At 48.0% G+C, this 60,948-nt stretch overlaps 1 protein-coding gene and 1 long non-coding RNA gene across 4 annotated transcripts; one reads left to right on the top strand and one right to left on the bottom strand.

Annotated features, from left to right (window-relative positions):
• Positions 1-11,345: 11,345 nt before the first annotated feature.
• Positions 11,346-26,182, bottom strand: LOC115074905. 2 transcript variants are annotated; one of them, XR_003852367.1, is made up of 5 exons: positions 25,842-26,182; positions 24,290-24,452; positions 24,047-24,098; positions 23,024-23,214; positions 11,346-14,468 (listed from the first exon to the last, which is right to left on the bottom strand). It is a non-coding gene; the product is annotated as an uncharacterized LOC115074905 (long non-coding RNA). The 2 variants fall into 2 exon arrangements; XR_003852366.1 differs by lacking the exon at positions 24,047-24,098 and having other exon boundaries at positions 25,842-26,177.
• RTN4RL2 (reticulon 4 receptor like 2) lies at positions 19,381-41,543 on the top strand. Of its 2 annotated transcripts, none has more exons than XM_029574865.1 (3): positions 19,381-19,884; positions 38,676-39,169; positions 39,865-41,542. In XM_029574865.1, the coding sequence occupies exons 1-3, from the start codon at positions 19,854-19,856 to the stop codon at positions 40,699-40,701; spliced, it is 1,362 nt and encodes a 453-aa protein (XP_029430725.1). In that variant the 5' UTR covers positions 19,381-19,853; the 3' UTR covers positions 40,702-41,542. The 2 variants fall into 2 exon arrangements, with proteins under 2 accessions (XP_029430725.1, XP_029430724.1); XM_029574864.1 differs by lacking the exon at positions 19,381-19,884 and adding an exon at positions 25,407-25,707 and having other exon boundaries at positions 39,865-41,543.
• Positions 41,544-60,948: the final 19,405 nt, after the last annotated feature.

The following is a 60,948-nucleotide window of genomic DNA, read 5'->3' as shown; positions in this document are numbered from 1 at the left end:
ATAGTATGTCACATTTACATGCGTAACTCCTTTGAAAATGACCCCCTTAATCAGCAACGGCTTGCTAAAATTAAAAAGGTAGCTCTTCCGGCAAAGAACTCCCTAAATTAAGTGCCACTTTTGAAGAAGCTTTTTCTCGGGTCTCTGTTAGGCGTGCAGAACGAATTAGCAGCAGGAGAGCTTCCTGAGGCCTTGGATTCACTCTCAGGATCAACCTGTCCGGAAAGTCTGAAGCCAGTCGGTAATCCTAGGATAAAGTGCATTTTACACATGTAAGTGCTTTTGAAAATCAGACCCTAAGGGAGTGGGGAGATCCCTTGGCCTGCTACCTGCACTTTTCTCAGCAGAAGCAGGTCCCACAGAGGGGGACCAAACAGCGGTCACAGGTCACAGAGGGGGTCCAAACAGCGAGAGTTCATTTTCTGCGCTGCCAATGCAGATTCCCCGCTTAGGGGATGAAGAATGCTAAACTCTTGAGTCGTTTCCTGAATCCCTCCCCAGCCATCACGTCTATTCGATAAGAGTAGCCCTAAAACATCAGTACACCTCCTACTCAGAAAACAGAACAAGCCAGGTGGCTATAGATCCCTACATAGAAACTTTCATGTTAGCAGAATACGTTACCTCGGTCACAAATGCACAACTCTCACCAAATACAGAATGAAGGTTATATCACAAAATATAATTAGAAATGGGCAGACAGAAACTGAACTGGAAATCACAAGAATTGGATTTAGACAGCAGCCAACGAGGGCCTCGACTTTTACAGTTTGGGGAACTGATAAGAATGGGGGGTAAGCAGCACAGAGTGGCAGCTACCACCCTTACCAGAAGACATGGATTACTCCCCTTAACAAATGAGCCTTGATGCTTTTGAGCCAACTGCAACATCGCTCTCTGCTTCAAAGGAGGGAAAGAGAACATTTTACATTCCGGGACAGCCAGCACGAGCCATGACGTCTTTACAGTCTGGGGGACTGATACTCAGACAAAAAGGAAAAAATAAATCCACAAGACTGCTTCTACGGCCAAGTCCATAAGCAAAGCACGTCAAGCAGCACTGGCTGATACATGGGGGTAACCTGTACGGTGCGGCAGTTACCACCATGGGAAGCTTGCTGGGCAGACTGGATGGGCCACTGGTCCTCTTCGGCCGTTATTTCTATGTTTCTGTGTATGCAGTGCAACAATGGAAAAACAGAAACATCACCGTTGCTCATAAAACAATAATAAGATCAAGAAATATTACTCGCCAATCATAATAGTAAAACTATACTAATAAAAAGAATAAATATTTCAAAACATCTGAAGAAAAGAACATCATTTACTAATTAAACTCAAGCATTTTTTCAAATGGTTCTCAAAAACCAATAAAATGTTTCAAAACAACAGACATCAAGTAACCCCCAACAATGAAAAATAATAGAACAAAAAATTCCCTGCTCTCCATACCTGGGAACTTGATTTCCAGTTACGCTGGAAAAACTTTATCCTCTCTCTCACTCACACACCCACTTACACACTCCCTCTCTCATACACACACCCATGCTCTCCCACAAACTCGGGCTCTCTCTACAGGGGTGGCTCAAGGCAATCTGCTGCCTGAGGTGAGGGAGGAGATGGTGCCCCCCCCAAGGCACGCACAGGTCAAATAATCAAGAAAGGCAAGGGGGGAGGGGGGAGGGGTTCTCTTTGAAGTCTGGCCCTTGGAAGCAGGGGTCAGAGTTTCCAGAGGAGTGGCAGACAGGGCGTCAACAACGATGCTTATAGGAAGCTGGCATCTCTGCCACACTCCCAGGAAACTGAATGCCTGCCTCACAACGTTTCCCTCAGGAAGTAGAACACTTTGGGGTAGATTTTAGAAAAGTACGCCCAGATGCCAACAAAAGTACGCCGGATTTTATAAGATATGCGCGTAGCCGCATGTATCTTATAAAATCCGGGGTCGGCGCGCACAAAGGGGTGCACATTTGTGCACCCCTTTGCGCGCGCCGACCCCGGATTTTATAAGATACATGAGTGAGCCCTGCGCGCGCTGCCCATTCCCTCCGAGGCCGCTCCGAAATTGGAGCGGCCTCGGAGGGAACTTTCCTTCGGCATCCCCCCACCTTCCCCTACCTAGCCCACCCTCCCAGCCCTATCTACACCCCCCTACCTTTATCGTGAAAGTTACGCTTGCCCCAGGCAGGCGTAGCTCGCGTGCGCCGGTCGGCCACCGTCGCGCGATTCCCCGGCCCGGGAGCAATTTCGGAGGCCTCAGCCACGCCCCCGAAATGCCCCCGGGCCAGAACCACGCCACCCGGAACTTATGCGCGTAACCCTTTTAAAATCTACCCCTTTCTCTGGGCTGGTGCCAGGGCATTAGGCAGACGAGGCGAAATTTACAACCTTGTACGCATGCCTCCTGCCTTCAGCACACACGATTACAAATTCTGCATTCATAATAATTTTATACGAAAAAGGACACCGGAAGTCTAGTCTTCTGAAGTAAAAATATCACAAGTTATCTCAACCTGGCGAAAAAGCAAAAGCTCATTTGGAATGCATGTTATCAGGCCTATTATAATGCACGTTGGGTACAGAAAGCCCAGAGTAAACTGAATTAGAATCACAATATAGCAAACCTTCCATACTAAAAAAGCACTAATTGCTAGCACTCAAACAGTAAAAACCCTTCTTATGAAAAGGCAGCTTGCCAGGTTCTTTGTGTACTTGCCAGGTTCTTGTGGCCTGGATTGGCCACTGCTGGAAACAGGATGCTGGGCTTGATGGACCCTTGGTCTGACCCAGCATGGCAGTTTCTTATGTTCTTAACACTGCAAATATTACACCAGGCCCTAAACACCAATACTCCTTCTATTAGGAGAACAGAACAAGCCAAATTCCTATACATCCCTACACAGAAACTACACATGCAAAACACAGACAGACCCTCACCAAATACAGAATAAAGAGCCCGGAAAGTAAAAACAGAAACGTAGACAAAACTGAACTGGAAACCGCAACAAACTAGATTGTATGAAGTGCAACAATGGAAAAACAAATACCGTTCCTCAAAATAATAAAATCAAGGAATATAGAGCTTTAATCATAATGTAAAAACATACTAATAAAAAAGAATAAATATTTCAAAACAGCTGATGAATAGAATAACAGCCAATAATTAAAAACTCCTAAAAATCATTAAAAATTTCCCAAACATCAATAAAATATTTCAAAATAGCAGACATAAAAAAAATCCAATAATTAAAACTAATAAGGATTTTAAAAATCTTCACTTTCCATACCTGGGAACTTTTGATTTCCAGTCGCCCTGAAACTGCTGTGGATTAGTGTGATGAGATGGGATGAGGAACCTTCTCCTTTCCTATATACACATTCTCTCTCTCTCTCTCACACACACACACACAGAGATGCTATCACACATGATCTTTCACACAGATAGTCACCACATGCTTTCATACGTACACGTGCTCTCTCATTCACACACTCTCTCTCTCACACACACACACACACAGAGATGCTATCACACATGATCTTTCACACAGATAGTCACCACTTGCTTTCATACGTACACGTGCTCTCTCATTCACACACTCTCTCTCTCTCACACACACACACACACACAGATGCTATCACACATGATCTTTCACACAGATAGTCACCACATGCTTTCATACGTACACGTGCTCTCTCATTCACACACTCTCTCTCTCTCACACACACACACACACAGAGATGCTATCACACATGATCTTTCACACAGATAGTCACCACATGCTTTCATACGTACACGTGCTCTCTCATTCACACACTCTCTCTCTCTCACACACACACACACACACAGAGAGATGCTATCACACATGATCTTTCACACAGTCACCACATGCTTTCATACGTACACGTGCTCTCTCATTCACACACTCTCTCTCACACACACACACACACACACAGATGCTATCACACATGATCTTTCACACAGTCACCACATGCTTTCATACGTACACGTGCTCTCTCATTCACACACTCTCTCTCTCTCACACACACACACACACACAGATGCTATCACACATGATCTTTCACACAGATAGTCACCACATGCTTTCATACGTACACGTGCTCTCTCATTCACACACTCTCTCTCTCACACACACACACACAGATGCTATCACACATGATCTTTCACACAGATAGTCACCACATGCTTTCATACGTACACGTGCTCTCTCATTCACACACTCTCTCTCTCTCACACACACACACACACACACACACACAGATGCTATCACACATGATCTTTCACACAGATAGTCACCACATGCTTTCATACGTACACGTGCTCTCTCATTCACACACTCTCTCTCTCTCACACACACACACACACACAGAGAGATGCTATCACACATGATCTTTCACACAGTCACCACATGCTTTCATACGTACACGTGCTCTCTCATTCACACACTCTCTCTCACACACACACACACACACACAGATGCTATCACACATGATCTTTCACACAGTCACCACATGCTTTCATACGTACACGTGCTCTCTCATTCACACACTCTCTCTCTCTCACACACACACACACACACACACACAGATGCTATCACACATGATCTTTCACACAGATAGTCACCACATGCTTTCATACGTACACGTGCTCTCTCATTCACACACTCTCTCTCTCACACACACACACACACAGATGCTATCACACATGATCTTTCACACAGATAGTCACCACATGCTTTCATACGTACACGTGCTCTCTCATTCACACACTCTTGCTCACACTCATGCTCTCTTACAAATAAGCGGGTTTCTCTTTTTTTTTTTTTTTTCACAGCCATTAACACTGCGCCTTGGCCTCCTTTCTTCTTTGGCCCCACTGGCAGCAGCTGGACTTCTTCTGCTTTAGTCCCATGGACATTCACTTTGCCACGGAGCTCTTCTTCCACCTCTGCAGGGCTCCTCTTCCAGCCTGCGGGAGCTGGGAACCCCCACGACCACATCACTTCACTTGGGAGCAAGATAAGGCGGCCACTGGAGAAGGGTTTTGGGGGCACTTCTTGCCACTCCAAAATTTTGTCAGTTGAAGCGACCGCCTCACTCTGCCTCATTAGAGAATTGCCCCTGTCTCTCTCCTTCTCACACCCTCTCTTTCTCAGACATGCACACAGGCTCTCAAACATACCCTCTCTATCTCTCTCTCACATACACAAATGCACATAGGCTGTCACTCACAGCATCTCTCTCTCACACACACTCACACATGTATACAGTCTCTTTCACATACCCTCTCTCACATGCACGCTCTGTCTCACACATACACACAGACTCTCACTCTCTTTTACACACATACACACACTCTCAGGACCTCTCCTTCTTTTCTTCGACTGTAGGGGGATGGGGGGTCTACTATGGCCCCACTGGGCCTCTCTTCGGAATCCCGCAGGAAGTTTAGTAATCAGGTCTGCAGCAGGGCGATGAGGCCGCCACAGGAGTGTTTCTTAGGGGGGGCCCTTTTTTTGCCATGGCCAGCGTTTTGCCACCTAAATGGTTGCCTCACCTTCCCTAATGATAGAACCGCTCCTGCTTCCATATCTACTCAAACACTCAAAATAGTGAGAACCTACTCAACACAAGGCTGTAGCCAATACAGAATAAGAATAGAGGATCTAGAAAAATCAGATCCTCCTCATCCAACTCCAAACCAAAACTGCCACACTGAACCCAGGGGTCACCCGCTAATATACAGGTCGGAAACTACCACTGTAGCAACTTCCTGTGGGGGTGTTATGGTAAGGTATTACTCTAACCTACAATGCTGGGTCCTAACACAAGGCCAGAATTCTAGTGGCGAGCTAAACGTGTCTCTGTTACCTACTCCCAGATGAAGGTGGAAGGGGCATTATGCAGTCACATTGTGACTCAAGCCTGCACCTGCCCTGTCTTTCACAGTAAGTGTCCGTCTACCAGATCCTGCACTGCAAGGCATCTGACGGGCCCTGGAATTATTTCCTCAGGACACACGGTCAGGTTTTGAGCTGCTGCTAATGCAAGCCGCATGACTGTAGGGTTCAAGCCTGGATTTATTCGGAATGACGAAGTAGCAAGTATGTCCGGGCTCACAGATATATAGCAGGTTCCCTCTTAAATACAAGTCCAGTTACTTCAAGGGACTTTTACAGGACTGCGGTTTCAGTTCTAAACAAACATAAGTTCAGATCACATTACCTACAGGTCCAGCCCACTCCAAGATCAAAACCTCCAGAACATCAGTCCCTTTGCTTCAACCAACACGCAGATGATTTACTTCCCGGATCTCTCACCAGGCGCTCCTGCATAGCTCAACAGCGCTCAAATTGCCAGGGCAAAGCAGAACATTTTTATCCCTCACACGCACCTTTCATCCTTTTTGTTTCTATTATTTTATTTCTACAGTTCTTAAAGCAACCTGCTAACCTGCTCCAATTCCTTATTCCAGACCCCTTTAACTGTTATTTGGCAGTACAGGTTTTGATATTGAAGACACACAAAATATTTCAAGGCCGTAGAATTGTGCAGAGGTAGCGTGACTGAGTGGTCAGTTATCCACCTGGCCATTAGGTGGAGGCATTGCACTTTACTATCCTAAAAGCATCTGTTGGTTTGATCCCGCGACTCAGGGCCTGCTGGCACTAGCCGGAGCCCCCAAAGGGAAGTGAAAAGAAATACGGAGGAGGAGCCCACCACAATGGCTGAGCACTGTGGGTGGATAACAGCACTGCAGGCAGGACCCCCTGCCTCTTACGTTCAAGATTCAGAAATATCCTAAGCTTGACAATTTGTGCATGGGTCGCAAAAGGAAGACACAGGAAGGACAACTCTAAAAGGAACTTCCCTGGGCAAATACTATAGACATTTATTTACCCACATGGACGGCTCTGGCTGAAAATTCCTTCACTTGGAGCAGCTAAAAATCCACGTGGACTCTCACAGCATGCAGACTGCTAACTGGACTGAAACAAGTAGACAGGTCCAGTTCCAGAGAGGATCCAGCAGGCTTTTCTGTTGGGTGTGCCTCCCTGCACCAGAGCCGTAGTATGTCTATGGCCAACATGGTCTGAGCCATAGGCTCCATGACCTGAAGGGCGCCAGAGTGCCACTGGCTAGTTGCATGCTGTCAGCAGCATGGCAGGGCTTCAGGAGGAACAGCACGGCCCCGCCAGATGCAGCAAAGTGGCTGGCACAGGGGCCTGAGGAAGAGGAGCGGCACGGCCCCGCCAGATGCAGCACGGCCCCGCCATAATTTGCAGCATGGACCATATGCATTATATATGAAGAGGAAAGAAAAGGGCTCTGGACTTACAGTTACTGGACTGCCCTTGGCACCACCCTGCCACACCGCACTGCACTGCTTGTGGCCTTTCATGCAAACTCCGCAATCATGAACTTGGCCCCTCAAACTTTTTCAAGAAGCTCAAGTTGGCCTTCGAGCCTGGGCTTCCCGTTTAGCGTGGCCCAGCCTTGCTCCATTAACTGTGGAGCACTTGCCAATCTTGTCTTAGCCGCTCTTAAGGGGCCGATGCAGTAATCGTGCACAGAAAGCGGGCGCTGAACAGTCAGCACCCACGTTCTCAACGTGCCCCCCCCTCCCCGGCGTCCCTCCCGGGGGCGCCATGCAATATTTAAATTAGGATCGCGTTAGCTAGGGGCGCGCAAGCAACCCTGGCGCCTCCTTGCCAACGAGAACCCGATCGGCGTCGGCCGTCCGCCGGTTAGGAAAACCCACGCTGAGTTTATCGGCGCCGGTTTCCCTAAACGCCGCGCAGCCAGGGGGGGTTCAGGAAACGGACGCTCGTCACTTCAGCATCCGTTTCCTGCACCCGACTGCTGGTGTTCTTTTTCTAAACTTTTTTTTTATAAGTTAAATTAGTTTCGTTTTTCCTCCTCCTTAATATGGCAACGATATTAAGTAGGAGGCAGTACAGAAAAGCAGTTTTTCCTGCCAATAGGCTCTTTCGCGTGCATTTGCACGCGATGAGCGCTATTAGTTTCACTCCGCGTTGGATGCGCATTGTTGAGGCGCTAATCCCCTATTTCATAAGAGGATTAGTTGGCGCCTCTGCAACCCGTGTCCAGCTGCAGGGTAACCGTGCGCTCGGCCGAGCGCGCTGTGTTGCATCGGCCCCCTAAGACTGTGGTGTGAACCTGCCATTTGCCTGCCCGAGGTCCAGCTTGCTGCTCTTTGTGCTGAGACAGGACCCCGATTCTCCAGAAGGGCGGCCCGACGGCGGTGGACGACAGCATAAGATAAACTGGCTTAATTACTGCCTTAAACTGGGTTAGTTTCCTTGGCATTGCATGTGAGAAGTACAAGCTGGCTTTGAGTTAAACGCAGGGGTTTGCATAGCCTGTGAAACAAGAAAGATTTGCTCTGTTAAACCAGAAACTTAAAAATGATTGTATATTTTCCGTTGCTACAATAAAAATCTCATTATCTCCCTCGAAAAGGTGTAGATATTCTGCTCCCTTTTACCTGAACTTGTGTCACATATTATCTGATTTTAATGTCAGATAATCCATAAATATAGAATCCCGTACCACACCCCCACCAATCTCCTCGTCAGTCTCTCTTCTCTCTCCAGCCCGTCCGCACCATAATCTTCCAGCCTCTCCAAACCTCTTTACTGTGTCCAGGAAAGGGTGGCGTGCATTGAGTTCAGCGCCCTCAGTCGTATTTACAGCTTGACCCTCTGCCTTGTGGGCAGGGCCGGTGCAAGGGTATTAGGCGTCCTAGGCGAACCTTCTGCCTTGCGCCCCGCGGTCCTGACTCCTACCTCATTTACTGAGACGCTGCTCGTGGCCCGCCGAGCGTGGGCTTCTCTGGGCCATGGAGCAGGGTGGACGTCACTTGTGGCCCGCTGAGAATCTACTCCTCTAGGCTCCGCGTGTGGCCCCCACATGGCTGCTCTTCGGCGCCCCCTAATGGTTGGTGCCCTAGGCCACCACCTGGTTCACCTAATGGGCCGCGCCGGCCCTGTGCCTCGATTGTCTAAGGCTTAAGCCAGCCACGGGGGCGTGGGTGAGGCTTGCACTGCTTCTGCCTGATCTGTGTCTGTCTCCCATACCCTCACTCTCTCGCTCTCTCACTCTTTGTCTCTCTATCTCACTATCACTCTTTTGCAGATTCAGATACGGGAAACTTCCTCGGCATGACAATTTGTAAACGTGTTGTGGAAGGACTTTAAACAAATCCGCTCCGAGTTCTGTTTTTTTGGGCAGCAGAGGACTCAGTGGAGCTCTCACGCAGGGCACAAGAGCTTTCACTATGCGTAAAGTGAAGGGCCCTTTCAGTCTGTGCTAAAAGCCAACTGCTGTTTGTTTGCTTCAAAGCTCAGGGTTTCCCTCTCTTTACAGTGGAGGGTTTTTCCCTTTGTTCAGAGCCAAGAGCTTCTCTCTTCTGTTTCGGCGGGCAGCACGTTTTCCATTAAGGCAGCAGCAGGTTTTCCATTAGGGCAATCACCTGCTTAGTATTGGAAACCTTCTCTGCCAGGATAACCATTTGTGAACCGCGCTACTAGAGGGTAAACACCTTTTACTACAGAGCCAGGCTGGGAGCCTTCCAAGTCTCTTATTCAAATAAAGATTTGCCTTGCTTGCTACATCCTTGTCTCTTCCTCGTGTGCTCATCCGTCCTGTGGCCCCCTCATATCATTTGACACGATCTCCCTCTGGTAAAACCATTCTGCTTCGCCTCCTGCAACCTGCGGGATTGTAGATCCTTCACTATCCTTTCCCTTCAGGAGAGCCTCCATGAATGCGCCCACTACTCAGATAAAGTGAATTGGCCTGTGGTTTCCAACCTCCCTCTCTGCTGCCACATCTGCCCTTCTCCAGTCCCACGGGTCCCACTTCCATCTCCAGTGATCGACTGAACAGATCCCTCAGCAAGCCCAGCACAGCCTCTCTCAGCTCCCTTAAAGGTGAATTTTCGAAATGTTACACAGGTTAAATTAGTACTGACGCATGCAAAAGGGCAGGTACTCCTGCATGTGGTGTGTTAAAAACCCAAATATATGCATGCAAGTAGGCATTTGTGAGCAAACTTGTGTGTGTACAAAAGGGGCGTTTCTGTGTCTAAATTGCTATTTTAGAACCTCCCAATGTGATGTGCGTAAGTCTGTTACTTGGCAGACATTTGCAGCTGCCAATTATCTGGTGTAAGCGAGAATCACTCCCTTATTGCCAAGTCCAGACTGGGGGAGGGAGATGGGTAAACTGGGGGAGGTTCAGGCTGGGAACCCAGGAGGCTCTCGATGACCCGCAGATGAACTGGGTGAACTGGGAGACTAATTGGTAAAAGTGATCCTTTCATTGCCACACACTTGTTGCACGCGTAAAACTTGACTTTGAGGGGGTACAAATGCATGTAAATTGCGCAGGTAGAATCTCAGTGGAAAAGGGTAAATAGTGGAGTGCCTCAGGGGTCTGTATTTGGACCGGTGCTTTTTTAATAAACAGTAGTGTGCAAAAATGTGGATTACAAATGTGGATTACAAATGAGCCTTGTACAGATTGTTCCAGACAGCATGTTTATTGCAAACCAGTATATTCTTAAAGTACATTTTCAAAGTCACAATTCATTATTTCTTTGCATTTTTTGTAAAATAAAATAAAAAACTGAAATTGCTGCTTGCATAAATATTCAACCCCTTCAGACTAGCACTTGTAAGAACCATCTTATGCTGCAATAACAGCTTCAAGTCTGATGGGATAAGATTTTACCAGCTTTGCCCACTGGTTGGGATTGACTTCTGCCCATTCTTCCTGGCAGATTTGCTCCAGGTTACTTGGATGACATTTATGCACTGCAGTTTTCAGATAGTGCCACAGATTCTCGATTGGATTGAGATCTGGACTTTGACTTGGCCATTGTAGAACATTCACCTTTTTGCTGTTCAACCACTCCTGTGTTGCTTTGGCCTTGTGCTTGGGATCATTGTCCTGCTGAAAGGTGAACTGTCTCATGTTTTAGTTTTTTAGCAGACTGAAGCAGGTTATCTTGCAGTATCTCCCTGTATGTTGCACCATCCATCCATCCTTCAATTTTAACAAGATGCCCAGTCCCCGCTGAGGAAAAGCGTCCCCACAACATGACGCTGTCACCCCCATACTTTACTGCTGGGATGGTGTTTGCAGAGGAATGGCCAGTGTTAGGTTTTGTGCCACACAACATTTTGCATTTTGGATAAAAAGCTTCATTTTTGTCTCATCTGCCCACAAACCCTTATCCCACATGTTAGCTGGGTCACTCTGACGCTTTCTGGCAGACTCTAGATGTGCCTTGATGTGTGTTTTCCTCAGTAATGGCTTCTTTCTAGCCCCCCTCCCATGCAGGCCAGCTGTATGCAGAGCTCTTGATATGGCTGACTGGGGCACCTCTACTCCTGTCTCAGCCTCTGAACTCTGTAGCTCCTTCAAAGTGACTGGTGGCCTCTCTGTGGCTTCCCTCACAAGTCTCCTTGCTCTGACGCTGTGTTTTGAGGGATGGCTTTATCTAGGCAGTGTCTGGGTGGTACGATGCAGCTTCCATTTCCTCACAATTAATCCACAGTGCTCACTGGGATATCCAAGCACCTGGATATTATTCTGTAGCCTTTTCCTATCCTGTGCATGTCCATAACTTTAATTTCCTTAGAATGCTCTGTGGTCTTCCTTTTCACAGCTTTTCTTCAGATTCACAGTCTGATCAATGGTACTGGAATTAGGGATCTTTTATCCAGAAAATTTGAGCTTTTTTATTGATTCACAGGAAGGAGCCAATTGTAAGCCAATTATTAGGGCAATATCTTTCCTCTGTGTAAACTTGGAGCTTCCACAGCACAGGGGTTGAATATTTATGCAAGCAGCACTTTTCAGTTTTTTATTTTAATTTACAAAAATTTCCTACATCCCAGAGACAAAAAGCAAGTCTGAGTCCTGCTGGTTTTCAAAACAAAATGGTACTTAATTTCGTAAATCAGAATCCAAACCAAGATGGTGAATATCAAAAATAACAGGAGGAAACCAAGTGTGAAAATGTGTTTTTTGGGGGGGGGGCCGCCTGGAAAGCTCCATAGTGCCTGCCCCCATGCCGCTCTCCCTGTAGCTCCTTGCTCGCTTGCACCATCATCCATTCCAAGTAATCCTTCCCCTCTTAGGGTAGGAGACCCCCCCGCTGCAACTCCAACATCCAAAAACCGGGAAAAGGTGGTGAAATGTCCCTCAGTCCAAAACCTAATCTTGCTTTCCTTCTTAGCAAAGGCAGACAGAATGCAATCCAGTCCACCAGATACGGAGGGGGGAATCCCTTCTATAGGAACTGATTCCAGTCCAACTCTGCAAAGTATCAAAATGATCCACTCTCTGGGTCCACTCCTCTTCCAAGCAGAGAAACCTCGCTCCTCCTGGTCAGTCAAATCTCATGCTAGGGGGACGTTTTATAGTCCCCTTAGGTCTTCCTGCAAAATGGTGGAGATAAGTGCAAAGGAGGCTCCCCAAAAATACCCACCCCTTACTATAGTAAGGAAAAATAAAAATAGAGCGATAGCTCAGTGACAGGCAAAGCCAGATCCCTTACGGGTTTACTCAAAGAATGAAAGTCCATTTCACCTGCTGTACAGACGGGGCAACGTGCAAACCAGACGGCTTGTCCTCCTTATTGCATCCCAGCAGGGCCGGCGGAAGCACCAGGTGAACTAGGCCTGGACCTCGGGTGCTGACCATCAGGGGGCGCCAGCTGTGAGCGGTGGCGCCAAGGAGGCGTGGAGCCCCTGCAATCTCCACGCCTCTTTGCCGCTGTGGCGCCACCGCTCGCAGCTCGCGCCCCCTAATGGGGGTGGCGAGACGAGGGGGGGAGTAGGCGCAAGGCAGAAGACGCCTAGGGCGCCTAATCCCCTTGCACCGGCCCTGCATCCCAGACAGAAACTGTAAGGGGGTGAAATGCAGCAAGGTGGCAGTCGCAGAGGTGGTGGAAACGTGCCAGCACGCTAGCGGGATTCTTTCACAAGGCCACGTGTGAGCAGACTGGTGAAAACCCAACTCCCCAGGAACTAGGACTCGCCGTGCTACACATCAGGATGGCGTTTGGCTTGGACAAATGTGCTAAGGCGACGTTGCATAGAGGAAACTAAAGGAAACGTGAAAACATCTCCCTGTTGCAAATTGCAGTACAAAGGAAGTGGAGCAGGGAGGTAGGAGTAGAGGGAGACGGAAAAAATGTGGCATAAAATAAGCTCAGTAAAAGTCTTCTAAATTAAAATATTTATATCAATTGATTTTTCCCAAGGTTATCACAACGATTCAAACAGATTTACTTAGATGGACAGATTCTTCTCTCTGCATATTAGGAAGGGCATCTTTACTTAAAATGGGGGTCCTAACACGACTTCTTCACGTCGTCCAGCGCTTGCCGTGTCATGTCCCGAAAATGAAATTGAAGGAGATCAATGGAGCCCTTTCTTCTTTTCCGAGGAGAAAGAACATTCCGCATATTAAACTTACGACTTTGCAACTCCCCAGAGGATGTGAAGGTCCTGATAGTCCAGATTTGTACTGATATTATAATATTTTGCAGCTAGATTACCGGGAATTAAATGAGTTGGGTTTCCTTGGAACGTTCCCAATCAGAAGAGCTAGAACTGGGGTTACTGCTTACAATGTTACCCCAGCCTCCAATTTATACTAAGGGGGGAGTCATTTTCTAAAGGGGTCGCACACGAAAAGGGACTTTTTGCATGCGATACCTAGATCGGGGCAGAGTCAGGGTGGACTCCGCGACGACTTCGCTGACGGCGAAAAGATAGGACACCTTATCGCTGCCAGGAGCGTGCCTAATAGCGCCACCTTTCACGGCGGCGCTATTGGGTGCGAAAGCCGGCAGCCATCGCACCGCGGAGGTGCGATGGCTGCCGGTTTTCGCAGGCCCACCCCCCCACTTCGCAGCATATTTACAGCTGAAAAAGGTGTGTTGAAACTCCAAAGGTGGGATTATGACCTCCTATACGATCGGCCACATTTCTCACACAACACAAATACCATACCAAGATGATGTCCTGGTTTTATATATATATATAGATATATTTGCTGGATGGTATTTGTGGCTTTCATACATCATTGGAATGAGGATCTCTCATTGAATTTAGATGAGGGTGATTTGCAGGAAACTTGGCAGCACGCTCTCACATTATCAAGGTGTAATAAGGTGAGGGAATTGACGTTTTAAACTTGTACATCCTATCTATCGACACCCGATGTTCTTTTCCAGATTTAGTGCCGCAAGTCCATTGTGCTAGAGAGGATGCGTTGCGGCAGCAGCCGCCTATGTTCGTCCATATGTGGTGGGCGCATCTGTGGGTCCAGACCTTTTGGGGAAAGGTTCAGAAAATAACAGAGGAAATAGTTGGGTGTAGACGGTTCACTTCACAGCTCCTTTATGACTGTTAGGAAGAAGGGGAGATTTGGATGTAAATGTTACAAAAAAAGACATTGTTGATACAAATATTACATGCAACAGATATCACTACTGCCTTTCACTGGAAAACTAAGCCATTGCTTGTTCATTGGAAATCTATTTCAGCAGACATTGCCGTGATGCAAAAAAAAATAAATCTCTTTTTCATTGCATAAGAATTGAGAAACATATGACAATACTTGGCAGTTGTATTGGCAATGGAGACACTCTTGTGTGACATCTGACTCAGAGTTTGGGAAACCCCTGCATCTATTTTTCATTAGGCTGCGGGGAGGGGTATATTTGTATATGTTCTGTTTGGAGAGTATATATTGTAATATGTTTTTTTGTATCTATCTGACCTTACCAAAGTCCTTATTATCTTTTTTTCTTTTGAATGAACATTCTGTTTGTGTCTTTAAATAAAAAGTAATTTAAAAAAAATCAGTAAAAAAAAATGCTGTAGGACAGGGACGTTGATATTAAAGAGCGCCTTAACACCACAAAATAAGATACAAGCTGTTAATCAGCTTGCAATTCCCCCATCATCATACACTTTTGGAATAGTAGACTGGCCTCATAAATATCTAGAGGAACTGGATATAAAAACGAGAAAGCTCCTCCACGTCCACCAGGTAACCTATAAGAATCAGTGCATGCCAAGACTGCGGACCCCTAGAGCCGAAGGCGGCATGGGTCTTATTGAAATAGATAACTCACTTACAGGCCGATGCACTAAAGTCCACCCAAAAACGTGAGTCCAAACTGAGCCCTTGGGTATCGAGGCCGGCTGGACTTAGGTGGGCCTCTGTCCATAGTCTTCGGAGGATCGACGAAAGGGTCACCCAGACGTCCACAGCATGGTCAGAAGAAGCAATGGTCGGAGGCAGGCGGGGCAAGCTGTAGCGTGGACAGGCGTAGCGAAGGTCAAAGGCAGGTGGCGAGCTGTAGCGTGGTCAGGCGTAGCGATGGTCAAAGGCAGGCAAGACAGGGAAATAGAGAATCGAAGAAGCAACTAACACACAATGAGAGGGGATCAGATGCCAAGGCGAGTCCTGACAGTCAGGACTCGCCTAATATAGCCCTACAGAGGTGACGTCACGGAGGAGGAGGACCAGGAGGCATTGCGCGCAGTGGGCCCTTTAAGAAGGGCAGAAAGGTGCGTGCGTGCGCCCAGGGGGCCGAGTGCGGCAAGCCGGCAGTGGCGGCGTCTCCGCCGCGAGCAGAGGCCTCCGGGCGGCAGACCGGGCCGCGAGAGGAGGGACCAACACCGGAAGCACTCCTCCTGCCCTGCTGCGATGACGAGAGAGGCAAGGCAGGCCCGTCGCGAGCTCCATGGCCGGCCGATGTAACACAAGGCAGCACAGCTTATTAATTGGAAACTGTGTGAACATTATCACGTCGCTGGGCCAAAGAAACGCTGGGAACGCAACCCTAACGGAAGGGAAGAGAACCGAGAAGTTGTGCTCACCTGGGACATTCCTACTCCCCCCTGCAGGCAGATCGATGCTAGAAAGCCAGATGTGGTGGTGAAGGAGAGAAATACAAGAAGAGAACTGCTGAGAGAGGTGTCAGTACCCAGCAACCATCCTGTGTATCGTACGGAGAAAACTAAGATCCGTCGGTACCAAGAGATGCAATCAGAGACCAAGAAAATGTGGCAGGAGGATGCTGAAATAGTCCCAGCTCTATTGGGTGCCACTGGCCTGGTTAAGAAGAGTTTCCAGGCGCACCTTGATACGTCGCCTGTGAAAATTACAGCCTATGAACTCCAGAAGGAGGCGCTCTTTGGTGCAATGCAAATACTAAAAAGGCATTAGCAGTAAATTTGAGAGCTTGGGATCACGCCCATCGTACTCCGGCTTATGAATGAGGTTCATTCCTGTCAAGGTGTGCGCAAAATAAGGCCATCTGGAGACCCTGCCCCAGCACTTTGGGAGACTGCCTGTGGGGTGTGTGTAAAAACGAACACTCACTTTTTCTCCAATCCCCTTACCCATTCTTCTGTTTGCTGACCCCTCTTTCACCCGTGCTCCTTCTCTCCACCTCTTTATTTCTTTCTCTCTCCCTAGGCCTGGGACAATGTTGCTCCTTCCTTGGCCCCCAGCTGTACCTGTGGTCAGTGAGATAGGTGCCAGTGGTCACTCTAGCGACGGTGTACTGCAGGCCCTGGAGGAGGGGTGGGGAGGGTGCCCAGGGACTCCTCACACGGATCTTGCATAAGTTTGGCTGCGAACCGCTAGAACGATACTTGTGCTCTGCTCATTCAAGTACTTGAAGTTCATTTTGTTTGATTTGAGCTAAACTTGAATGTGGAGAAAGACAGATGTGAAACTCGTGCAGACGTGGATATCTGATCTTTTAACAGATAAACGTTTTCCTCAAAAGAGCAGACATAAATGCAAAATAAAACTTCCATCCCCTCATCTCAAAAAACCATCGCCAACCCAGCTTCATGAACTTCCCCACCTACAACCATTAGTGACTCTACGTCTCCCCCCTGCAATAATCCCTGACCCCTCTGCCACCTTCAGCAGACCCTCAGCTCTCCCATCTGCAGCCATCAGTGTGCCGCCTCGCCAGCCCATCTATTTCAGCCTCAGAGGCCACTGTTTATCTATCAAAGCAACATCTGCTACTGCCCCTTCTACCCCATTAACAACCAAGACGCGTATCTTCCCTGCCCACTGTCCCAATTGTTATTACCCCATTTACCCTACCTTAGTCATTACTGCCCATCTAATCCCGACAGCAGTCATTCTTATCGCATCCACCCCCAGTAATAGCTGCTACTTTACCACCTCCCCCACCTACAAACCATTTCTGTCCCACCTACTTCTGCCTCATCTGTCTCTGTCCCGTCTACGCCTAGAGCTGTTACTGATCCAACTCTTTCGGATAATAGAAAGACTAGGGGGCACTCCATGAAGTTAGCATGGGGCACATTTAAAACTAATCGGAGAAAGTTCTTTTTCACTCAACGCACAATTAAACTCTGGAATTTGTTGCCAGAGGATGTGGTTAGTGCAGTTAGTGTAGCTGGGTTTAAAAAAGGATTGGATAAGTTCTTGGAGGAGAAGTCCATTACCTGCTATTAATTAAGCTGACTTAGATAATAGCCACTGCTATTACTAGCAACAGTAACATGGAATAGACTTAGTTTTTGGGTACTTGCCAGGTTCTTATGGCCTGGATTGGCCACTGTTGGAAACAGGATGCTGGGCTTCATGGACCCTTGGTCTGACCCAGTATGGCATGTTCTTATGTTCTTACCCTAGTCACAACCGCTGCTATGGCTCTCTTCCAGCAAGGCCATTACTAGAGTTGAAGCAGTTTTGGGATTCTTGATGATCATAAGTTAAAAAGGCAGAATATCCAGATATTTTCAGAGGGGTGGAGAGAGAGAGAGAGAGAGAGAAAGATTTTGGGCTTTGTGAATAAAATTAAACCCCCTACCCCCTCAAATACCCAGGTGAAGCATTGCCACTTTGATTCACAATCATTATAATCCAAAATCTGATCCAGCTCTAGCCTTATTGCCCTTTCTAACCTAAGTGTGGCCGTTAGTGAGCCATGTCTATCCCATTCCTGCCCTAAGATTCCTAGTCATGGCCCTTATTACCCCAACAACAGTGCAGTCCCGGAAGCAAGGCCCCTGCCTCCGGCCCGAGGACCGGCGTGTCCATCAAAGCCGCGCCGCCAACAAACCGCCAGCGAGTCCCGCGCGCGCCACCACGAAAGCGCCACAACCAGGCCCAACCCGACCGCCGGCAAACCAGAGGAAAACAGATGGTAAGTGGAAGCCCAACACTTGGGTTGTCTGGTTCACAACTGATGTAAATTTTCAAAAACCAAACAAAAGGACAAAAGATTCTTTTAATGTGTTATCAAATTAAGAAAAGAGCCTGTGTGTCTGTGTGTGTGAGAGAGAGAGAGCTTGTGTGTGTGTGTGTCTGTGTTGGGGGGGGGGGGTGCCTGAGAGACAGGGTTTTGCTGACAGAGCATATTATCTTTATAAAGTGCATCTTTCACTGTTCATGGCACCACCTGGTGGCCACAGATAGACATGACAGTGTGACCGACTGACCGACACAAGCCTTTTATAGAGAGAGAGTATTCTAATGCACTATAATGAAAGGAGAGAATTAACTTCTGGTTAATCCTGGATTGAGGGTGAGGGATATTATCAAAAACAGTTTCCTTCTTGGGCAAGAGGCAGTAATACTCTGGAGGAGCTTCTGGGAACTGTGAGGAGCCCCATGTTAACTTCTTTTATGAAAACAAAGAATATCCCTCCAACAGGTCCAGCGATGGCGAGAGCCCCTAGGTAAGATATTGGAGGTGTATCACTGGCAGGAGCTGTGTGACAGAGCAGAGGGAGAAGGAAGGAATATGGCAATCGAGTTAAGGTAGCCGAGAGAGCAGTTCCTTTAGCTTAGTGCTGTAATCTCCTGTTTGAAATCACAGGGTTGCAAATTTAAATCCCCACCACTCCCAGTTGCGGAAACAAAGTGGAGGAGCCCTGCTTGCTGAGCTCACCTTATCTCTCTGTCCCTGTTTATAGACTTGGGCAGCAGTAACAACAATGCTGTCCCTAATCTCTGGCGGATGGAGTCCAAGCAGAGGTGGCTCCACATCTGTCTGAAATAGTAGAAGGAGAGGTGCGTTGAGATGTGACTTGGATGAAAATTCAAACTCTAATTGCAGTAATTATTCATGAATACCAGTGAAGTCGTCCCTCTTTCAACCTCGGGAGCACCTAGGTCCCCGGCAGATTCGTGCACTCGGTGAGGCTCTTCCAGTTCATAGTGAGAGGAGGGGACGAAGGATGGGAGGACCAAAGGGAGGGGAAAGGGTCACAACTTAGTAAAGAAATGCGATCTGGAAGAGGAGTGAAACTCGCCGTGCATCCGATGTAATCTCAGGGACATCTGGTGAATTTCTAGAAAGGGTTAAACGAAGGATGCCTGGGCTGAGAGGAGGAGGAGTAAGAAGAGAGAGAGAGAGGGAGAGAGAAGGGGGGAGCGAGACTGCACGAAAGAGGACTTGGAGCAGGTGGGCTGCTGTTTGTTTAAACGGCAGAGGGCACGGGGAGCGGAGCTCAGAGCGGAGAGAGGAAGACACCGAGCCGGGAGCTCGCGGTTTGCCCGGCCGAGGGACTCCGGCGCCTGGGTTTGGTTGGCTTAATCGGTGAACTCCTCCGAGAGGAGCCGGCGCCGGGTGCTGCTTGCACTGCAGTCAGCAGCTCCTCAGCGGCACCGGGGATTGGGCGCTGCAGTGGGACGAGCACGGAAGCAGGGACCGGCCTCGTGAGCTGCCGGATACCGGCGCTGATACCCGTGGATCCGGTGCCTCTCCTCACCTTGAAAAAATGCGCGCGCAGCGGAAAGGGCTCCTGCCAGGTAAGCGCACTGCAGCCTCAGCCCATCCCCTCCTACCCCTGGAGTCCGCCAGCAAACTTTTCTTCTGCCTTTCTTTTCTCCGTCTCTGTGAGTGTATTCAGGGGGGGGGGTAACTAAAACTCGTGGGGGGGGGGGGTCGGCTGGGCTGTTTCACTTCAGGCTTCCCCAGCTTGACAGGGATCCAGCGCCGGCTTAGATGATAGGAAGGGGCCCGGGTGGAGGGAGGCTGAGCTGCTGGGACGAGAGAGCAACAGTTCCAGGAGCAGCCAAAGTCCCGAGGCGCCCTCTAAGCGGCAGAGCCCACTCGGCGCCCCTCACTAAAGCGCTGACTGCCGTAGCCCAGGGCGGCAGAAAGTCCGCGAGTGGGGCAGGGGGGATCTTAGCAGGGCTGCGAGTTTCCCGCAGGTGCTTTCAGGTCTGCTTTGCTCCGGACTCGGCGGGGCAGCTCTTTCCTTGTCCGGTGCTGATTTTGGGGGCGCACGGGAGACTATGAACAGCGGGAGAGACCGGGCACCCTGGCCTCCCGGTCCATCGCGCGGCTGAAAATTCCCGGATTGCAAACTCTTGCGCGGAGAAGTCGGATCGCCGCCCTCTCCATATTCATTTAAAATCATCTTGTTAATCGCCTAATTGTTAAAAAAAAACCAAAAATCTTTCTAAGCCATGTACACCGTGTAGCAATACAAAATCAGCACCGATTTCATTACCCGTTACCGGATTCACTTGCCTTCCCTTATTTTTGGACTTTAAGTAAAAGCTGTGCACCTTGTGCCAGCCCTGGGTATTTCTGATTTCCAGGTCTCATTGGGATGCAGCACCCACCCTATCGTCCTGATTTACTGGCTACTGAAACCTTAGGCAGGGCAAAACAGAGCAATGAAAAGGAGAGGTCATTGTGTTTATTTTAACTGCAAAGTGAATTTTTTTTTTTTTTTATGGGAACTGTTGATCTGGTGCTTAGAACCAATGAGAATGAGTTTGGGGAAGGCTGCCCCAGCCTAGTGCTTCTTCATCTAGTGCTACAGGCCAGCTCCTAGCTTCCTCTCCTTGCAGCAGTTCTGTCCCAGCAGACACTGTTTTTGGTTTTTTTTGCCCTGCCTCCGGGTAAAGGCAGCTCTCCCTGAACCCTTTCTGCTGTTCCGGAGGATGACGATTCCCTGGCCTGCACCAACACCTGGAAGAGTCTCTTGCCAGATCAGGGGCGGGCAGTCCTGCTCCTCAGGCACACCTGACCGGTCAGGTTTTTAGGACAGCTTTAATGAATATGCATGTGGTAGATTTGCATGCACACTGTCTCACTTTATATTCCACCTTTCAGCACTTCAAAGCAGATTACATTCAGGTACTGTAGGCATGGCCCTGTCTCCCGAAGGCTTGCAACCGAAGTTGCTACTTGAGGCAAAGAGGGTACACAGTGACTTGTCCAAGGTCGTAAGGGCGCATCAGTGGGATTCGTACCCTGCCTTCCCTGGCTCACAGCCGGCTGTGCTATCCATTAGGCTACTGCTGCCAGTCTATTGCATATATATTCATTAAAGATTTCCTGAAAACCCAACCAGTTAGGGGCCCTCAAAGTTGCCCACCCCATGTCAGAATAATCATTGTATAAGATGGCACCAAGCGACAGAGCCTCTCCAATTGGGCACGGCTGCTTAGAAGAATCTATATATTCTGAGCTGTATAATCACATGTGCAGGTGAACCTGCAGAGCACATTTTTATAGTGACTCCGGTCAGGGGAGGGCGCCATTAAAGCAGTGACCATGGAAGTATATTAAGAATGGGCTACTCTCCCCCCGCCCCCGTCGCCTCCTTTTAGAATTATAGTGCCTATTAAGCACGCTTTTGGTTTGACAGAAATGAATCCGCGCCGACAGATTAGCTTTTCTAAACCAAGCCTTGTTAAAAATGCAGGAGGCCCCCAGCACCTGGCAGCCTCTCTGAATGGCACATCCTGGTGATGTGGAGCCGGACCCAGCTCGCATGCCCTACCTCGCCCTCGCATTTCACCCCAGACCTATCCAGAGCTCTTCAAGGCGCTAAGTTCCATTTCAAGCCACAAAGACTAAATATTGCATGAGCCTTGACAGCTTGCAAAGAGAATAGAATTACTGACAATGGTGCAGACTGCAGCTAGGAATAACATGAGACATGACCAGCCCTGTGGCTGGGCACTGTCATGATCCTCCCCACGCCTGCTGGGGTTGTGGCTACCATAAAACATGGCCAGTGGGAGATTCATTGCCATCTTAGCTGGCTACAAAAAATGCCATCTGGACCTCCATTTTTCCTCCCTGCACATCTTCAACCCCCCTATCTTTGCCACCCTCTTCCCTCACCCCCCCTACAGATCATCTATCGAAATGGCGCCAATGTCCTATCGGTAGCAGCACTCCAGCCCTAAGGCTGGGGACTCTTGGCGGCCCCTCCTTCCTCTAGTGTGGGTTTCCTGTTGAGGGAGGGACCCTCGTGGGGCTTGGGCAAGACTGGGCTGCCACGGCTATGGCTTCTGGGGGTCCCATGGCAGACAGATCACTCTGAAGATGCTTCTGCTTGGGAAAAGGGAGGAGGGAAGGGTAGCAAAGATGAGGTTTTGAAGATCTGTAGCAGAAGGAGTGGAAGACAGGAGGGGGGGCCACGTGGGAGACAGGTGTAACAAAAGTTTATCCTCCGAGCAGTGATATATATACTGCCTGCATGGTACAGCCTTACCTGCTGCAGAGGCAGCATTGATAGCTTTTGGGGCACATATTAATTTCTGGAAGGGTGTTAAAAAACAAACAAACAAAAAACAGTCTTTGGTGGCTCCGTGCTGCAAGCCATGCATTTTTCAGGATAAGGATATCCGTAGTACATATATGCATAAGAAGGCATGCTGTCTTAATGAGAACTGTAAGTTGTACATTTATAAACCAAGAGGCAGAGGTCAGAGAGTCTCCATCACCTGAGATAATATGGGCCAAAAGTGGCCATACTGTGCTCTGTGATGATACGTATCTCTGGACCCCTGAAATCTGCCCCAGTCCTGACAAATATCATCCCCCCCCCCCCATCTATCTACCGCAGTGCCTCCGTCCTCTGAGGGCACCAGCGATCTTCTGCCCACCAAGTTCTTACCAGCATTTCTGATAAACACTCACATAAGCCATTCTGGTCTTCTGCTTTCAATTTCAAGCAAAGCAATTGCAGCATCCATGATGCCTGGAGAGCTGAATGAAGATTAATAGAATACTTGTGGAAGACCCCGAAGGTCCCTGATTTTAATCTTCCAGGTGGACTATGGACATCTCCAACCCATCTCCATACAGGCCAGAATAGACATGGATCTCTCCTGCAGAAGTGGAAATTTAGGATCGGCACCGGAGGGTGATTATGGTTATTAGGAGCAGATCGTGCAATATTTAATAAACCAATTCTGGATTCATAAGTAGGAAGGAGATATTAAAAGATTAAATCAGCAACCCCTGGAGCAATCAGCTAGCTTTAGCATCTCCATGTAAAATTATAGTCACTCCTCTGCTGGTAGTTCAGCCACATGCAAGAAGACCCAAGACAGGCAGATGATATTCCAGCACCTGCACCTGGTGAAATGCTCTCATTCTCACTGCTCATCAGAGACTGGGGGTTTCTCAAACTCATAAGTGATGAAATAACAATTTAGCTATAGAAACCCCTTTCCTTAGGCATTAGCAGTAAGACTAACCCTTTACTAGCTGGACAACCAGCATTTGTTTTTGTTTATGTCATAAAGCAACATTTTGTTAAAAAAAAAACCCCAAAAAAATTAAGAATCAGGTTCTTAGGTCTTAATTAAGGCACAGAATGGGACCCTAAATGTAACAGTTTCAGACTGTTTTACTTTGTCAATGTGCCTTTGTGATGTCATCAGTTATTGTGACATCAGCTAGCTTTGTGACATCACACACTTGATTGGTCAGAAATGTTCTATTACATTGTTGCATTACCAGAGGTAGAAAAAGGAAGTGATGCTTCATGTGATGCTCATAGAAAGGTTTTTATAGGGTGGTTAATGAGCCCACAGATATGGTCTAAACATTTGTTAGCACATATAAAAACCTCAGCTCAAAAATAATTATTAAAACTCGTTCAATTGCAAACAGTTTTTAGGAATAAGACAGCATCATCATATTTCACGAGCTCACCATCCCAACAGGATTACTGTTGTGAGTAATCATCAATCTCTATTCATCTTTTCTGAATGAAAGAAAATAAGAGAAAAAGTGCAAACAATTAAAAAAAAAAAAGCAAAACACTGATGCAACTGAGTTTGGACAGTAGAAAGGTTGCCTCCGGAGGAGTTTAGGGAGACAAAAAGAGAGAAAACATGCTAAATAATTGCAATCAATAGTCATTGTATCACGGACAGGAACAGTGGCAATCCTTACCTCAACTCTTATCTGAGCAACCAGGAAATCAATGTGCAGAAACCACTCTGGGCCAGGAAATCATTTCACTACACAATCGCACAGGCTCTAGCCAATGGCAAAGGAGATCTGGCAATGATTGATGACATCATAATGTACTGTAGCCTCACAGAAATTTCAGCTCCTGTTAAAAATGAAACAATTTTTAACATGGAAAGCAAAATCTCGGGGCTTGGATGTTGTCTCAGAATATTTCATAAATGCAGTGTCAAGCTCCAGGGTCAGTGGGACAATTGCCAGAAAGTTCAAAGGCAAGGAAGAATGCTTTATATCCTCTTGGCTCTGAACTGACTCAGACTGCAGCTATCCCAGGAGTGGGGCCAGGGTGGCATCCCCCATAGGCTGGGGTGGTCAACTCCTCCTGGACAGACACAAACAGGTCTGGTTTTCAGGCTGTCCACAATGAACATATATGAGATAGGCTTGCATGCAAAATGCCTCCCTTGTATGCAAATTTATCTCATGCATATTCATTGTGGACAGCCTGAAAACCAGACTTGTTTGTGGCTCTTGAGGACCAGAGTTGGCTCCCCCAGCCCATAGGCATGACCCCCCACCTCCTTCTCCCAGAGACAGCATTAAATTGACCTTAATAGAAACAGAACAAGCTGTGCGATTTAAAAGCATCAGTCTGACATTAGGGAGAGAGAAAGCCTTTATGATGAGGTCTGATGTTGGGGGGACAGTGAATTGTGTGATGTAAGGGACAATGTTAAGTCTCTGATCAGGGAGAGAGAGCTCTGTGATGCAACAGACAGCTCCAGTCAGGGGTCAGGGACAGACGGCAAACCATGTTTCTGCAGTTGTTGCAAGAGTCCTGGAAAATGCCACCAATCTGTAGCGATGTTCCAAGCACAACATGCGGGCTCCAAGATATGCGAGGAGTTTATCTGGGTCAGGAGAGATGCGGGGCTGTTAATCTTCCTGACAGAGAGAAGCTGCTTTGCTTGTGTGTGAGAGAGAGAAAGGACTCCCGTGTGTTTGTGCAGTGGCTAATAAAGGCAAAGGGATAGGCAGGAAGAGAGAGAGAGAGAGAGACACTCACCCAGCTAGAGAGGGACAAGAGAGAGAGAGACACTCACCCAGCTAGAGAGGGACAAACATACCAGGAGAGAGAGATGGACAGAAAATCAAAATATGCACAAAGGAAAAAAAGTACGAGAACGAAATGGCAGAGCACCACAACCTGGTGCCCTGCTCTCCCCTCCGGGAGGAGAAACTTGGAAAGGGTAGCGGTGCAGAGCCGATCGCAGCCCGAGCTTTCCCCCCTGGGGCGTTAGCTGGCAGGGAGTGTGGGGCTCCTTCCCGGGAACTGAATCTCTGTGACCGGGAGGAGAGAAACGTGTGCCCTACTGAAGTCACTGCAGAAGCAGCTGAAGGTGAGCTGGGGGGAGGGGGAGGGAAGGGGGTGATAAATCCGGAGTGCGACTTCTCCCCACCCCCAGGAAGGAGAGCGAGAAAGCAGCTCAGCGGCAGCGGCAGTGGCAGTGGCGTTGCCTGCCCGTGAGCTCACGTTTTCTTCTGGCAGCGGCTCGGCCTGGGTCCTAAGTTTGTTCAGAGCGCCGCCTGCCTCGGGCACGGCCGTCGCCACCGCCGGGCAGGGCCGGGGGAGGCCGGCGGCAATGCCTCTCCCTGGTCGGTTCAGAGCAGCGGCTTTGGGAACTTTTCGCTCGCTGCTCCGTTCGCGGCCAGAAATTGGCCGGGGTGCAGCTCCTCCTCCTCCAGTCAACGGGGGGCGGGGGGCGATGCAGGACTGCAGGCTTGGCTGGGGGTGACCCCGGCACAGCCGAAGACGGGACTCGGAAGCAGGGCAAAGCAAAAGCAAAAGAAAAAAATGGTTTTTAATAATAAAAAAAAAAAGCAGTAAAAAGACAAGAAATAAAATCGATAAAGGACAAATAAAGGTACAAGGGAGCCCCCCAAACCCCGTGCTGCTCCTTTGAAGCGTCTTAACCCAAGGGGACCGCTCCCATCTGCCTCTTTATACCGCGCCCAGGCCTCCAACCATTCACAGACGCAGCCAAGCTCGGCGGAGCCTCCTGACTGGGTTTGTCCTGCGTGACCTTGCAGGGGCCCGGGGCTGATGCCTGCGCTGCTCTGCTCGCCCGGCTCTAAGCGCCTTTACTTGGGGGGGGGGCTCATGCACGACAAACTTCCCTCCCCCCGAACTGCTGGACGGAGCGTGCAAGGCGCGCTGTAAAGCTCCTCGGTGACGTCATCCTCCGCTGTAGCGCTGGCCGGGTCCGTATGCAAATGAGCCCTCCAGGCCGCACCTTTCCTCGTGCCCGGGCCTCAGCTGGGGCCCAGCAGGAGACTTTTCTGGGTTTTGTTGGGTTTTTTTTCCCCAGTCTCCCCGCTTGTGCTAGGGGAACCCGATCCCTATTTTTCGGCAGACGATCTGAGCGGTATTAGAGAGGCCGAGCCGGCCAACCCAAACGGACCGAGTTGGTCCGTGTCAGCAGGCGAGCCTGGGGGAGCAGGCTCCGGGAAAAGGGGGTGCATTGGGGACACAAATAATTCATGCTGACATCTGCACAGCCAGTGGGAGGTTTTTCTCTCACTGCTTGCAGCCACCTGGAAGCGTTTGAGTCACGGCTTTGAAATGCTATCAAGCGTGAGGGCGAATTTTAAAGGTCTGCTGGAAAGTCATGCCAGCAATGCATCATGGCGGGTCCCAGGCACAGCAGACTTCAGCACATGCATGGATCCAGCGTGTGTGTGTGAGGCCCAGGGGGGCTTCAGCGCACCCCCCCCCCGGGAAGCCAGAACAGCAGCCTGACCACACACCCAAGCCAGGCAGGCTCTGCTCGTCCAGAGCCAAGCTGGCAGGAAACATTGATGGCACAGAATATATTTATTGCTATTTGCTGTGGAGTTACCAGCGAAGAGGCAGGAGTTAAATCTAATATATATAAATTTTTAATAGGCTTGGAAAATAAAATAAAATATATGCAAGCAAGGGAATACATCTTGCTTGGAAAGGCTTGAGAAGTATCTCACATCTCCTAACAATTAGTTCTAACCTTCTCAGTCCTACAAGTTACAGAATAAATAGAGGGGAGCAATTACAGTAAATGCAACCATGAGAAAAATATTACTCTTCCTGTGAATAAATCAAAAAGCATAACACAAAAGAAAAGGTACTAATCATAAATACCTGGGGAAGATGAATCTAATACACTACAAGCTTAAATTAAGTAAACTCTTGAGACTCAATAACATTCCTACAATCCCCAAAGTGAGACAAAACTTTTCCTCCAGTCAGTTATTGAAACAGAGAATCTGACGGCAAATAAAGACAGCAACATCCATCTAGCTTGGCCAATTTTCTTCCTTTCGCAGTGTCGCAGCTCCAGTTATCTCTGGCTTTACCTTCACAACTAAGGCACCTCTGCTTATCCCAGGTTTTACCCCTTCCTACCTTCATATTAAGGCTTCTCTGCTTGTCCCAGGCTTTACACTTCCCACCCCCGCACTGACTCCTCTCTAATTATCCCAGGTTTTACCCTTCCTACCCCTGCACTAAGGCTCCTCTGCTTATCCCATGGTTTATCCTTCCTACTCCCACACTAAGGCTCCTCTGCCTATCTCAGGCTTTACCCTTCCTAGCATTGCTCTAAGGCTCCTCTGCTTATCCCATGGTTTACTCTTCCTACCCCCACACTAACTCCTCTGCTTATCCCATGTGTATCCTTCCTACCCCCACACTAATGCTCCTCTGCTTATCCCATGGTTTATCCTTCCTACCCCCACACTAAGGCTCCTCTGCTTATCCCATGGTTTATCCTCCTACCCCCGCAGTAAGGCTCCTCTGCTTATCCCATGGTTTACCCTTCCTTCCCCTGCACTAAGGCTCCTCTGCTTATCCCATGGTTTATCCTTCCTACCCCCGCACTAAGGCTCCTCTGCTTATCCCATGGTTTATCCTCCTACCCCTGCAGTAAGGCTCCTCTGCTTATCCCATGGTTTATCCTTCCTACCCGCACACTAATGCTCCTCTGCTTATCCCATGGTTTACCCTTCCTAGCCCGGCACTAAGGCTCCTCTGCTTATCCCATGGTTTACCCTTCCTTCCCCTGCACTAAGGCTCCTCTGCTTATCCCATGGTTTACCCTTCCTTCCCCTGCACTAAGGCTCCTCTGCTTATCCCATGGTTTATCCTTCCTTCCCCTGCACTAAGGCTCCTCTGCTTATCCCATGGTTTATCCTTCCTACCCCCGCACTAAGGCTCCTCTGCTTATCCCATGGTTTACCCTTCCTTCCCCTGCACTAAGGCTCCTCTGCTTATCCCATGGTTTATCCTTCCTACCCCCGCACTAAGGCTCCTCTGCTTATCCCATGGTTTACCCTTCCTTCCCCCGCACTAAGGCTCCTCTGCTTATCCCATGGTTTATCCTCCTACCCCCGCAGTAAGGCTCCTCTGCTTATCCCATGGTTTACCCTTCCTTCCCCTGCACTAAGGCTCCTCTGCTTATCCCATGGTTTACCCTTCCTACCCCCGCACTAAGGCTCCTCTGCTTATCCCATGGTTTATCCTTCCTACCCCCGCACTAAGGCTCCTCTGCTTATCCCATGGTTTACCCTTCCTTCCCCTGCACTAAGGCTCCTCTGCTTATCCCATGGTTTATCCTTCCTACCCCCGCACTAAGGCTCCTCTGCTTATCCCATGGTTTATCCTTCCTACCCCCGCAGTAAGGCGTCTCTGCTTATCCCAGGCTTTCTTGAACTCTGTTATGGTTTTTGCTTCCACCAATTCCACTGAGAGGCAGCTCCATGCATTCACCGTCCTCTCTGTGAAGAACGCATTTCTGATGTTTCTCCCCAGTTTGCTCCCTTGGAGTCCCTTAATCATCACCTTCTGTTCTGAAACTTCCTTTTCCCCGAAAACATTTACTTCTTGCACATTGCTTATGCTTTTGAATGTTTCCGTTCGTTCCCACCTCTCCTGTATAGTACACAAAGCCTCATTTCCTTAGGGCCTGTGGTGCAGGCTCTGTGTGCTTTTTTGTTGGTCTTTCTCTGTCTATCCTTTTGGGGGTGCGGCCTCCAGGACTGGACATAAGGCTCCAGGTGAGATCTCGCCGATGACCTGGACAGAGGCGTTATCACCTCCTTCTTTCTACTGCATATACCCAGGGCCCCTGGTCTTCCAGGATTCAGCAAACCCAGAGAGAGGTCCCCCCCCCCCCCCACTATGCAATTCACCCCTCCCCCGGTGGATGAGGTGGCAGGAGGAGGAGGGCAGCGGCACATCAGGCCATGCTTCCTTACCCTGCTGCTTTAAGCCATGAGGTTGTGAGTCCTTGCACCGGGCCTGGGAAGCAGAGTAAGCAGACATTGCCTGATCTGCTGCCTCTGTCGCCCAATTTGCAGGGGACATTGCCTGGCGGGGGGGACGGGACACAAAGTTAAACATGGCACTGGAATCCTGGAGGAACGTGGAGCCAGAGGGTGATTGTTCCTATTTTATTTTTCTGGGAGGGGGAGGGAAAAAGGATGAGCCTTTGGGATAAGGGGGATGAGAGATGCCATCTGGGAGGGGGAGAGGAAGGGAGAGAAAGAACTAGGCCTGGAGGGATGGGGGCATAAGTGAGTGAGGGTGGGAGTGGAGGAAGAGTGAGTAAGGGGATCTCGATGGCTGTGAGGAGAGGGTGAGTGAGTGAGAGAGGGGTGCTGGATGGGACTAGAGGGGAGGGAAGGAGTAAGGGAGCAGGGAGGCAAGCGTGAGTGATGGCATCAGGGATTGCAAGGAGAGGGAGAGTTGTGGAGGGTGAGAGTAAGTGAGGAGAGGGAACATGAGTAAGGGGTGCAGGAGGGATTGGGGTGGAGTGAGTGAGGGGATCAGAGAGGAAGCAGGAGAGGATGTGAGTTAGGGGATTGGAAGGGGTGCAGGAGGGATTGGGGTGGAGTGAATTAGGGGATCAGAGAGGAAGCAGGAGAGGATGTGAGTTAGGGGATTGGAAGGGGTGCAGAGGGGGTTGGTGAGTGAGGGGATCAGAGAGGAAGAAGGAGATGATGTGAGTTAGGGGATTGGAAGGGATGCAGGGGGGGTGCAGGAGGGATTGAGGTGGAGTGAATTAGGGGATCAGAGAGGAAGCAGGAGAGGATGTGAGTTAGGGGATTGGAAGGGGTGCAGGAGGGATTGGGGTGGAGTGAATTAGGGGATCAGAGAGGAAGCAGGAGAGGATGTGAGTTAGGGGATTGGAAGGGATGCAGGGGGGGTTGGTGAGTGAGGAGATCAGAGGGGCTGTGGGATGTAGTGAAGGAGGAGATTGGGGGGGGGGGGAATGTTTGGAGAGACAGTGAGTGAGAGGTGTGGGAAGGGGTGTGGGGTCTGAGGGAGGGAGCATCGATGTCTGAGGAGTGCTGGAAGATTCTTTCTCCCTTTCCTCTTCCTGGAATCCCCTTTTCTTTTCTGGTCTCCCTTCTCTGTACAGTTTCTAATTCTGCTGTATCTTCCTTGAGATGCGGTGGCCAGAACTGCACACAGTACTCAAGATGTGGTCACACCATGGATCAATACGGAGGCATTATTTTATTTTCCATTCCTTTCCTAATGATACCTAATATTCTCTTTGCTTTTTCTGACCGCCGCCTCACACTAGGCCATGGATTTCAAAGTATTCTCTGCAGTGACTCCAAGGGGCTTTTCCCGGGTGTTGATTCTTAATATGAGGTTTTCTAACAGGAAATCAGAGTCCTGGGACAGGAGGCACTGTCCTAGCGTGGACTGGTAACTTGCTTGGACCAGAGCTTGTCAGTATATTTATAAAAGATCTGGAAAAGACGGAGATGAGTGAGGGGATCACATTCGCAGATGACACAAAATTGTTCAGCGTTATCAAATCAAATTGTGAGGAACTGCAAGACTGGGGGATTGGACACATAAACGGCAGCCGACATTTCACGTGGACCAGTGCGAAGCGACGCTGCACGTAGGGAAGAACGATCCAAAATCTAGACACATCCGAGTAAACTCTCGTCTTTTACCTCCAAAAATAAAATGTCTCACCTCTGAGGAAACATCATTCACAAGCGTTTTTTAATATTTCTGATACAATTGAGACGAGCAATATTGCCCTCTCTCCGTGGAGAGACGCATCGGTCCAAGCTGCCATTAAAGTATTTGCTAAGATCTGTTCCTCGGGCACAGCCTGCTCTCTGCCAATGCTCGTCCCTTCCTCCGTCTTCTTCACCGGGAGGGGGAAAAGCTCTCAGCATAGCAGGGAAGATTTCACCTGTGATTTGCAGCATCTCTGGGAATAACCTTTGAGCCCCAGAGACAGTGGTTCCCTCCAGGAAAATCAGGAAATCTAAGATTTCCAGCTTTCCTCGCGTTTCCCAGATTTTCTTATTTCTTCTATAGGTGGTGGCATCGTCCCCAGACCAAAGTATCAGAAAGAGTTTTTGTAAGTTCGAGCCCGCGGCTTCTTCACGCTCCCCATAGTATCAGACTGAGAAGTAAATGTAACTTCCACGTTATTTATCTTTCTTTGAACTGAACTCATCTTGTGAGGCGAGCCATCAAGGTCTGTGCGTAATCTCTGACCTGGCGGGGCATGGGCTCGTCCTGAGGCGGGGGTCTCTTCTCAGCGCCTTGGTCTGAACCAATCATTGTATTGCCCCTGGTAGCATCCACCAGATGGGCGAGCAGGAGGTTCAACGTTACCCTAAGTGGCACCTCTCTCTCTCCCTCTCTCTCTGGCACCTCACAGTTTGCAATTGATGCAGCCAATGCTGACACATTTGTTGCCCCAGTTGATTCTCCAGAGCCATCTCCATCCACTATGAAGAAGTCAGAAACCAAGAAGCCCTCACTCAGGGATATAGAGAAGGTGACTGCAGAAAAAGACCAGGTGTCCCTTTTACTCTGCCCAGTTGTTCCTGTCTGCACTGCTAAGGATATACGCCAGTTGCATAGGACGACTGCTTGTAAGATAGTTCCTCTTATCCAGGACAGTCGTAGTAGTCTTGTTCTTTGCTATCTCAGGCAGATGAGCCTACAAGATGTAAAGTGTCTCAGCACCCAGAGGGTTGGAGATGCTAAACCCTGAGGAGTCAGTCCTTATTGCCCAATAATGCAGTGGCAGGTTTTAGTGATTCCTTGGACACCATCCAAAGCTGAAAAGCACATTAAAGGAATTTTTCCATGGCTGGGGAAATTCTAATTTTACCTTTTTTCTTAACTATCCTGTTGTAAATTAAGCAAAAAAAAAAACCAAAACCCACCTCCTAAACACAAGCTTGTGAAACCTTTACTAAACTGTTATCTCATGTTTGTAAAATATAACCCACAAGGCTGACAGTTACGATCCCAGCGCTGCATCTTGCTTGTGTGATGTGCAATCTCACTGCAGACAGGTAGGAGTACATTTTCCCAGATCCAAGGGCGCATGGTACTAAACATTTTCCCATAGACTCCAAATGGGATAAACCCTTTAGCACTGGTCTCCAACCCTGTCCTGGGGACTCACCAGCCAGTCGGGTTTTCAGGATATCCACAGTGAATATGCATGAGAGAAAATTTGCATGTTATGGAGGCAGTGCATGCAAATGTCCTCTCATGCATATTCACTGTGGGTATCCTGAAAACCCGCCTGGCTGGTGGGCCCCCCAGGACAGGGTTGGGGGACCACTGCTTTAGTACATCAGGCCCTTAGTCGTGTGTTTTTGTGGGTAAAAATGCCGTTAATGCTCGCAGGCTGGCCATCACGGGGACGTTTGACAGCAGTCAAGCCGCAGGGACCGGCCTGCGAGCCCTCTGCCTGGGCGACATGTTTCCGGCCACATGTGCCAGAGGGGGAAAAGGAGGCGGGCTACCGCAGAATCGGCGCATGCCAGGGCGTTTTGTGCCTCCTTTCGCTTCGGCTATCTGGCCTAGGGCAGCTCGTCTCTTCTGTGCCAGCTCTGGCGCGCCTGCCTCTACCACTGCCTTACCCCGTTCTGCAGGAAACGCCCTTAGACAGGACAGGGAGGGTGGAGCTGACCTCAGAGACCTCGTCCTCTTATTATCAGGAACTCTTGGGAATCCCTTCTTGGACTCAGAGTCAAGACTTTCCTAACCCTGAAGGCCTGGGAATCCCTTTCAGGATAGGAGGCTCCCTCCAGCACCTCTTACGTGAGAGAGAAATATCCCCATCAAGCACAGTCTCGGAGGCCTGAAGAAGGACCCTGGACCATGAGGGCCCAGGACTGCTGTCAAATGCATGACACCTCCGACTGGAGAGTGAACACCTCTTTTTACCACTCCTGTTCCACCTTGAGATCACCGCATCTCATTCAGAATTTGCAGATGCTACTCTAGTAAGGCAGTTTTGGGACTCTCTTACACCTGTAATGTCTCTTCCGTTCCCTCCCACTATCACAAGGGAGGCACCATCCTAAACACACGACTTACCTTCCTGAATTTCAGTGGCATCACGGTCTACTGTACCCACTTGTAACTCACCTCGAGCTTGTGTCTGGAACCCCTAAAATCCAAATCCAAATTGCCCTCTTAAATATATTTCCCCCACATTATCCACGCCCATAGACTTCAAGGGTATCAGCCTCTTAAATATTTCTTCCCCGTATCATTTATCGTCATGGGTTTCAGTGATATCACATTCCTAAATATCTTCCCATCATCACACACCTCCGTAGATATAAATGGCCTCACCCTCAGATATCTCTTCTTCCCAGAGTCTTCAATGGCAAGTTCAGCCTCTCTCTGGTTGGCTCTTGCACCTACTCCTATTCCCTAACGTCCTATGTTGCCCGGTCCTTTAAATCCTCATATGATTGTAAAATTATCCAGTGAGGGTGATTGCCCATCCTCGGTAGACCGGAGATCTCGCTAACAGTCAATGAATCTTTGTTTGAGGCAGTAGTGCCTTCCTGCTCCATGCAAAACTGACAAAATAGGAGCCCAGCCCTCTTACCAGCCAGGCCTTTCCTTAAATTCTGCTTCAAGAACTGTGACAGCTGTGAGAAAGACAGCGGAGGGCTATCACCGCCGGCCAAATCCCTCTTACTGACTCTGCTTCTTCTGCAGCTGCAGAATTGTATCTCTCTGATCCATCTCGTAGACCCGTGCGCCTTCCCTGTCTTCTGCTGCTCCCTAGATGACCACGGCAGTCCTCCTCGCACCTCTAGTCCTATCTTCATATGGCCCCTTTCCTGTTTCCCTGCACTTATTGTAAGCTGAAATGCAGACATAAGAGGGATTGGACTAGAAATCTGATTGCCTTGAGACCAGCTTGGTGGAGGCGTAATATCAAATGTTTACACCTAGAGAATTCTAGAGTATGGGTGAGGAGCCGCTCCCGCTCCTATCTCAAGAGAGAGCAGTCATTTGGAACTTAGAACCTGGTCAGCAGGGCTGCAGCCGTCCGGCTCCTCTTCCTCCTTCGCTCCGTCAACAGAGGCAGACAGTTGGCAGTGAGTGACGGATGCAGAGGAGGACGACCAAAATGATAAAGGGACTGGAACAGCTCCCCTACGATGAGAGGGTGCACAGGTTAGGGCTCTTCAGTTTGGCAAAAAAGTCAGCGGGACATGATAGACGTCTATAAAACCATGAGTGGGGTGGACAGAGAGTTTACCCTTTAAAAATACGCATGAAGGTAGCAACCAACAGATTTAAACAAATGGTAGAAAGAACTTTTTTCACTGTGTGCACAGTCATGCTGTGGGATCTGTTGGCAGAAGATGTGGTCAAGGCGACTAGCATAGCGGGGTTTAAAAGAGGCTTGGACCAGTTCCTGGAGGAAAACAGCATCAACGCCACATTATTGGCCAGGGAGACTAGAGAAAGCCATCGCTATCCCTGGGAGCCAGTAAGAGGAATTCGATCTACTTTATGAGACCTGTCGGGTACTGGCCACTGTCGGAGACAGGATGCTGGGCTGGACGGGACCTGGGTCTGACCCAGGAGGGGGAGGAGCCACAGCCCTGCCACATTCTAAATTCCAAAGTCATTCAGCACCTTAGGACCCTTCTAAAAAGTGCCGGTGCGGTTCTTCTGCTTTACTGTACGAAGGGGCTGAGCTCCTACTCATGATAACTTTAAATTTAGTCCTGAGTAGGAGGTGCTGCTGCACTAAAAATACAATTGCATCTCCCTTTCTGTAACTTCGAAGTGTGCGTCCTTCTGCCTCTCCCACACTGGCAAATGCGAGCGCGTTGTCTGAGCCGCGCCGCGACCTTCGTCACCATCGTCTTGCTTATGTCATGCCAGTCCAATAATAAAACGAACACCTCAAGCATTCCTGAGCCATCCCCGCATCACTTCCCCTTCACGTTAAAAGCCTCCCAGCTGCCCCCAGCATTCCATCTTCTGGCGAATGTTGCAGTTCCCATAATGCACCTGATCCCAAACTTTCCGTCGGGAACCACGTCTGAGAAACACTGGGCCCATCAAAATTGCAAATGAGTGGGCAATTTGCAAAGTGCCCTCGCGGGATAAAGTAGCCCCTGTCACATGATACGGGCACATAACGACAGCCTCCATTTTTCAAAATGGCAGCCGCCGAGTGGAAGGGGCGGGGGGCGTCACTCCTGCGTCCCCACTAGACCACCAGGCAGGATTTGGCGAGTCGGGGGTGGGGGAGTCAGCAGGTTGGGCTAGGGTGGACAGTGAGGGTTCCAGCTCCCTGGGGGGTATTTTTTAACAAAGGGGAGGGGCCTGTGACCAGGGTTTTAGTTTCTTAAATATTACTTTTGCTGGGGGAACAGCCTTCTCCGGGGGGGTGGAAGAGAACAGGGGTTCTCCGGAAATCCCTGGCTTGCGCTATTTGTCAGGGGGACCGGTGTGCACTATTTGCAAACAGTGACACAAAAAATGATACAAAAAAAATTACTAAATTTTGTGAGGTTTTTTTTTTTCTCTCTTTAGTTTCAAAAAATGCTATGAGATGTTTCAAATGACCGCACATCCCTAAAAAGCAGTGCCCAGGACACTATTACATGTTTCAATGCAAAACAGCCAATGCTTATTAATAATACATAAAAACAGAAGCCAGAGGGGCGCAGAAGAGCCCCTCATCCGCTGGTCATGTTAGGGGAGGTCAGATCTGCACCTGCATGCGTGCCAGGGGATAAAGCCAGAACAGGCTCCCTCTCTTCAGGGCAGGACTGCACACAGCCCGCAGGGCCTTACTGCTAGCGAGTGTTTGTGTTTCAGATTTGTACAAAATAGGCAGCAGCCGGAGCTCTTATTACTGGTGCAAAGCAAGGACTTTCTCAGGGATTAGCTTTTTGTGCATCCTCCAAGCAGAGACCTTTACATTGCAAATTTGGGGAGGAAAGAAATCACTGGGTGTGAGAGCTGACTCCACTCTAATCTATAAGCGGCTGGCTCCCAGTGACCTCCTCATGCCCCTGGCTGTATGGCAGATCGGGAATGTTGGAAACAATATCCTGAGCACGGTTTAATTATTATTTCTTTTTTGCATAATTTCTGCTTTTGTCAGGGATTTCCTGACACTCGTGCTGCTGGGAGCTGTTGGACATCTACTCGAGTTGACTTCTAATATGTTCTGTGATTTTCCTCCTGCTAGAAATCCTGTGCTAGCTTTATATGTTTATTTTAAAAGATGCAGCTCCTTTTCAGACCTTAAAAGAGCCGTCCTTCCTGCACCGGCAGCAGGAAGTCCCAGGGTCCAGTCGCAGGAGCCTGAGAATTGTGTTCCCGAGTAGACCCGGTCTATTCCCAGCAGCAGGAACAGCCTGAGGGATCGGCAAGCTGATCCGGTCCTGGTTTTAGTACACTCGGGATGTGGTACTGCTTTTCCCAAGGCAGTGGTTCCCAAATCTGCTCTATTGACCTCACAGTCAACTGGGTTTTCAGGATATCCACAGTGAATATGCATGAGATCAATTTGTATGCATTGGAGACTCAGTATATGCAAATTGATCTCATGCATATTCACCATTGATGTCCTGACAACCCACTTGCTTAGTGGGGGTTACCAGGTCAGATTTGGAAAGGAAATCAGAATTTACAAGAATGCAGAGTTGGGTTATACAAGGGCTGGATCAGCCTTGCTGGAAACTCTGTGCACCAGGGTTGATCCTAGGGCAGTGTGGGCACCGCCTTCCCTCCCACTGAGATGGACCTCTCCATACTGAGGTCTGTGATATCACCTGACCCATTGGAAATGATGTTGAGAGCAATTGCACGGATTCAGTCCCATCAAACCCTGAGACAGCTCTGCCTCCCATCTTCATTCCTCAATCCCCACCCTTCACCCTTCCCAATTCTTATATTCCCCCTCCGTAGTCCCCACTGTCTCTCTAGCCTCCCAGGATCCCCTCTCTCTCTCTCTCCCCTCCTCTAGCAGGGACGCAGACCTGGCAGTCGGATGCCTCTGTGCGCTCCTGCTGCAGGAGGGGGACAGAAGAAAAAAACCCTGCCGGCCGCACTCTCTTGCTGGCTGGGCTGTTAATGGGGCCGGTGCCGCCTCTCACCTTGGTGACTCCCGAGAGCTATGGGAAACACCATGATCGGAGCCCTTCGGCCCTGCCTAGGCTGCCTCAGGGGGAAGGGAGTGTGGCACCAGCCTTAGCTTTTGATTTGAATCCCGGGTCCAGGGGCAGACTTACAGGCTTAACATGGTGATAGGGGGTTCCCCAGAGCGTGGGGCCTGAGGTATTTGCCCCCTCACCCCAAGGATAGCCCTGCTCTGAGCCAGGTGATTGCACTCGGCCCTTGCGCTCCTGCAGGGCAGCAGACAAGCTGACATCCTCACTTCTGCTGCTGGCGAGAAGACTGGGTGGGCGCAGGTAATTTTAAGGGTTGTCAGCGGCCTCCATTCTTTTTTCGGGACAGGCTAATCCAGTCCTGGTTTTACTCCTGGGTTGTTTGTTTTTTAAGGAAAATCAGAACTACAAATCCATACCCTCAGGATAATAAAATCAGGTCCTATCCCAAAATGTTTGAGCAACCCTGCTGATTTTACCGGCCTATTGCTTTTTTAAACATTTTTTTTAACATTCCAAAATGTTGCCCCTACTTTTCAGGACTGTGACATTTTCCCCCCCCCCGGGACCATTTTATGGCTTGATGTACAATTCACCGGGACGGACTTGCTGCTGTAGTCGGAGCACCTCTGCCGCCGATCCCAAGGGTCTGGATCGGTCGTGCACCGTAAAAACGGTGCCAGGGTTACGGCCGCGCTTCCCCGACGGCTCCGAGTCAGGGAAGCCGGGACCAGATCATTGTGAAGCGCCGCAGTATCGAACCCTGAGAGCCCGGAGTAGGAGATGCTCTTAGGCAACCAAGGTGCCTGGCGGGTGCGGCTGGCTCTCTTCTCACGATGCTTCTCACCATCTCTTCCTCTCGTTTTTTTTTTTCCCCCTCCTTTAGGCTCCACGCGAGACGCCGTCCGGCTCCTGCTGCTGCTCCTGCTGCTCTCCTGCCAACAGGGGGCTGCCAGCTGCCCCAGCCTCTGCACCTGCTACTTCTCCCCGCCCACCGTCAGCTGCCAGTCCCACAACTTCTCCCGGGTGCCGCTGGGGATCCCCGTCAACGCGCAGCGCATCTTCTTGCAGAACAACCTCATCCGGGACCTGCGGGCGGGCACCTTCAGCCCCCACATTGTCATGCTCTGGCTCTACTCCAACAACATCTCCTCCATCCAGCCCGGCGCCTTCCGCGAGCTGCGCGGCCTGGAGGAGCTGGACCTGGGCGACAATCGCCACCTGCGCACCCTGGACCCCGAGACCTTCCGCGGCCTGGCGAGGCTCCAGTCCTTGCACCTGTACCGCTGCCAGCTCAGCAGCCTGCCCAGTGCCCTCTTCCAAAACCTCTTCAGCCTCCAGTACCTCTACCTGCAGGACAACTACCTCCTCTACCTGCAGGTAATAGGCGACCGCTATCTCTGCACCGAATGTCCTGGCTCTTACTGATAACAGGCAGTGGTTAGAAATTGTGACCTTAGACCAAGAGGGGTTTTTTGGCCCATAATCTAGTTAAAATCTCCAGAACATCTCGGTCCTGCCCCACAGAAACCCCCCCCCCCGTTCTTCTAGTCCTGAGACTCGAGAAGCTTTCTTCTCCTTCCCTAACTAATCATTCTCTCCTTTAATTGCTTGTGGACAGATTGTGTGGCTTTTAGCTTCTTACCAGACACTCACTTCAATCCCACAAAATCCAGCTCAGGCTGAGCAGTTAAGAGCAGATAATGAAAGATGGAAGAAGGCCCTGGCTGCTTCAGACCAGCCACTTCCATCCGTAGCCCCATCCTCTCGTCACCCTCCCCAGCCTATAATAATGTAAGAGCTGAGGGCAGGAGGGATTTAACTGCCTCCACCTTCCTTATTCTCTGTTTGACTTTGTCTCGCACAATCTCCTTGTGTGTTTGGCCTATGCACTCTCTCACTTTTCTTCTGCACTTTCTCTCTGCCCTCCATTTCTAATGTTCTCTCTCACACAATTTGCTCGCCTATTACTCTCTGTCTCTCGCTTATTCATTTTCTTTTAATCCATTGCTCTCTTACCTCATCTTTGCCTTCCTCTTTCCTCATGGCTCTCTCTCTCTCTCTCTTTCTCACAGGACGACCTCTTTGTGGATCTCTCAAACCTCACCCACCTCTTCCTGCACGGCAACCGGATCCGGGTCCTCTCCGAGAACGTGTTCCGGGGTCTCACCAGGCTCGACCGCCTCCTGCTCCACATGAACCGCATCCACCTGATCCACCGCTGGGCCTTCCGCGACCTCTACAAGGTCACCATCCTCTACCTTTTCAACAACTCCCTGCCGGCGCTGTCCGGGGACACCATGTCCGACCTCCCGTCCCTGGAGTTCCTGCGCCTCAACAACAACCCCTGGGCCTGCGACTGCCGGGCGCGCTCCCTCTGGAGCTGGTTCCAGCAGTTCCGGGTCTCCAGCTCCGAGGTCTCCTGTGTGGCGCCCGCTGACCGCAAGGGCATGGATCTGCGCTTTCTGCCGGAGTCCGACTTTCTCTCCTGCCCCTTGGGTAACCCCAACCAGGTTCGAACCAGCACCTTCAGCACCAAAACCAGATGGAAGCCAATAGGGCCAGGCAACGGCAACGAGGTTGGCAAGGCAAGCGGCAACGGCTCCTTGAACAATCTGTACGGGTTGGCGGATGGCAGAACTGGCACTGGGGAGCCCAAGCCCTCCTCCTTTTATAAGGATTTACAGTCCAATGACATTTACAGCCCCAAGTATGACTCCCCAACAGAGGAGGAGGATTACTGGGCCGGTTACGGCAGTGAGGACGGGCGCCTGAGGGAGAACTGTATCGGGCTGGACTGTCCCCTCAATGCTAATAATGCCGGGGCCCCCCGGGGCCGGGGCCCCGGGTGCCTCTATCTAGCAGTGCTACTTCATGTCTGGCTCCTCCTCCTGCGGCCCCGGGACCTTTGACCTTTTTCTAACGATCGGCGACCGCTCCTGCCTTGCCCACCGGACACTAATTGGATGGCGGTGGGGCGGAGCCTAGAGGCCAGGGCCCGTAGATTTGGTTGGGGTCAGGGTGTGGCTTCTCAGAGCCGGTGCTGGGATGGACCCCGGGGGGATGGGGGACAGGAGCATCCTGCCCTTTCTCTGCGGGATCAAAGCAAAGTTTTAAATGGAAACAAATTAAATGCAAATATTTTCTAAAAAGAAACAAAATGAAATGCATATAAATATAAATATATATATATATATATATAAATAGTAAGAACTCTTGTTTCAGGCACTTTCTGTAAGCCGGTACTCTGAGTATTTTTTATTTACGCCGATTCTGACAGAACTGTTTCTTGACATACCTGTGACACGTGAACAGCGCAATCACGGATAAGGGCGCGTCATTATTCCATGGACCTTTTGTTACAGTAGGATTATAATAGGGGTAGATTATGAAAGCTCTTTAACGGGGACTCCCACTGACTCTAGAGCCCTGGACAGGAGACGCACCCTCTGTTTACAGGACCCTCTTCAATAGGGGCACGCGCCATAATGCTAGGGAGACACCCTGCTTACGAGAGTGGCTCTTATAGGGGCACTGTTTATTTATTTATTTGTTTGTTTGTTTTTACGAGCGCTCCCATTTTATACCATTGTATTCCCTCGCCCCATTTTCCTTCTGTGGAAACCCCCCTCCCCCCCTCTCTCAGGATTGCTCAAGTCAGACGAGAACGTGTGCACTTTAATCTGCAGTAACTGGAACCGTTAATAATAAAATATTCCCTTTGGCTTTATTTTTAACTTCTGAGCCATGAACTGGTCTTGGCTTTCCCTTTGTTTGCCCTGTTTCTGGATTAGCAATGATTTCTGTGCTTCACTTCCCTAGGGTCCCCCTCTTCTGGAAGCCTTTTTCTGGATCATACGGGGGAATGGGCTCCCTTCCAGCGAGCGTCTCGGCTTAGGATGATGATGATGCTAACGTCCGTTTCCGGGCCGCACTTCACGGATTATTGCCATGGGGGTAGAAGGCGGTGCAGGGAGAGGGCTCAGAGGGAACAACGGTGCCAAAAAATAAGAGGGAGGGGGGGGGGGAGAGCAGACTGCACAGAGGAGGAATGCAGGGCAAGAGAGCCTGGAAAGGGTAATATACAGGGAGGGGGCGATGAAAGAGGGGCAGAGAATGCATGCAGGGTGCGTGCAGGGGGCAGAAGGTGCTCGAGAGGGGGAACACGGGGGAGCTGATAGGCAGGGAGAAGGATTACAGAGGAAGAGGGAGGGCAGGGATAGATTGTACAGGAGAGGGGAGCATGGGGGGCAGGATGCAGACAGTGCAGGAGTGGGGAATGCCCGCATTTTCAAACACTTGTTCATTCCTTGGACGTGCAAATTATACATAGAGATGTGTAAAAGGCGCGGGTAGATGATTAAAACGCCAAAAGGATGCTCAAAACCGAAATGTAAGCAGGGTTTGATGGCGCAGGTTCAGGAGAGCAGCCTTGTGATTGGACCCACTCAGCTCACTTTCAATACATTATTAGGCCGAAGCTCAGTGCCATTTCATCAGCTAAGTTTGGATGTTTTCTGCTGGTCAGTGGCTCTCCCTATATCTATTTTGGCCATAAGTCACTGCACCAGGTCTTGAACCCCTAACAAGACTGCATTTCAGATTCCAATCTCGTATTCAGACGGGTTTGGAGTCGTCATATCAGCTGAGCACCTGCCCTGTTTTCTGCTATCCCATGTATGCACACAGCTGCCTGCCTTTGAAAATGTGTTCTGATGTTTAAGTGAAACACTTACATGTTCAAAGCAAAGATGCTCGCCTTATCTGGAGCCAGGACATTTCATAGGTGCAGTACACACTCCTGGACCTTGGGTTGAAGTTCTTCACTCTGTCCTTCTCCTCTTCTTCACGCCTTGGTTCTTTATATCTCTAGCTAGTTACAGATAATTTGCATTATTAAGAGCTTTAATGTGTAAAGTTAAGCAGTTATAGCAAATATCATTTTAGCAAATTCTGCAATAAATTTCAAATCTCAGCAGAATTTGCAATCTTATGAAAAACAATACAAGAAGGCACTGATATTATATCCACAATGGACGTTATCACTCTAGTAAATGGAATAACTCAGAATATTTTACTGGGATGATAACATCTATTGGGTCAATTTTTTTTAATACATGCGTCTGTTGAACACCGGCACTAACAATACGGATAGATACAGGGCTGGTGTGGGTGGCTCATTCACGGTATTTTAAAATAAATAAATAATGGCTCGCTGGCCATGCGGACGACCAGAGTCCAGTGCCAGGCCAGGACTCACGTGAGAGAGACCATTAACCTTTTTCTTGGAAAAGGAGAGGGAAGGCTCTGCTGTACAGATGATTTCAATCCGCTGCTGTAAGCCTGGTGTGAAGAAGGCAGCTTTAGATACATTGGGGAGCTGGGGCCGTGTATGAAACAGTAAAAGGCTCTCAAGGCCAAAGATGGCTTTACATTTTTCTGTGGCAGGAGAAAGGATCCCGAGTGAGACATTCCGAGCCTCTGTTGACAGGCATTTAAACTGCGGAGGCCAATGGATTTGGGATGTCATCCCCAACAGCCTCATGAGTACAGTGGGGAAAATAAAATCAAGCAGCTCAATAGTGTCCTCTTCAGCAAGAGGAGACCAGGAGGATCAGCAAACCAAGGAGAAACAGCTGGAAAGCTATGAGCACGAATGCTCTTAATCTAGATAATGAAGTTCCTGATTGCTAAGCTCTCTTGGCAGAGGCAGACTTAGATATTGCTGTTATCTAGGTGATCAGTAAATTTTTATTAAACTAAACTAAACTATTACAGAAATGTGGGTCAATGAATCTCATGAATGGGATAGGGCCATACTGGGCTATAGTATGTTTATGAAGGAGAAGGATGAATATAAGAACATAAGAAATTGCCATGCTAGCTCAGACCAAGGGTCCATCAAGTCCAGCATCCTGTTTCCAGCAGTGGCCAATCCAGGCCACAAGAACCTAGCAAGAACTCAAACACTAAGATCCCACGCCACTGATGCAATTAATAGCAGTGGCTATTCCCTAAGTAAACTTGATTAATAGCCATTAATAGACTTCTCCAAGAACTTATCCAAACCTTTTTTGAACCCAGCTACACTAACTGCACTAACCACATCCTCTGGCAACAAATTCCAGAGCTTAATTGTGCATTGAGTGAAAAAGAATTGTCTCCGATTAGTCTTAAATGTGCTACTTGCTAACTTCATGGAGTGCCCCCTAGTCCTTCTCCAAAAGTGTAAATAACCAATTCACATCCACTCATTCAAGACCTCTCATTATTTTAAAGACCTTTATCATATCCCCCCTCGGCCGTCTCTTCTCCAAGCTGAACAGCCCTAACCTCTTTATAACACTTACAGGGAAATTTTAATAAGAAGAATGCACCAGTCTGTAACACTCTTGGCCTTAGTGACCAAAATTGTTTCCTCTCCTTCTGGGTCTGCTTGGAAACATCCGGAAAGACTCTAACTTGGAAATGCAAAAAAGACTGGGACCGATGTTTGAAAAGCAATTTCAATATCCAAACTCTGTCCGGTTCCAACACAAATGTTACAACCATTGTTGCCGATTGTGCTTGGGCTGAATCAGAACTCTCTAAGATCTCAGAGATATTCAAATTTACAGGTTCGGAGCGCTCCAAGGATACCATAGGTTGAGAGCCAAGTTGTTCTACATTCCCTTTCTTGAAAGGAAGGAGATAAAATGCTTTAGATAATGGAGGAACAGCTTGCTCCAGTATCTTCAAAATTTCCATTAAACATATCTTTGGGTAGAGTAGATGGCACTTTGGGAAAATTGACAAAACGGAGATTTCTTCCCCGTATTGTATTTTCCAAATTCTCTATTTATTCATTATCAGATTATTATCTTTTGCAAGCAATTCCTGAAAAGGTTTAACAGAGCCCAAGACCAATTTAATTTCATTAATCTGTTGAGACATAATCTTAGCAGAAGTTTCCACTATCTGTAAGCGGTTATCGTTATCCTTAGATTTTTAAAATAAAGAGTTTAACTGATTAGTGAGGGAATTGCCGAGACCTTCAATAGCTTCCCAGATAGAGTCCAAAGTTATCTGTGTTGGTCTTACCAAGGAGACTTGCTGAAATGCAAGCGTAGACACAGAAGCTGGAGTCGAAATTAAAATACCTTCTTCCTTCATCCAAACGTTGCTCTCCCAAGGCTGCAAGTCTGGTCAACTCACCGAGAGAAACTTGCTCAGCGTCCGCACTCTCTCCCCCCGTCAGAGAGTCAGACAATTGGGTTGCTGGCATTATCAGCCTATGACTGATCCAGGCTCTCATCTGGGTTCCAAAGCGCAGCAGGGTTGGCCGAGGATTCCTCATTATTGAGGACAGAGAAATAAACGAGTCAGGGGGGAAGCTTGCTCTTCCTCCACCGCTCCAGCCTCCAGAGACTCTATTCGCGATGCTGTACCCCTTCGAATGATGTGGGCATCCATAAGGCTGAGATGAAGTGGCTCGAGAGGGACCCCAGGATAAGTCTTCTCCCTAGCTCACCTTTTTCGGCCAGTATGGGGCATTATAGGCAATATACTGGCAAACAAATGCAGAAGAAAATCTCATGCCATCCATGCCGACGCCATCTTGAATCTCCCAGGATTCCATATCCAACATTAACTTTTAATTGTTGAATAGTTAAAAAAAAAATTCCTTACTTCAAAAGAGTTGGGATATACACATGACCCCTTGACCTTTTCACTTATGTATTTGAGTCTGGCGGGTCCCTTCTGCTCCTTTGGGCTTTCAGCTCCACTGGAACCAGCCTCCATTGGATTATGACAAAAGAACTTTCATTTGCAAGTTCCTGGGGCTTTGCCCTATTTTCTGTTCTCCACCCAACTCAACCCAGCCCAACCCAGCCGTCACAGCAATAATCCACAGCCAGGGGCCACAAACCACTGCTTCCTCCACAATCAGGAGAACATGCACCTGCCACCCTGCTACAGGTGCCACGGTGGAGTGGTGGCTGAGGCTTCCTTCCCTCAGAGGCTGTAAGCGTTGCCTCCGCAGCACCACCCAACCTGGACCTTTCGGTTTGTTACTCCAGCCCGTAAGCTCAGCTGGAGAGGATGGGAGATAATGCTCAGCGTCATGAAAGAGAAAATAAAGTCATTTCCTGTTTAGAGTGGTCCTTACTGCTCTCCATGAGTTTAACAGGTTTGATAAAGGAGTGGCCCTCTCAGTCTAACCAGAATTTCCCAAGGAATCAAAGAATGATCGAGGAGGAAGAAGCTATCACTTCATCGGGACCTAGAGCACATGTTCAGAATAATCATAATGGAATCTACCAGCCTTAAGCATAGCTGCTTTATGATAAAGCTGATCAGCGCACCCCAGGCCTCCATCCCCTACAGCGTTACCAATCTTTCTCGCTTGTCTTAGCCTTCTGCTCATCCCAGATATATTGACTTAATTCATTTTAGGAAAATATCTGGAGAAAGATGAATCGGTAATAATAAAAATAGCTAAACAAATTGTGTTAATTAATATTGGCGTTTTAATAGCTGCTGTCCTACCTAACCGACTGGTTGAACGTGTGCTCCAGCTTTCCAATTCATTATTAACTTTCCGGGCTAAGTGCCTAGACTGCAAAACAGATCTGGCTTTCAGATACGATGGATTGGGACCCCCCCAAGGATGCCAGTTTCTCAGTTACTATTTCTAAGAGAAATCCACGTTGAAAATCGGCGTGTCCAAAGGCAGTTAGCTAATTCTTCATTTTTTTACCTGCACCGGCTGAAGACTGCACCATTTCAGAAGCCTGATTCCCATTTAGTGAATGCTAGGGGGAAGGGGGGAGAGGCTGAAGTTTCTCGCACAATCATCGGTGCACTTAGAATTATTGGCGATCAATTCCACCCATTGCCCTGGGTTTTAACGTTTCATTGTTATGTACTTTGTGCAACATTTTATTGTGAATGCAAATAGGGGTGACCAAGGACACCCCTGGCGAGTGCCTATGAAAAGGTGAAATTCCTCGCGGTGGCTTTCAGCTGACAGTGGGTCCTAACCCAGCTCACAAAGTTGTAGCTCAGAATAAGGTTTCCTGGGAAGGTAAACAGATCTCTCCATTCAGCTCCGTCAGATGCTTTTTCAGCATCTAGGGGCTATGAATAGAGCTCTGCCTGTCCCCTGGCGTACTGCGGGGAATATATTTATAGTGCAGCTCACCTCGTCCCAGCCTACCCTGCAGAAGCCTGGCTTGGTCATTTCCAGAGCCCCTCACCCAGGGTAAATCAGCCCTGTCTGAGCATCGCCCTCCCTCAATCTGCCTAAAAGTACATGTGAGGATGGGGAAGGCATCCCCAGGACAGGTTTTTATGGGAGGATCTGAAAAACAACGTGTGTAGTTTGAAGTTTCAGATCCCTACACAGGATTTCCTGGCTGAGTTGGGCCTGTGCTAAAAACAGGCCCAGAAGTTTGCGGGTCCTTTGTACCGCCACAGTTTTTTTTAAAGGGGAAAGTCGGTGCGCAGTTTGCCTTTGAAATTAGATGACAAGGTCTGCGGGTGAAAAGCACCGGGGTCTTTATCCCAGGCTCAGCAGCCTGAAAATGGCCTCCTGAATGAAGCAGGTTGGGGACTACTTTCTGGCTAGGATCCGGCAAATGTTTCCTGTAGTGAACCCAGGGCTTCTCAGGTTTACTTTCAACGAGACTTAACTTTCAGACAACTCCGAGAGGGTCCATACACGTGCGGCTGTGGGGCTGCGCAGATTTACTGTAAGCATTTTAGAAGCTGCATGGATGCATCGGTGGAGCTTCTAAAGTGCTCGACCTGTGGGGACCTGGATGAGCACACAAGTTTCACTGTGTGTTAATAAACGCACACACACACACACTTCCGGTTTCACGGGGAGAACTCAGTCCAAGATGGCGCCCCTGTCAAGGCAGCCCAATTTTACTACCAGGGATGGGTCTAGGCTTGCATCCCTGGTGGTAAAGATGCAACCTCGCTGATTTCCAATCCGGGGAGTGGGGGGAGGGGGGGAGAGAGATAGGACAACAGGAGGCTGCACCAGGACTGGCACAATTTAATCATGGATCTTCCTATCCCCTTGGGGTAAGCACCAAATGGGAAATAGGAAGGGCAAGGAAGGAGATGAGGGGTGCGGGGATAAAACTTTACAGCATCTATAGATGCACAAAGGGACTGTATAGTCTTTAGAAAACATGAGCAGACTGTGCTGACTTTTATAATGCTGTGCACACTTCCAAAATAACAATCGCATGATCCGTGTAGCCCTTCTATTACGTTCATGGTTTTAAGTAAGAGCTCCATCCCCTTAACCCATCTGTTATGCATTGTCTTGACCACATGCTACAGGGAATCTTCAGCTCCTCGCTCTCCCTCCCCTCTCCAAGGTGAAGCCTTGTCCTAGGTTTTGCTGACAGTGGATTCTGTTCCCTGGGAGAGCAGCTAGAACAGGGGAGAAGGGCAGACACTGAGGTACAGGTGTACTGAGAAACAGGCCAGTGATCAGCACTAGAAACCGGAGCAAAGTCGCTGGAATCCACAGCGCTGGGAGAAGGAGAGCTTGCATTTTATATATATATATACACACACACTTCACCGAAAAGAATACTTATGTACAGACTTTAACGTAAGCAAATTGAATTAGGAAAATTTAGAAATTAACATACAAAAAACTTTTTGTTTCAAAAAAATAGTTGTTATGCTACAGCACAGCGCAAGAAATATTAAAAGCCTAAAGTAGCCTTTATTATTGATTATTAAAAAAAAATTTTAAACAAACAAATCTTTATATCTAAATCATTGACAGATCACAAAATTATAGTCCTTCAAGCAATCAATGGTCCGCTGCAGGACTACAAACGTCTTGATGTTGCTTATATCCACACAAGCGGTGCTGTCCTGTGAGGGCTGAAGATTGTGATTAGCGACTCTTCATAAATAATGAATGCTTTATCTTTAACTTTTATTTTGATTTATTGCTCGCCCATATCCTAGGCGATGCACATAATCACAATCGCATCATTTATGTAAAATCAGTAGTCATAGTCATAGATAGTACAAAGACAAAATATGACAAAAAAAACCCATCTGTGGACTTAATAAAAAGCTTGTTTGAACAGCCATGTTTTTCATAGAGACTTAAAGGACTTTGTGCTGTCTGCCTTCCTGGCATGAATTGGTGAGGGCACATCAAGGAGCCCTCTTGTGCCGAATGAAGCTGTTGGGTCGGGCAATACAGCCATAATAGGGCATCAGAAGAGATAAGATTGAACGTGATGGTTGCTATCTTATATTTGATTCACTCCACCATTGGGAGCCAATGTAACTCAAATAGCACTGCCGTGATGTGCTCCCTTCTATTCGTGCCTGTAATCAGTCACGCCGCGGCATTCAAGAATAGTTGGAGAGGTTTGAGTGTTGCAGCTGGTAGGACCCAAACAAGTAGAATTACAGCAGTCAACTAAGATTAAGATGGAGGCCTGTACCACTGTTCGGAAGTCGTCTTTTTCTAACAGGTGCTTCAGCCCGTACAGCACTCAAAGTTTGAGAAACCCTGCCCTGATTCTATATTTTACAAATGGGCGAAAAGATAGAGAATGGTCAACTAGCACACCCAGATTATGGATGCTGGACTTCAGGGAAAAAGCAATATTGTCAATCACGATAATATCATGGGAATTTTTAGACAGGGGGCACTAAACCAGCAAACACTGTGTTTTTGATAAGTTTATCAATAGCTTGTTACGGAACAGCCAGTGCGTAATTGACGATACTCATAGATTGACCAAGTCTATTGTATCTGACCATGAACGGCGCATGCGAACAAAGAATTGAATGTTGTCTGAGTTCTTGAATGCCATAACGACACAGATTTAAATGACTCCTTGTTCACTGCCCTAGCATATTTATATATCTATATCTATAGCTATCTATCTATCTATATGCCAAACACAGGGTCAGGGTAGGTACTGACAGCGCTGGAGACTGAAGCTCCCTGGATATCCCCAGCACAGGGACAATGCCAGTGGCGGGACTGACAATGCTGGAGACTAATGCTCCCTTAAAATGCTTGTGGTATCAGCACAGAAGAAAGAGCGCAGTGAAGGCTGGCAGCAGAGGCGTCTACTGCTTCTCCTGCTAGCAGCTCCTTATTATCTTTGACTGCTGGGGTCTGGAGAACCTTGCCAGCCACTCTTCTCCATCTGTCTGTCTGGCTTCTCCCACTTCTTCTGGTATGGTGTGAGGATTGCCACCAGCCACACTGCTCTGCCTACCTGACTCCCTCTCCTTCTTCCACTGCAGGATCTGGGGATCCCTGCCACCCAATACTACTCCAACTCAGCCTCGCCATCGTTTTATGGCTGGCTGGTGCAGCATTTTCTGCCGCCTAGTTCACCTAATGGTTGCACCAGCCCGGGTAGAAAGGAAGCTGTCTACAGTCCAATTAACCTAACTTCTGTGGATGATGGATTAATGGAGTCCCTACTAAAGGAAAGGATAGTGGACTTTCATCAATTTCTTTGACCAAAGAATTAATTCAGAGATGAGCACTGGAGGTTGTAGCATATGTGGATTTTGATAATGCCTTTGACATACAGGAGGCTCTTAAGTAAACTGAGCAGTCTCAGGGTGGGCTTCTAAAGGAGGAAAGAAGTTCAGTGATAAGCGACAGAGGGTAGGGGTAAAAGATGTTCACTCCAAGGATGAGGTGAGGGAGGATTCTTGGTGGGGGGCCTTGGGTATAAGGCCTTAGTCCAGTTCTGTTCAATATTTTCAGAGGATTAATAGGAAAAGCTCGTCTTGCTGCAGATGATACTAAAATCTGCAGAAAGGTGGGCATTCCAGATGGAGTGGAAAAAACGAGTGAGGCATGGGCAAGAGTTTGGCGACTAAGATTTAATGTGAATGTAGTCGTCCACATGGGGGACAGAAATCCAAGAGGACAGCGTAAGGTGGGGGATCAGATACTGGTACACACCAAATAAAACAGGGATCTTGGGATGATCATATCTGATAATGTCAGGGAGGGCAATATTCAGTGCCACTTACCAGATACATGGCAGAGGCTGAATATTCAGTTCCATTCAGCAGTCGGCACTTAGCTGGATAAATACTTAAATAGATAAGCACTTATCTGGCTAAATGGTGAGAAATGGGAATTCTGGGGAGGAGTTACTTATCTGATTAACTTAGCCAAATAAGTGCTGATACTCGGATTTATCTGATTAATTTAACCAAATAAATTAAGAACATAAGAACATAAGAAATTGCCATGGTGGGTCAGACCAAGGGTCCATCAAGCCCAGCATCCTGTTTCCAACAGAAGCCAAACCAGGCCACAAGAACCTGGCAAGTGCCCAAACACTAAGAAGATCCCATGCCACTGATGCAATTAATAGCAGTGGCTATTCCCTAAGTAAACTTGATTAATAGCCGTTAATGGACTTCTCCTCCAAGAACTTATCCAAACCTTTTTTGAACCCAGCTACACTAACTGCACTAACCACATCCTCTGGCAACAAATTCCAGAGCTTTACTGTGCATTGAGTGAAAAAGAAGTTTCTCTGATTAGTCTTAAATGTGCTACTTGCTAACTTCATGGAATGCCCCCTAGTCCTTCTATTATTCGAAAGTGTAAATAACCAAGTCACATCTACTCTTTCAAGACCTGCTCAATAGCAGGTTTAAAGTTAGCCGGATAAAACTCATCCAGATAACTAGTGATTTTTTTCAGAGATAGCAGTGCTGCTGATTCATCCCTTGTAAATTAGCCAGATAACTTTTATCTGGCTAATTTACTTTTCCACATTTTTTTGAATATCGAGCCCAAGGTCGCTAATTCCTACAACAAGGCAGTGGAAACTGCTGGAGGACTCCTAGGCTACACAGGGAGAGGAATAATCAGCAGGAGTAAAAAGGGTGATAAATGCTTCCTGACAAATCCTTGGAGGGACCGCGTTGTAGCCTGAAGGAGGGAGAGGGTTAAACGGAATTAAAACTGTGAAATAGAGAGAAGAGTTGCAGCCTGAACAAGCTGAATGCTGAAAACCAACCTTCAGTAAACATAAACAATTTGTCTCGCTTCTAAGTTGGCCCCCCGTCAGGGTGATATTTCTCTGATGAAGAGACCCTGATGATCTTCCAATTTTAGATGATATGTTCTCTGCACTAATTAGCTTTAGATTATGAATTAGCTAATTAGCAATATTGGTATCTTTAGTAATATAGCTGCTAGCTTATCAGAAGCCATGGTAGTTTAGTATGAAAGAAGGCACAGTGAGATGAGAAAACTAAGCATTTGGGAAAGGAGGAGCAGGAAGAGAAGGAGGATCCTCATAGCAGAGGATGTAAACTTGGTAGCAGAAAGAAACTTGTTAGGATAACTTTCAAACAAATGCATGGATATGGCCAAGAGAAAATCTACAGTCGTATTTATAACATACGTATATGATAAATGCATGTTTTATAAAATACAAAAGTAAAGATCCTGTGTGTGTATATATATATATATATATATATATATATATATATATATAGTGGGTCAGGGATTATATATTGTTACTCAAAGTGACCTCATACGACGTGCCCTGAAGGCTACAGCTCAAAAAGCTTTCAGCAGCAGAGCTAAACAGAGATACACTTATCTTGTGAGATGTGTTGCGAACCCTCCAGTCCTATTTTTGCTGGTAGTAGCCCACAAGTAAAGTCCGTGCACCAAATGGAAAACCGGCTGGGTGAAGGAATCAGACAATGTCAGACACGCGGTGTTTCGGAGAAACCTCCTTCTTCAGGGAGTCGGATGTTATTCTTGCCGGTACAAGGACTGTAAATTTAAAACAAAAAGTGTATAAAGAGTGACCCATTGGTGGCGCCAATGTTGGAGGAAACTTACATTCATGAGAGGTTCTTATCTCGCTGAGACGAAGCGTTTCAAAATTACGCTGCAATAAACAGGTGCACATAATGAAAAAGATCAGCCATATCGGTAAAAGCATGTCATTGCATTACCTGAAACGTATGGGCACTCACTTGTGCGATGCTGATGAGCTATCTGCTGCCCCGCCATGAACAGTCTGTCAGCAACAGCGATACAGAGAGGATGCTGACATTTAAAGCTCCAAGGCCCGCCAAATTCTCGGACCAATTGATCGGAAGTGCTCATATATGGGTACTTACATCATCCAATCACCATCTTGGTTTATTCACATTGGGCCATGTTAGAAGGCCGTGGATGGTCCAAAGAAGGGCATATATGTCATCGGGTGCCATCTTAGTTTATTCACATTGTCGATGAGCTATGTTAGAAGGCTGTAAATGGTCCAAATAAAGGCATATATGTCATCGGGCGCCATTTTGGTTTTTTCACATTGTCATCGGGCCATGTTGAAAAACTGTGGATGGTCCAAATAAGGGCACATACATTATCGGGCGCCATTTTAGTTGTGTGTGCTTCCATCAGATGGCTCCTTGGGGCTATAAGATGTCCAAGTGTGGGCATTTGCATCATTGGGCACCATCTTGAATGTTTGCATTATCTTCCAACTGTTTCTTCAATGATGGAGTGTCCAAATGGGGGCATGTATATAATAAGTGCCATAATGGATCTTCTGAATGGCCCCAAGTGGCAAATCGAGCGCATAATCTACATATTTATGAAAGAGACAGTTATGCAGTTGCTGACACTGCATAAAAATCTAAGTTGAACATGAAAAATGGTAATGCTGTGAAAAATAAGGCAAACTCCAATGTAGATGAAGCCCTGGTAGGATTAAATTAAAGAGAACCATTCAACTTTTTCGTTCAGGCCTGTGGTTTCTACTGACTGGAGATGATAAATCCACTGGTTTTCTTTAAGATTGAGTATAGATTGTCTATCACCACCCCGCTAAGATGGAGCACTTGTTCAACGATAAGCCATTTGAGTTGTTCAAATGTGTGCTGATGTGTTATGCAGTGTTGTACGATGAGAGCTTTTTGGTCTGAGTTTTTGACTCTGCTTCTGTGTTCAACTAAGCGAACACAAATTTTCCGCTTGGTGCGACCAATGTAGATCTTGGAACATGGGCATATTAGGCCACACACGACAAATTCTGAATTACAATCCACAGTTTGTTTGCAGACAATTTTGACATGGCTGTTGGGGTCATACCACTCTATCCTGGTGATGGCTTGGGCGCAAAAACTACAATTGCCACATGTGGTTTGTCCAGGAAGATCATAAGAGTATTCAGTGGGTTGTGCTGCTCGTACCACGTGTTGTTTATAATATTAGTCCCTCGACTATAAGCAAACGTGGGTGGTGTTTGGAAAATCAAATGCGGGCTTAGAACATGCCAGTTACAACGGATGGACTGTTTGATATGATGGGTTAAGTCTGAGTGTTCTAGTATATATTGGAATTACAATATTGATCTTATGAACTGAACTGATATGACACGCCCTGCAAATCACATAGAAAAACCATGCATGGGGAGGAATATTCAAACGCAGAGCAAAATCCAGAGAGGCAGGAGATGAGCAGACACAAAGGCAGGAGTCGATGTGGCCTGGGCCGGTGAAGGCACCCACTCAGCCAGTAGGCACTGCTGCTCAAAGGCAGGAGGACCCCTACACCTTGAGAGAAGCCTGCACAGTCCGAGGGTGACTCCCCAGCCAAATGCTGCCTCCTGGGTTTTATAGATGACCATCTTTGCAAGAGCCAGGGGGAGGCTGGCAAGGAAACCCCGTGCCCCATATGCCAGGGACCCCTGAAAAAAAAAAACAAATGAGAGGAGAAATAAAGCTGGAACTGCAATAAGAGGTTTTTCAATAGAAGAGAAAAGGCACTTGAATCTGGCATAAAACAAAAACTGTGGCATACAGATTCCACCCTCCAGAGAAGGGCAGGAGAGTGAAGGGGCCTGTGAGCTGTGCTAGAAATTCCTCTGTGCTGACAGCGCCATGCAGAATGCTCCAGCGCAGGCCCCTGGGACTCTCGGGGCAAGCTAGGAATCTGGCAGACGGATTATCTGAGTGAGAAGCGAGGAGAAAGGAGAGCACGGGGAGCAGCGCAAGCGAATAAAGGTTCTATCTGAACACGGCGCAGAATCGTGCCAGGGCAAACTCAGACAACCTCGGCAGGCTGTCGGGATGAGGAAGCTATGAGCAGAGGATTTAATAAAAAAAAAATAAAAATGTATGCCAAGTAATAAATGAAAAGGTAGAGTGGTCCAAACATTCAATTAAAAATATGATGATCAGTGAACAGGGGGAGAAGGGAGTGAACACTGGGCAGTTGAAAGGGATGTGCAAGACTGGTGCCTGCCTGGGGTGCCAGGCTCGGGAGGGGGGAACGGGTACCAGCGTGTGCCATCCTCCAGCAGTGCCACGACACCTCCAGTTTTGTGCACCACAGGGGAGACGAGCTCTGGCGCCTCTGCACTGAGTCGGTCGTGGCGCTGCGGATTTGAAGGCTGGAGGATGGCACACGCTGGTACCCGTCCCCCTCCCCTGAGCCTGGCACTCCAGGCAGGCACCCATCTTGCACATCCCTTTCAACTGCCCTGTGTTCACCCCCTTCTTCCCCCCCCCTGCTCACTGATCATTGTAAAATCAAATGAAATGTCAAATGAAATGAAACGTCATGCAAAATATACAACAGGGCTGATTCTTCAACATGAACTGAACTGAAAATTAAAAGTCTAAACAAAGAAAAATGAAGTTTCTTTAAACACAAAGGCAGGAGCTGATGTGGCCTGGGCAGCCTTTGGCTGCCTTAAAAGAAGGAGGTCCATTCATGCACGGGGTAAAACCAGGACTGGATCAGCCTATCCTGGAGAAAGGGAGCCGGCCTGAAACTCTAGCACTAATGCATTGCTTGGCCCAGAGCCGGGATGGCTCCAGTGGCCTAATTATGAGCTCATTACTGCCTCTCTGCTGCTGCTACTCAGGCTCCTGAGATTAACATTTTCCACCAGAGGATAATGTTTTAAATATTTGCCCACACCTCCCAAACTGCTCCTCACCACAGCCTACTTTCTGACCTCGGGATGGGGGGAATTGACTCAGGACTACGGATGTACAGAATGAAAAGAACAAGTGGGCAGGAGATGTTTCCCGTTACCGCTCAGCAAACAAAAAAGAATAATCAGCAGCAGCAGGAACACAAACGCTTTCCACTGACAAAACACGAGAACCTGAAAAAGGAGCACACTCAGACGCAGTGGCACACCACTTCCTAAGGCTCAAACAGCTAAACTTCCACCCATGAAAAAGGCAGCAGTGCAAATATTATACCTAGAGAAGGTGCAGCTGGAAACCAGCGTTCGTATCCCACTCTCCTACCAACAGTCTGTATGACCTTGTAGAAGTCATTTAACTCCCATTCTCTCAGACACCCGCTCAGATTGTACACATAAGTTCAGTTCCATTGGCTTCTCGAACTCTGGGACACATTTGATATCGCTGGGGTGAGTGTTCAGTAAAGAAGACCCTGGAGAAGGACCGTCCCTAGTTAACAAGAAAATGGAAGAGGATGGAGAAGACAAAACTCCGTTTCCAGAAGAGAATGTCTGGGAAGAGCTGGGAAATCTGAAAGTGGACAAAGCCATGGGGCCGGATGAGGTCCATCCCAGGATACTGAGGGAGCTCAGAGAGGTGCTGGCGGGTCCCCTGCAGGACCTGTTCAATAGATCCCTGGAAACGGGAGTGGTGCCGAGTGACTGGAGAAGAGCGGCGGTGGTCCCGCTTCACAAGAGTGGGAGCAGAGAGGAGGCTGGAAACTACAGGCTGGTTAGCCTCACCTCAGTGGTGGGAAAAGTAATGGAGACGCTGCTGAAGGAAAGAATAGTGAACTATCTATAGTCAGAAGAGGAAGCATGGATTCACCAGAGGAAGGTCCTGTCAGATAAATCTGATTGACTTTTTTGACTGAGTGACTAAGGAATTGGATTGAGGAAGAGCGCTCGATGTGATCTACTTGGATTTCAGCAGAGCTTTTGATATGGTCCTGCATAGGAGGCTTGTGAATAAAATAGGAAGCTTGGGAGTGAGCGCCAAGGTAGTGGCCTGTATTACAAACTGGTTGATGGATAGAAGACAGCGTGTGATGATAAATGGAACCTACTCTGAAGAGAGTGGTGTTAAGTGGAGTGCCACAAGGATTGGTATTGGGACTGGTCCTGTTCAATATCTTTGTGAGCGACACTGCAGAAGAGATAGAAGGTAAAGTTTGTCTTTTTGTGGATGATACTAAGATCTGCAACAGAGTGAACACGCCGGAAGGAGTAGAGAGAATGAGATGTGATATGGCAGCTGGGATTCAATGCCAAGAAGTGCAGAGTCATGCATCTGGGGTGTGGTAATCCAAAACAGCTGTATGTGATGGGGGGTGAAGGGCTGTTGTGCATGGAGTAAGAGAGGGACCTTGGGGTGATGGTGTCTAGCGATCTGAAGACGGCAAAGCAATGTGACAAGGCGATAGCTAAAGCCAGAAGAATGCTGGGCTGCATAGAGAGAGGAATATCGAGTAAGAAAAGGGAAGTGATTATCCCCTTGTACAGGTCCTTGGTGAGGCCTCATCTGGAGTACTGTGTTCAGTTCTGGAGACCGTATCTCCGAAGGGACAGAGACAGGTTGGAGGTGGTCCAGAGATGGGCGACCAAAATGGTAGTAGGTCTCTATCAAATGATTTATGAGGTGTTAAAGGTTCAGCCCATGCACACTGGTATCCTGCTCAGGGGTTCTAACCTGGAGGGGGGATTTATTTTGTTCATTTTGAGAAATAGAGCACTCTATTTGGAAATAGTGTGCACTAATCTGAAATAGTGTGTGTTATTTCCAAATAATGTTTGCTGTTTCCAAATGTTGACACTATTTGCTGAAACAAAAAAAATATATATATGGTCATTCATCTCTATACTTTCTCCAGTGCAGCTATATCCTTTTTGAGATGCGATGACCAGAATTGTACACAGTATTCCAGGTGCGGTCTCACCATGGAGCGATACAGAGCCAACATGACATTTTATGTTTTATTCGCCATTCCCTTACTAATAATTCCTAACATGCTGTTTGCTTTTTTTGACTGCTGCAGCACACTGAGCTGAGAATTCCACAGTATTTCCACGCTGAAGCCTAGATCCTTTTCTTAATAGATAACTCCTAATATGGAATCTAACATTGCGTGTTACTTTTCACTATGGACATCACTTTGCACTTGTCCACATTAAATTTCATCTGCCATTTGGATGCCCAATCTTCCAGTCTTGCAAGTTCCTCTTGTGATTTAACAACTTGCAATAATTTTGTATCTTCTGTAAATCTGATCACCTCACTTGTTTTTCCCCTTTTCCAGATCATTTATAAATATATTAAAAAGCACGGGACCCTGAGGCACTTCAATGTTTACCTTTTTTCCACTGTGAAAACAGACCCATTTAATCCTACTCTCTGTTTCCTGTCTTGTAACCAGCTTGCAATCCACAACAGGACCATTGTCTTGTTGCCTGTGACTTTTTAATTTTCTCATGGGGGACTTTGTCAAACGCCATTTGAAAATCCAAATCTTATCTATTGGCTTTCCATTATCCACATGTTTATTAACCTCTTCAAGAAAAAAATCTAGCAGATTGGTAAGGCAAGATTTTCCTTGTATAAATCCACGCTGGCTGTGTCCCATTAAACCATGTTATACAAAGGACAACAGAAAGGAGCAAGGTCCAATTACACTCAAGCAGACGGTTTCACTGGAAACTGCAAACAGTCCAGACACTGGCCAGTTTTCTAGCTGTGCCAGTCATGGCTAGGCCAGACGTCTTCTGGAGAAAGTGGAGCGCCATCACTGCAGGAAATTCCACTCTTCTTTTCACGCCCTCCTTGATTCTCTTCAAGGTAGATTTGAGGGAATAAGTAATGCAGATGAATAAAATCAGCAAAGGGCACGCTGGAGGATAATGCAATCCATACAGCAGGAACAAAAAGACAGCACACAGTCCAAAACTAGATCAGCTCAGAAATCACAGGCACTGGTAATCTGCAACGCACTAACAGGCCAATTTTAAAACGAATGCGTGTGCGCAAGTGGAGGGAGGCTTGAATTTAAAATCACTTGTGCGTGTATGATTTCAAATACGCCTACTGCCTGTATGTGTGCTCCTAATTTTAAGAGATCACGCGAGCAAATCTACCTCGCGTATTTTCCATAGGACTTTTCTGGCTTTAACTCGCATATTTAAGCGGATTTTAAAACATGCTTGTACGAGGGACATTCCCAGTTTTTCCAAGGATCCCACCAGTTTGCCCAGTCAATCTAATCCAGACCCCTCTGGTTCTTCATCCTGCACACCCTCCCCCCCCCCCCCCCAGTTGATCCGGACTCCTCACCTTGTCATTTAACCCTAAAAAGCGAGATCTGTAGACTTACTCCTCATCTAGAGGAGCAGTAAAGTTACATGGCTAACAAGCCACTGCGTGCAGTGGCCTCCAATTTTAAACATAGGAAGGGCGGGTAAGAAATGTTTTCAAAATAAATCAATAAATAAAATGCAAAATTATGCACACAATTCCCCGCCTATGCTGCACTCCTTTTCCACCCCCTTCTGTTTGGCTTGTGCACGTGCATATTGGCGCACAAATCGCGGCTTTTAAAATCCGCGTTGCTCACGCGCGGTCCACGTACATGTATGTGACCATTTTAGCACGAGCAAAGCTTTTAAAATCGACCCCTAAGGGTTTTCTTCTTCCACTGCCCACTCGCTCTGATGTATTCTTTGGAGATGGGGCCCTTCCCGGGCGCTCCCTCTTTTTGGTTCCTGCTTCCTGCTTTGCAGATCTCTGTGGTCCAGTAACCAAACTGGAAACACTTTCCTGAACAGATGAGCAGCAAGTCGAAGTGTAGATCTCTCATTCTGGCAGTCCTTAACTCTAACCAAATATCCACTCTGCAACCCCCCCAAGATCCATCTTCAGTGACATTGAACAAGTATGGGACCAACTCCCCTTTCACTTCTCTTCACCTCTCTTGTGGCTCTCAGAATCTCAGAATCCTCCTTGGACCCCAAGAAATTTCCATCTGAGGACTCTGACCTTGGGCCATAGTCACCTTAGAAACACAGAAACATGACAGCAGAAAAAGATCATTCATTATGGCCTATCCAGTCTGCCCATCGACACCAACTATTCAGCTTTACAATCCCTACCACTCCCTTGCTTTCTTGAGTTCAGATACTGTCCTTCTCTCCACCACCTCCACGGGGAGGCTCTCGCATGCATCCACCTCCCTGTCTGTAAAGAAATATTTGTTGAGAAATTGTTTTTTTTTTTCTTGTCAGCCTCTACATATTCCTCCCCTTCACCTCTGGTTGTAACAAAACCACTTTTGCATGTCCTCCTATCACAAACATATTGAAAAAAAAGTCTTGTTCCCCCTCCCCTCCCCAATTTTACCACATTTGCTATTTTTATTTCCATGTGAATCTTTGCACTCCTGACTGCTTTCCCAGCTTCTCTTAGCTTTTCCAGATATTGTCACCTGCCTTCCTCTTTCTGCGATCTCTTGTAGTTTATGAACACTATTCCTTGTTTTCCTTACCTTTTCAGCTACTTCTTTAGAAAACCAGAGCGGCCTCTTTTTCCTCTTAACTTTATTTACATTCCTAAGAAAAAGGTTAGTTGCCCTTATAACATCTCTTTTTAGCTTTGCCCACTGCTGTTTTACTTCCCATACATTTTCTCAATCAGCTCCTTGAGGTACGCCCCTAGTTAGTTTTCTTCAAACCTAGGGCACTTGTCTCTGAATCCCAGACAATTGCCAACTGCAACATCAGAAACACTGTCCCCACTGATAAGTACCAGGTCAAGTATCGTCCGGTGCTTCCTAATGGGTGGAAGACTGGACGAGAGCACAAGACCTAAAGTGGACTCATGAGTTTTGTTAAACATAATCCTTCACAAGACACCTCCCACTGGGGAGTGTTAGGGAACACGACACACTCAGTATCTCTGAAGATTTTGGTGTGGGGATAGGCAACTCCGGTTCTTCAGTGCCGCAAACAGATCTGGTTTTCAGGATATCCCATGAGATAGAGTTCCATGCACTGCCCTAATATATGCAAATGTATCTCATGCATATTCATTGTGGATATCCTGAAAGTCAGTCCTGTTTGTGGCACTTGGAGACCGGCATTGCCTAC

This window comes from Rhinatrema bivittatum, chromosome 13 (assembly GCF_901001135.1).
Source record: "Rhinatrema bivittatum chromosome 13, aRhiBiv1.1, whole genome shotgun sequence".
Classification (NCBI taxonomy): Eukaryota; Metazoa; Chordata; class Amphibia; order Gymnophiona; family Rhinatrematidae; genus Rhinatrema; species Rhinatrema bivittatum.
Note: the sequence above shows the minus strand (reverse complement) of the source record. Positions and strands in the feature narration are given on the sequence as shown.

Coding starts and splice junctions, on each gene's coding strand:
- RTN4RL2 (XM_029574864.1), top strand. CDS start 25,497: ATGGCAGAGCACCACAACCTGGTGCCCTGCTCTCCCCTCCGGGAGGAG. Junction 25,708..38,675: donor CACTGCAGAAGCAGCTGAAG/GTGAGCTGGGGG, acceptor CCCCTCCTTTAG/GCTCCACGCGAGACGCCGTC. Junction 39,170..39,864: donor ACTACCTCCTCTACCTGCAG/GTAATAGGCGAC, acceptor TCTTTCTCACAG/GACGACCTCTTTGTGGATCT.